Genomic DNA, 72,089 nt, shown 5'->3' with positions numbered 1-72,089 from the left:
TAGATGTTATTTGACTAGAGGTTGTTAGCCGCGTTGCTGCTGCTGTCTAGCGCAAAGTTACGTACGTACACTGTTTTTTTTACACACACACTTCAGGTTTATCTAATTGTACGCTACGGCAATTTATTTATGCAACTAAATATAATGACGTACCTACGGCAAATAACACTAATACTTTTTCTACGTTCAATACGTCGCTCTTTCTCTTCACCGAAAACCGATCTCCGTTACACACGCCGACAAATATTGTTCAAGAAGTTTGTCGTGCAACTCTGCAGGCTTGATGCCGATCGTGAATATAACGCACCGTTCCATCAAGCCTAGGTTCGTGTAAAAGTAGTTTTGCATATTCAAGTATGTATAAATGTGTTCGTAATCCTCAACTGGGGTATAATTTTCTGCCACTTCTGTTGCTTATGACGGTTCAAACAACTTTTAATTTCTTCTCGCAAATCCATGTATAATAGCTTGTTTTTCCAAACTTTTCTTTTTCTTCTTCTTACGTACCCTTTGAAAAGTTAGTTTTTAATCTGAAACGATGCCTCGTGAAACTGAAACTCGGCAGCAAAATTCTAAAAGACGACTCATCCATTCGTTTCAGGCTAAAAACTAAATTTTCGAATGGTACGTAAGAAGAAGAGAGTCAAAAAAAAAAGAAAACCGACCCGATATATCTAATATATAATATACCTATTTGATTACGAAAATGTTCCGGACTCCCGAGTCGTCGCCTTTTTGAAATACACGATGGTCAATAAGAGAGAATCAGATAAGAGGAGGCGTGTGCTAGGTTCGATCGCTTATCGCGATTCGTTGAAAACATTCTGCGCATGTCACCTTGAACGAAACGGTAACACTGCATCAGTGTTCGAGTGCGCACTTACAACCTTGTGAAATTTCGTGTAAGTGCTGCAAAAACGTATGAAAACACGCAACGAACGAAGGCGAGTGGATGGATTATAGTCGATAGATAGTTCCGTCGATCGCCTACTGAAAAAATAGGCGATTACGTCGACGAGCTACCTGCACGCTCGACGATGCTCTGTTATACACGGATGCGCCTAGACGCCGAAGCGCGTGTGTGCATATAATCTGTGTGTGCGGGGAAGAAAAGAGGGAAAAAGAGAGGAAGAGGCGAGTGAGAAGACGGTTATCCTCTGCGCCTATCTGAGCTTCCATACAGTAAATCCAATTAAGGGGTAGTCGTCGTGCTCGTCCTCGTCTCAGCACCGTCGGATAATCCGGCCGTCCCCCATTTTTACGGCACTTACAATTGGGACGAAACTTAATTTTCAGATTATTCCCTTATCCGTAGGGCGTATACGGGTATAGGTGTAACGTGTCTGTACACGATACAGGTATGTTCGGAGAAAATTAGAGAATAACGACGTGCGTCTCGTAACCCGTTAAACCGGCCGCCCGTGCACATACTGCAGTTGACGGTGGGAATCTTTGCGGTGCGGTGTATATACACACATATATATAATATATATAATATATATATATATATATATGTAACGTTACGTGCATAGTGCCGAAGCTGCAAAGGCTGAGACATCTCGTTAAACTCTTTATCACGCTTCATTCAATTTTATAACAAGCGTGATTCGCCGTTCAGGTTTTATTCGGAGCGACGAAATCTCAACCTCGCCGCACACATTTATCTTCCAAATTCAACGCGTATACATTTTCTCTGATTAGTGTTACTTATACCGACGAAGATGGCATCCGGATTAAATCCAAGCCAATGACTGTTTTAATTTAAATTATGTATAAAGTATAATTTCAGGGTTCGTATGCGTAGGGAAAACCTGGAAAGCCGGGAAAATTCAGGGAATTTTAAAAATAAGATCGGAGTTTTGAGTCTGTCGAAGAAATAAACTCGTTCTTGTACAAAGTAATGTCGACCTGAGGAAAGAAATATTGCACTCAAAATTTTGTTTCGTCGCACCACTTCAGACACGCAATGTATATTAATTAATATCAAATCTTCTTTGGTATTTTTTTTTTTTTTTTACAGAAAATCGCTGGCTATTTTTTGTAAATTGATAGTCAGACAGTAACGTAGTCGATAGGTAATATTTAGGTATTAGTATTGATGTGTAGAAAAAATTGTCGATTATCAGCGTCATATTTATTGAAAGGTTACTGGAAAAATCCTATTTTCAGACTGGAATAATTGAAAAAGTCGAGGAATTTCAGATTCCAAAAAACTTACGAACCTTGGGTTCATTTCTTTGCCATTTTTGTTAGACTTAGATCAGTTATTTACCGATTCGCTACACCTTAAGTTCATTGCACTCACGGTTCTCCGCATTCGGAATCTGATTCACGATCAGGCCGAAGTTTGTGACGTTATTGCAATGCTTTGTAAAAAGCAGTTATTTTATAACTTTGATATTACTTGAAATTTAATAAACCATTAATACGGCATCAGCAAACTCAGATTTTGCAAATTCCACTTCTTCAGGTATTTTAAAGGGGCAAAATATTAATTATTGTTTCAACGGTTCGATACATCAACGTTACTAACTTCAGCCCCGTGATCCACGTTAGTTCTCGCGAAGACTTGATTCGACGCTATCGTGATTGATAAAAGAAAGTTTCTCTGTTTTCAAAAACACGTAAGATCCTCACCAATTTATGGTGAACAGGGAAAGTGGAGTGCGCATGCGTCTCCGAACTGCTGTAATTTTAACACGTTTGTATCTTCGCTTGTCATGATTTTCGTCAACGAACAGTGTATTTTGAAATCAAGAACACAGCGACATTGAAAGAATATTACAACGACCGAAAGTAAGTCGTTACAGGATATATCCGTACATGAGATCGTGTAATACCGTATCTCCGTAATTTCCCGCGTCTATAACGTTATATTACAAAAGGGAAAGAAGAGATCAGCCGGCATGAAAAGATCGATCAAGATGAAAAACCCTTCTTCCGTCTCTGCACGGGTGTAAAAACTTCCACGGTGTACATGTAAATTGATAGATGAGGGGGGAAAGACGACTGTTGGAAAAAAATGAAGCAGAAAAACGTGGCGTAAAATTTATCCCCATATAACATATATACGTGTATGTATAGATCATCGTTACGATATCCTCGTTTCGTGTACAAGGTATTCTCATATTCACGTGCATATAGTCCCGCGTTCCTATACCTGCACGTATGTAACAAGCATACGAGCCGCAACGATACGAATCTGTAGATCCAAGACCCCGAAGAAGGATGAGCGGTGGGTTAATTATGTAACCGTAACGCATTAAAGAGTTATCATTTAGCCCGTGGCTTGCCCGCCTTGTGGCTTTGTAGATATACGTCGCGTCGGGGAAAGAGGTCTACAGGTGCAACAAGGTACAGCTGGCCGGGAAAAATCAGGGCAAAACTTCCACCTGTGCTCCGCAGCACGGCACCGCTGCTCCTTCTGCTGCCGTTGCACCGTTGCCCCGTTTTTTTTACCCCCTCATTTGGCCGCCGTTCCCCCCCCCCCCCCCAACTCTTTAACGATTACAATATGTGCACATATACGTTTTTAATTACATCTCATTTTTTGTTGTTTTTGTTTTTCTTCTCTCTTCGTTGAAACACAATTTCCGTTAGATTGTTCTTTTAGCTTTTCAACTTCCCGCTTCGCAAATGTTACTTTTATTTCGAACCACAACCGCTCGCGTTCTCGACTCTTCTCGTTACCTGCATAAAATATGACGAAAGTGTAATACGTACGTACCCCTGTACGCGTATCGCTTGAGTATTATACTTTTGTTTATGCCTTCGTCTCACGCCACCGCGGTGTGTTGTTATGTGCTACTTTGAATCCTCGCGTACGCGGTGCTGTTGGTTACAATGACGCGTGAATGTGTAGTGTGCGAAACTTGTCAAAAATGAATCACGGCTTCGACGATGTATCGAAGAGTTACGAGGTGCGCGCGTGTATGCGACTTAACACCGATTTACCGTGTGTTGTAACCGTGCAACGACGAACGTGTTATATATAGTCGATTGCTACGCGTCGTTACTGTTCAACCGGTAAGCGGTTTGACTAACTTTTGAAGTGTGGTTGGAAAATTTTTATCGACGATCCGTAATCGCTGAGAAAAAGTGATTCGCTCGTATTGTATCTGCCGGTGATGTCATTTACGTGCGGCACTTTATTTGATATTTATCACTGATTATATCTTATCAAGTTTATCGTTAAATACCGATAAACTCATTTTCATTCATCCGGTGCTATTTATTGTGTTGGATCCCTTTGAAGCGATAAATTAGATCGCGATTTTGCTTCATTTAACAACCATGTCAGTTGATAATATCTCAATTCGACTCTCTCGAGTACTTTTTGCATCGTGTCAACCAATTTCGCAATGTTACGTAACCTGGATCTTTATACACACTTGCGAGGTTTTAATAGTTTTTACCCAAACCCACCGGCGAGCAGGAAAGCCTGACACCGACAGCTCAAATTATTCTATCCGTCACTCGATCATCGAGTCGAAACTACATTTTCAAGTGCACTCAATTAAACAAAATTCTTCTTCACTTTGAACATAGATCGAAAATTATTACGCTACTCAGTTATAAGGTGCTCGTTTTAGGCTACGGACGTCGTTCAATTTTCAAAGACGTACTTGACCTGAATAATTATGCATATAGGTATATCACGAACATATAACCGGTAATATCTTTTTCTTCATTTTTCACATCATTTCGTTCAACGACCCAACGAAACGCGAGCATATTACGCGTCCGCGGCATCTGCAGCAGCGAATGCCTTATTCGTACACTTGCACATTTTCGTCGAAAGTGTTCCATGAATCGCTTCATCGTCAGCTGGCGAAGCGCGACTTGGGTTCAGATTCGCGAGCTCTTACGTTACGCATCCGGGTTAAGTCGCGAGTCGATACGCGAAAAGGATGAGAAGAAAAAGAAAAAAAATCAAATCGTTGCGCCTGAAATACCTGCAAGCGTTATCAAGAAAAATGAATAGGACAGAGTGTGACGAACGAGGCGAAAAGAAAAAAAAAGAAAAAAAGAAAAACGCGGTAATGAAGAATTTACAATAAGGAAGGAAGAGAAAAGGATTTAAAAAAAAAGAAAAGAAAAGAAAAACGAGCGAGCTGCCGCAGAGGCAATTCCGCCATAAGCAATTCCAGTAGCTAGTCGCATATATTTCTCGCGTGCAAGAAATTGGCAGCGCAGCACCGTAACCCGGGGTATAGTAGTCGTCGGCCCGTCATCCGTGGCACGCGAGCTCGCGTATCTTGGATGTGTTGGCTGCAGATGCACACGTATGTTCGCCCCCACCGTAACTTGACAGTGGAAGAGCAGACGTGTGCACCGTGTACAATGCCGAAGGGCCTCGATGGACGGACGGAGAAATACCGGAGGCATGTTTCTGGCTCCTGTGATTCCTTCGCCTGCTTTCGTCCTTCGGGCTTCCTCCGCGGAGCCTCCGGCTCCCGCTCGTCTCCGATGGGATGGCACGGAATGGGGTGGTATCCGTGCGGCGGCCGCGTCTTTTTGAACACGTGTGGCGTCATCGACATGCCCAGGAGACGTTATCCTGGGATTCAAGGAGAGCCGTCGCTCAATGTCCTCTCACGCGACGGCGACGATCATAAAATCCAGATATGTGACGCGGTGTATCCTGCACGCCGCACCATCTGGATGATCCTCGGCGTCGCGCGCCTATTAGACGTATTCGCATATACGTACGTTCGCCATGCGTGCGCAAGAACTTGGCACTTGCGGTCGGTCGGGTTTGAAGTGTTCGAAGCGAAGGAGACGTCACATATCACCGACCGACCTTCTGACCGTTAATGATACGAATGCTGTGGATATACGTGGCGTGTCTGTAGTTTGCCGTGCCGCCGCCGCCTCCTCTCAATAACTATTATAATAATTATTGCGTTATACCGGCCCGAGATGCTTCGCGAGGATACGTTACAACGACGCGTCGTCTTGTTGCTCGACCCGTCGCTCGATGTCGATATCTCCTACGTCTGTGACCAATCACAGGCGTTTAATGCCTGCGAAAATTATTCGCCCAAGTTTAATTGCCTGCATTTCATCCTACCGAGGGTCGTGTGAACCTAGTTTGAAGGTGACCGAACCTAAACATCCCACAACCGATCCTCCAACTTCGGAAAATTTAAGAACGTATCCTACATCGAACCTCCGACTCTTAAAAATTTAATTATATTCCATCTACGTCTACTCCATTGGGCACGTGACTCATACTCCATGGATATATTGTTGGAGTGTTACATTTAAACTGTACTTAATCGCATTTCAACGCATTAACGATCAAACGCATGTGTAGACCAATTTCTATTTATTGAGATTTTAATTTCATATCATAGGTCTTGACCGTATTTCTTTGTATTTCAATCGTAATCAAGCAGAATCGATGAATCTTTATCAGTGGGGTAGGATTTTGAGCGTTAAAAGCGGGTTCAACCCCATCCACGTGTGGAGGGTTGAAGTAGGTTCTAAACGGAGCCTACTTTGATTCTAAACTTGGTAAGTCAAAATAGGGATCGATATTGCATTGAAGTAAAACCTACTTTACTATCCTTACGCCCTTCGTGGCTTTAAAGTAGGCGCTAAATTTCAACTCGAGTGCGTTCCGATTTTCGAAGGAACTTACGCGGGACTTTCTTTCGCACTTTCAACCAACAGTGGCGATTTGATTTAGCGATAATTTTTATCAGTCATTCATTTTCTCTATTGTTACACTAGATCTATGGATCAAGGTGCGACCATCTTCAGCCACTTCCCTATCAGTCATTTCAACGTATCTGCCATCGTTCTCAATTCTCAACACGAGAAATCCGCAACGGGTGGTTTTCGAACAATCGAAGCGTTATTATTTGCCGGACAATACGAAACGTTCTTTATCGAGGCTCGGGATGTTTTTTTGTCAGTTCGTTCAGATCCAACGCCTGCAAGTGTGTACAAGCGTATAAAACGCTTGGCACAAAAGCAAAGAGCTTGAGGGATAATACGGATACCTACACTGTTCGTATGATTTACAGTCGTTAATAAGACGCGTATTGTATAAAAAGTAAATAAAATGCCGTAGACGAAAGACGCCCGGCTAACAAGGGTGGTACATCGTAACAGCTTCATAAATTCGAGCTGTCAGCTTCCGGGTTTTAGCGTTTCTCCGCAAGCCCGAGGCTCGTCTTCCGCCTAATCCCTTCCTCTCCGTACCGCTTTAAAGCTGTTCACGGTCACGGAATTGTTTAAACAATTCGGCAACGGGACACACCTGCACGGCATACGCGTAGTCAGGCAAACCAAAGCCGATCTCACCATTGTTGCACACGTCGGTGGTATTAATCGTCGAAGACTCGGGGAGTAATCAATACGTATGACCAACCACAGGAGCCTGCGAGAGCAAACTATTGTCGGCAATATTAAGAGAGATCGGTGGCGAGATGAGATCGAGAGCGCGTTTGGCTCCGAGAGTGGGTACGGATCTGTACAAAGCGAGTATCGATTGATCCGCGTTTAATTCAGAGTAGCTCCAGGCAGGCGGGCGGGCGAGTCTGCTCGCCTCCTCGGCTTATATTCCAGTGTCGATACCTACTCCCGCAGAGGAATCATGAGATATGTACGTTTCGTTGTTTTTGATTCATTTTTTATCGCTCGAGGTATGCGAGGGAAGAGGTACCAGAGGACCACATCTAATCAACAGCTACTGTATGCCATATCCGTATCAGAGATCTCGAATCAAATGATTGATCCAGAAAAGTAATTAAAGAATTAATTAAATGGAGGCTTACTCAGCTAAGTTTAACCATCGATCAAAGTTAACCATGGCAGGCTTATTGTCCGCACAAAAAACTACCGCGCTACCGAAATCATAGGAAGCATTGTGCTCCACCTCGGGCGTGTTATTTTAAAAAAGGACCAATATCGTTCGAAGCCGATGCTCCTCATCCTCGTCCTCTTCCTCTTCGTGAGTTTTAGGGTAGCGGTGTGAGATGAGCGGGGAGGCGAGGCGGAGGAATGCGGATCGCGTGTGCTCCATCCCTGTCGCAACAAATTAGAGTAAAAATCATGAAGGAGGATCGCGGCAAATAAGTAGCTCAGCGGGGGTTTGACTGCGGGATTCGAACCGAACAATGCCCGCTTCTTCTGCCGGCTATAACAATGAGCATCCACGCTTGAACCAATCCGAGCGAGCGATAACTTTTCGAGCCTGGCGCGGATCGACTCGACGCGACTCGACTCGACTCGACTCGGCTCTCGACTCCGCTCCTCGACTCTACTCCACTTCACTTCGCTCGGCTTGGCTCGCTTTCGAACACTGTCGGATCCCGCTGTGTGAGAGAATCATCGATGAATGGGGATTCGACAAACTCCTATAAAGTTTCACACCGCTCCGACGGCGCTGCAGCGTCGTGCGTGAACTTTCCAACAAATGCACGACGTCCTTGCCTCTTTAGTAAACCTAAAAGCGTCCCGCGATCGTGACGTATCAGTTGTGCGTCGAGAGGAACGAAACCCGAGGAGGAGCAACGACGGGAGCTGTAAGCCGAGGGCGATCGCGGTCATTAATAATTGTCGGTAATAATAACAGCAAAAACAACGACGACGAACCAGGTAACTAACAAGCCTGACCGATTCTTCCGCTCTACGGTGCCTAGCCTGGTGTCGATGGTAGCCGGGGCCACCCCCGCTGTGTTCCTAATAAACCCACTTGGCGGCCGGATAATGGGTACTCGGTGACTCCACAACTCTCGAGCTCGGCCCGAGAGCGAACTGGTTGGTATCGAAGCTCCGTCCGACGACGCCGGATGGGAGCCAAGAGCCAAAGCCACCGAGAGCCACGCGCTTCTCCCTCGTCCCGCTGCAGTTTACCGGGAAATTCCATTCTTGTACGAATATACGTACACGAGTGCGTCACACGCGCATCTGTACGCACGTTACGGACGTACGATGATTTACAAGACGAGGATAGGTGGACGGGACCTTCGTTTCCATGCTTAGGTACACGGTACGGTCAAAGTGAAGGCACATGTCGCGAGGAATCAGATCAAATTACGGCTAGATCTTTTAGATCTTTTCGGCTGTGGCTTGTATGCCGGAAGATTAATTCGTCGGATCGACGATGAAATTTTTCGATGTCTCAACTTTCGGTGTTGTCGGAAATTATTCGGGAACGAGAGTCGTGTTAAAATCGTTGAACCAGCTTTAGAAAGTTTTGCTCCGAACAAACTTTTCTTACGATCGGTGTTGAAGTATCGTTTGCATTTTTGCGGATCATTTACAGATCCGTTCTCTCTCCACACGTTTGAGGAAGGACGTTTCGGTTCTCACATCGTTCATGCAAACTTCTTGCAAATGCCGACAAGTCCTCCGAACGGTGGCTGAAGCTTCAAGTTTATCCTGCGTTTCGTTTTCGGACACGTTCGTTCCAACACTTGTTGTGCGCTCAACGATAAACCTGACCCTGAGGTAACCGAGCAAAACTTGTTAAAACCGTTAATTGGTATCGGTAGGTCGACGAGGTACGACACGATACGTAGTCAGCTACGGTCCTTCGTTATTGCGCCCTCGACGCTTGATTTTCGTTGTTTAAATTTCGAACGCGTATTATCCCTTTATATCGCCGCCGTTAGAACGGTGACTGATATCAGTAAAAGCGGGAGCGATGCTGAGGGGTGTATAACTATAGGTGAAATGTAAGCACACGTTATGCCTCGCACGCGCGAAGCCCTTGGGGCATGCGGGGAAATAATCTGATCTCTCTTCGTCTATAAAGCGAGGGATGGTGGACGAAAAGATTTATCTGCGAAGAACCAGTCAGTCAGCCGCCTCGGCACCGCCTATAACCAGGGAGATGATACGAACGTCGGCGATCAATCAGGACTCAACCGAGTTTCGATTGATCGCGTTCCTCTCTCTCTCTCTCTTCTCGTCTCCTTCCGATACTCGTTGGTAAAATCGCGTTATTACCACACGCGCACACAGGCATACCTACTCGTCTCCCGCCACCTTCTGGAAGAGCATATTCCAACCGTGTCGCATGCTCGACTATGTAGGAACCGATCGCGCACTCATTTGCATTATTCGTGCTAGGAATAATGCATCGGGTGGCTTCGCTCTCACAATTCATTTCTACTCAGGCAGTCAGTCACTTCTACGTTGTTGCAGGGCAACTGAATACGCGTACGTACGGCGTCTCCGTTCCTACCGAAAGGTACCTACCTATACCTGTACCTGACTTGACACGGTGGCGTTATAACACCGAACCTGCCAAGGCATAAAGCCGAAAACCATGGCTCGATTATCTTAGCATTTTTACAACTAGGGTGGTCCGAAATGTGGAAAATAAAAGGAGCGGACAAACCTTGCTCAGAAGCACCGACGTGATTCGAAAAGGGTTCACTTTTCGGTACTGGAATTCCTCTTTCATTCTTTCTCTCTGCTACGTCTCGTCTTCTTTTTCTTCGATACTGTGTGTGTATTTATTCTTTTTCATACACTTGCACTGCTTATTCCGGTTATATGGAAAATTGTACACATTCCATCGAAGAAACGGAGAATGAAGAAAAAGACGCTGGAGGAGGGTGGGGGGGCAGAGAGGGAAAAAACAATTGAAAAGAATTCACTGAATGGCCTTTTTCGGGGATGAAAAGTGAATAAACTGGTTTCGCTTAAGCCTGCATGCGAGGGGCCATCTAATTGGTATAATATTGGGTGTAAATTATCAGGGAGAACGAATCTCACGGAATATGGCCGAAAGTCGTTCGCGCGAAGACTGCACGCCTCCGTTTTATAGTATCTAATTAATTAATTATTTCTCGGTCGCTTTATGTGCCCACTGAGCCCTGAGATCGCCGAGACAAAATCCTTCTACCTTTGCCTGTAACCTTTCCCTCTTCCTCTTTTTTTAAATTCATTTTTCATTTTTTTTTTTTTTGTACGACTCGTTTAGTCTCGCGTTACACGGGCCAAGCATGTAGGTATACCTATATACAAACCATATAAACCCGTCTATACACAATGTTCGACGCCTCTATACATAGGTATAGGTATACATGCAGAGGTTATAGTTTCTCGCCTTGTTGCAGTCGGTACGTACATGCTTGTACGTTGCATGTAAGCAAGCGGTAGCTACGCGCATCGTGTACGCTTTGCGGTATCAATTTCCGTCGTTCAAAAATCGGCTCGCCCAATTGCGGTCGAAACGGAGTTGCACGATTATCAAATCACTTCTTCGATTTCAGAAAAACGCTACGCCTAGCTCTTCGATCACCGGTGAATCGAATTTGCGTACATTTGCTTTGCTGATTGGCATCGAACCGCGTTTCAAATGGCCGATTCATCTCCTACCAAGAGTAGGTGTCCGGAATTTAAGTACACACCTGACAATAAACGATTCCATTACAAGTCTGAGGGATTCTTCGAGTCGAGAGCGAAGCGCACGAGTCTCAATTTGGCAAACCTGGAAGATCTCTTCTCGAAGACGACGGAGAAGACGCGTCTCGGTGTTGAAAAATTTGACGCGATCGCAGCTCGTGCCCGCGCAGGTCACAAGTAGCTCTAGCTGGTATCCCTTGTGTCGGGTTTTGGTGATACAGCTGCGTCTGTTGTGTAGGCGCCGGTAGCGCTCGGGACGGTCCTGCATAAAAGCGTGAGGATATAATCCGATAATATAATTGATCGTAAATATTCAACAAACTAGCTCTCATTCAGAGTATTCGGTATCCCTCCCTCTTTGGCTCTTCTCCCCTAAGAGGACACCGTTGAACCCTTCAAAGCAACGCACTGCAGGTATGCATGTCGCCAGTCAGTTCTATAAACATGCTAATGGCGCTTCTCGATAATAAGTTAGTGCAGCTCAGGTTCGAGATAGTAAGTAGTCAGTCGCTGTAAGGGCCTCCCTCACCATCGCCCCTGTCCCATCCCTAGCCGCGACTACACGTCGTTTTACGGTCGGCACGCCTGTGTCGGGCATTTACACACACGGACTTGCGAACGCTCACGGTGCGACGCCTCGACTCCTCTCTCTATCTATCTCTCTCTCTCTCGCACTCTCGAGCGGTGCTCGGGGGGCATGGGGCTTAGTAGCGCTTGTCTCACTATCGACACTGTCGCTGTACATCACCGTCGACACCATACCGCTCGCTATAGGTACGGGTTGTTCCCCGAGGCCCGCTCCGACGCTCGTTCCACCTCGCACGGAGTAGCTTCTGCGTCATTACTCTACGGGAGGAGAGCTGCAGGCCGGCCGTGCAGTTCCCTTTCAACTCCTGCAGGGGCCTCACCACGGGGGCCCGCTTACAGTAGGTATATACTTATCTATATGCCCTCGACGCGCTATGTATACCACGTATACCTGCCTTGCGAGAGAACACAGGCGGACCCGAGGAACTCCGATTTTTCGGCTACAGGGGGTACGCGCACCTTAATAGACTACCAAATGTTGGCATTTTTTTCAGAGATCCGGAACGCCGCGGGCCGACGCGTCCTCGGGGGTTTAACAGGATTTCTTTCGATCCACTCTTATCGCGTCTGTATACGACATGCTTGACGGACTATTCTCGTTGGATATCGCCATTCACGCAACACTGATCTACATCTTTGATCCTCGAGGATTTACGATTCTCGGTGAAAAACGTTGCGCGTGATCCTGCGAAGAGGTTCCTTCCAGGTTACTCCGTTAGGACCGATCGTTCTCCCCTCGCCGCTCATGTGTTCGGGTTCACTCTGCTTTCGAGTCTGGATTCTTCGAGTCACATCAGCCGCGACGACGATTCTCGCTTCTTTCCATCGGTGCAGAACGATGAAATAAATTGTAGAATCGGAGAATCGGAATGGCGGGTCAGCTGCGAAGGCTGCGTTCGTTGCATTCGCCGGAGTGTCAAGTGTCTCGGCTGTGTATCAGGCCCGAGACAAACGGTCGGGCTCGTCTCGCTGAGGCGCGGGTATAAAAAGTTTGAAAAAATTGAATAAGACGTCACTCGAGTTGCAGGGGACGTGTAAACGTGGGAGAAGGAGGATCTTGAGAGGATGTCTTCTTTCGGCTTGCCGACAGATTCCCAAACCGGACCCAAATATCGCGTTTCTTTATTTCACGCTATTCCAGTTCGCGCTGCGCGTGTTTATTTATTTATTTGTTCATTCGTTGAATGCTGTTTCGGTTATTACAGGTATACCCACGGGGCGTAAGGTGGCGACAATTAAATAGGTGTAATTTATCGTTGCCTGAACGAGAGAAGGTGGAGAACGAACCGCGGTAATCCGGTAGGTGAAATTAATCGTAAATCCCGTGTCCAGACTGCACCGTCGATTGTTTTCATTTTTCAAAGGCGGAAAACTCGGCGCGGCCTCCTTTTTTTTATCGGTTTTCGAATCTCTGCTTCTGCCACGGTAACACGCCTCGCGTCTCGACCCGGCCCCTTCCAGCTTCGTTAGCCACAGCAAATAAAATTAATTACGCTATTAATCCGTTCTCACCACCCGGCCAAACTATACGCTTCGCTGTAGCTCGTCCTCGTAATATACCCGGAGTTATACGAGCTTGACCTGATTTCCAATTCCCTTCTCGTCTCGGTTTTTTCATCGTTCCATTCCCTTCTCCCCATAGTTCTTATTCTTCTTTACTTTAATTTACAATTTTTTTTTCTACTTCTTTTCTTGACTTTGACTACTTGGAAAATTAGCGATTAGCGATCGTTCACCAAAAAGACGAGTGTGTTTGACGCGCGAATTGATGCTGAAAACTTGACAAAATACGACACCGAAACGAACCTTCGTTGGGATTCTTGTAAATCGGATACCCGTTGTAGACGTAATTATTGAACACGTACCGCGGTACGTTTTTCTCGTATAATAAAGCAATTACTTTATTTGTAGCTTTGATTCCAATTAGATCTCCGCTCACGCCTTTGCGTGCGTGTGCGTGCCGTGAAAGACGGAACGAGCACGATAAGTATCGAAACAACTTCTCCTGCGAATAAGCTCGTCCCTGCCCTGAGCAACGCAAATCTGTAACAATGTGCACACAATCTGTGCAACGTAGAAGCGGGAGCGAATCGGATACGTTTCGATCGATCGGGGAATTCGAATTCTAAACCGATCAAAGCGTCGCGCCTAATCGATTGAAAAATGACGAGCAAAGACGCGGAGACAATTAACTGCGACGGTCCAATGTACAATCAAACTACCCTTGACTCGATAAAAAAAAACTCGTTTCACGTTCAATTATAACCTCGATTATACACAAACGCGTGGAATGCAAATTAATTGGTTTCTAATTGGACCTATAAGGATAGGTGCTCGTGGCGGCAAAAAGATCACTTTCAGAACTTGTTTCGACAACGCGTTCGGATATACAAGTTTACACGCATACAAGTGCACAAGCAGCTACGCGTACGTATTCCTATTTAGACACCCACCAGGTTTTGCTGCTGTTGCCGAAGCGTTGCAAAAGCGTTTGCAGTCACCGCTGCATGGTCGTAACTTGGTGAAAAATGGTTAATTTTTCATTGTATTTACGTACAGCCAAGTTCGTACGATCGGCGATAATGAAACAGGTATTCAGAAAATACTCGATGTTTCTTTGGTTCATCGGTCGAACTAATTAATTTTCCTAGGAAATGAGAAACAAAAAAAGAAAGAGGAAAACGAAATATGTTAAACCAGACCGAATCTCTAGTTTCTTGGTTTATCAACGTCGACGACTCTCCGTGCGTTATACCGGTTCTTCCCTGAAACATTTCCCATTCAGCGTGTGACGAAGAATTCGATGTTTGTGCTACAATACAATTTTCAGCTTCATTAATTCCCCCCCCTAATTATACCGCCAGCTACCAGAGATCTTCATCCCGGGTCCTCCGGCCTTCCCCTTTCCATCCTTTAAGTCGATTCATTGGAATCAAACGATTCCAGATAGGCATGCGGTAAATTTGGGAAAAGGTGAGACGGACTAATTAGTCCCATTCCGATGCTCGGGCATTATAAAACCTCCGGTGGTGTGTAGGTGTCCAAGTGGTAGGGGGGAGTCTTCGCCCGGCACTTCCGGGCTTTAATGTTACACCGCATACGCGCACACACGGTGCCGGACGCGTGTATGTCATTTACCCACTTACCGCACGCCCACACCCTTGTTCAGACATTCATCCCCTCGTCGGTGTGCGTACGTGTATTAAATACAGAAAAGGTAAAAACGCTTTGTGCAAACGTGTGCGTGTGCGAGGGTAAAGCGAAGGACGGAGGCAAAGGCGTTAACCATAGACGCGTTACGAGATGGGACAAGGGAGGGCTGCTGCTATCTTATCGAGAGAGAAGTTTATAGCCCGACCGACTCTAATTGGGTGAGAAATCATCGGGCACTCCTTTCTCCTGGCGCAGTCAAAGACGGCACTAATTCACGATCAGTAGATTATTGCCAAGCAGCTCCTCACGCCGCGTCTTCTTTCTCGAGGGACTTGCGACGATTCAAAACGGTCCGCCCTTCGCAATCACAGAAACTATATCACGCGTACGGTACCTTCGTATACCTAAGCCTTGTTCCACCGGTGGCACGCACCTACGGTACTAAGTATTATTAACGCCTTTGCGCCGCGTCTCCAACCTCTCTCGATACCCCTTGTCGTATATTTAAATCAACGCGTTGCGCGAAGCGTCGATAAAAATTAAAAAAAATTTTTGAAATATAACCGCGAGCAAACTGTCCACCGTACATCATTTATTTACACATGTTTTGTGGTTCGGCAGTTTTTCGCTTCGCTTCAGCGAGCATTAAGTGTAAGTTCCTTAATTCTGTTGACCGCGTAAGCGGAGCGAATTGTTAATATTTTTAACACGAGGCAAGGTGAGGGCGTGTGTGTGTGTGCGTGTAATGGGTGGCAACAGATCGAGCTTGGAAATGTTGGTCGGACCAAGGTCGTAAAACTCCCTCCTTGGTCGTGGGGCGAGGGGGGGAAACCAGGAGTGGAGAGTAGGCACTTTGTCGGTGATTTGACTGGACCCCAGGTCTTCGTTATATCCACTTGGAGACGCTTCACTAATTTTATCGTTTTTATTTTACCTTTTTACCCCGTTTCCTCCCTCCCTCCCTCCCAACCTCTCGCTCCGACTTTGTACTTCTCATATGCGTGCGTATAACCTTACACGCGGGTGTTGGTTATACTCTTGCTTGTGTTTTGAAATCTATTTTTATTTTTTCAATTTAGCCGAACTGCTCAGGCGAATGCGACCCGAAATTCCCTTACACCCTTCTTCTTCCTTCTATCTCTATACAGGTATATAGCTGTTTGCACCGCGCGTCGACAAGATTATATTAACGACTCGATTCGTGCATCGCCTTGATCGTTTCTTCATTCTCGTTCGCTTCGGATCCTTTTACTCCTAACGTTATAATTGTTTAACACTTTGGGATTTCGGTAATTATTGTCTCTTTCCGAAGAAACTAAGTGGCGTCGATCGTTCGCTTTAACCCATAATTGATCGTATAATTTATCCTTGCGATTGCTTTACGATCAGTGAATGAACGGTCTCTACGATATAAATGTAATTTCGACGTTTCAAGCGCCGACTGAAAAAATTAAACTCGCACAAAACATCACATACCGGAGAAATCGATCATGTGCTCCTTGTGTTTACCAAGGTTTCTATCCACGCATCCGAATACAAAATTCAGCGGAATTTCTACACCGGATATACGACGAATGCAGCCTGTTTCCGATCAGCGATATATCCCAGAGTCCCAAATTCTCTTTCGCATATCTCTTGCCGAATGAGTCCACCGATCTCGGTGTTTACGCGGTAGTTAAAATATTTTCAAACAATTGTGCAGCGAAATGACGGTGAAAATGTATCGATTAATTCCGGAGCCGAACGCCGATACGTGAACGCGATTCTGCGCCACTTCGTTTTACTCGGATGATTAATAAATTATCGCTGAGAAAGGAGAATCCGTGTCTTCTCAAGCGGCGCAGCGTTTTTGCGAGTTTTCGTTGATATCGTGCAGCATCGGGACTAAAGTGCTAAGAGAGGCCCAGAAGGACGAGGACGAGGAGGCGGTGGAGGAGGAGGTGGAGGTCGTTTCTCGCATAGCACCGGGGCAATATCTCATTGGGAAAGAAGTAGGTGACTTTAATGTGCCCCGCTGCATCTTCTGGGCAATCGTGGTGAAACGGCCGACGTGCCGGCCGCGGTCAGATCGTTAATCTTTCCGCGCCGATCGCCCTCCGATAGTAATTGTTACGTTCTCAGTTCTCGCGCCTCTCTTTATCTCATCTCTCTCCCTCCCTCCCTCCCTCCCTCTCTCTCTCTCTCTCCCTATCCACCGCGCTCCGTTTCTTTTCGTTTTTACCCTTTATCCGCTTCCTCCGAGCTTATTGTTAGCGGTGATTCTTCTCGTTCAGTCCTCCTAGCCAGGATCGACCGCGGCGTGCAATTTGTAAATTAAGACGGAGAAACGGGTAGACTTTTCTCCGGATACAATACTCATGAATGTTTCCACGGATTTTAATATCAATTTATATGATCCTGTTCTCGCACCGCGACTTTACGGATTCGAATTCGTCGGTCGGCTAAGGACGAAGGGATCTCTTTCATCTTGTATATAAGAAGGTGAATTTTGAGCAGTGAATTAGTTGCGCCAAATGAGTTCTGCCTCGTTGGACGTTGGACCTACCCTGCGTCATCTCCTCTCTTATAATATGTACCTACCTGCCTCTGATACTTTTTCGCTTCTGTGCCTCTTAAAAGGTGCCTCTGTTTCCCTCTTCTTTTTCTCCCTCATTCTTATACTGTCCTTTTTACAAAGCGACAAAGATGTTGGATCTTATCTTGCGGCAATCGTTTATACCTACACATCTATATAGGTATAATGGCATACCTTTATATATATATATATATATATATATATATATATGTATGTATATACGAGTCAATCGCCGCTTCACTCCACACACTTTGCGAGAATTCATATCCTTTCAATCTCTTCGTTTTTTATTCAATTATCATACGCAGCTGGTTTTCGTGATTAGATTCTTTTGTCTCAGCTTTTTCATTCAAGAATCGTGCTGTTACTTTCCCTTCAATCGTAACACGCACCGTCGTTCGAACCGATATTTATTTACTTCGATCAATTGTACGTGTAATGCGATAATAACCGATGGGCGCAAATTTGACGAATTTTTTATACTATTCTCCCAGGGTGAAATTTCAAGTAATCTCGATGCATGGTTAGAAGTTGATACAAGTTGCGACCACGACGCACTAGTTACGAACAATTCTATTTCCACATACTGTACCTATACGGAGCCGAAGTACCGATTATTATAGAGGTACGGCCAAACATAGAGTTCCTTATTAATTACAACGCACGTAATTTATACATAATGACGTAAAATTGAAGTGTTGTGCTTTGATCGGGATCTATTTATACCCGTTCGTCGCGTAAAGACGTTGCAAAACAGTTCTGTAAATTATTGATACGGTCAATAATATACCTACCCACTTTATACAAACAGTCCTGCTGCAGCAACAAAACGTTAACCGAAACATCACAAGCCGCACAATATTGTAAACCTGACATTACGTCAATCGAGGCACGTCGCGTAACCGACGTCGCTTCGTTCGTCGATTTGTTTGTTTGTGTGTATTTTTTTTTTTGTTTTTTTTTTAAGCATTCCTATTATTTTTTTCATTCTTTCCGTTTTAATGCTGTTCAAAATGTTGCGTAATAACGCGGTTGAAACTACGTAAAACAGAAACCTTTCTTTTTCTTTTTTAACGGAGCATGCAGCAGGAGAATTTGCCTTTTGTGACGAGAATCGTTCAGCTCGGCTCTTCGTTGTAAGTCTTCTGATAACACTTGACAAACTTCTCTTCCAAACACAGGCGATCGTGACTGAGACGTATAAAACGAGCTTGCGCCCAAGACAAATTTGAAACGAATTCTTGGGTCAAGATAACCGAAAACTTGAGGCTGGATTGAGATTTGTTGGTTTGTTTTCCAAAGGAAAAATAAGATTTCTTCGATGCATAGAAACTTTGATTAGTATAAATGATTCAACTTGCACATTTTCTTCTATTTTTTTTATTTGGGGACAGGATAAAGACACTTCGAATAGATATAAATACGGACGAGTTGGATTCAGACTCCATAGTTTTTCAATGAATCCAGTTTTCAGCTTCACTTATCATTATTATTATTATTTTTTTTTCTGTCGAAAAATTCATTTATCGTACCAGTTAATTCTGTTTTATTCATTTAATTACTTATCCATTCGTGGTTTCATTTCATTCTAATTTTTCACATGACATAGGCAAGTTCGTTGCCTCCGAGGGCAAAATATTAAACACCGCCAGGACTAGCTCTCTGATAAACTTTCGTCCGTCGCATAATATGTTTGAGTAGCTACGTTCGTCGTAACAAATAAATACTTTATTCGAGAAAGAATATTATCATTTTTTCCACACACTCTTCTCTCTTTACTCATCCCAGTGTCTCGCCAACATTGCGCGGTATGGTACACAATTACGTATATTTCACATACCTATGCTATTTTGACAATTCCATAATTATACACGAACTGATTAACGATCGCGTGCAATAATATAAACACCGGAATTATACATGTATACTTATATTGCATTTATCTACGTATATATCTGCGTATGTCGTATTTATGTACGTACGTATATAGTTCACCTTATAATATAAACAGATCTTATAATAATTAACAATCCGAATTATTACAATCACATTACTTTTTAATAGTTACATACATATATATATATATATATGTGTGTGTGTGTGTATATATATATATATAGTACGATAATGATATAATTAAATATTTATCTACACAGCCCGCACTTCCGGAGCATGTATAATCCTAGGTTATGTTAAGGTACCTATGACAGTAGGTATACCGTTATTCACAAGTGATCGTACGAATGATTGACGATAATATTACGAATAATAATAATAATAATAATAATAATAATAATAATAATAATAATAATAATAAAGCCAACAACAACAGTAATAATAGTAAGCACAATAATATCGTTAATGACGGTAAGAGTGACGATGAAATTACGTACGAAAATTATTAATAAATGGAAATCATATTTACTCCGTACAGTATCAACAACAATAATAATAATAATAACAATAATAATAGTAATAATAATAATAATAAAATAGATGGAACGGGGGATGAGATGGATCGTGCATGTACGCACGTATATGCATGTGCTCGTATTCATATCGGATTTAGGATCGTTTCAGCGATCGTGTTTGGTGAGCTCGAGGGGTTGCTGGTCCGGCCAGGGTTCCCGCCAGGCGATCGGCGAAGGGGGGTCCTGGTCGGAATCCTGCACGTCGATCTCCTCGTCGGAGTCGACGACGTCGTTGTCGAGGCTCCGACGCTGGGGCGTCGGGCTCCTGGGGGCGTTGTAGTGTCGGGATATGCTCGAGGCGTCCGTGCCGCCGGCGAATATGCTCGCGGGTGTCGTCGTTTGATTAGCCGAGGGTGGCGACGAGTCCCCCACGAGCTGACTGATCATGCGAAACGCGCTCGGCTTTCTTTCCGGCTGGGCCGCGACGCCGCCGCTACCACCGGATTCGGCGAATCTCTGGGACGGTACGGCGGTACCGTGAACCGCGCGGAATGCACTATGTTCGCCACCCATCCCCCCGGCAGGGGTTCCTGTGGTTATACCAGTTAACGATGCCCCTGTACGGGTCGTGTCTAAACCACTTCCCGATACCGCCGGGTGCGGCGGCGAACGCTTTAGAAGGTTCATGCGCTGGTGACGCCGCCATTTTGCTCGTCTGTTGGAAAACCAAACCTAAGAGTCACAAGGGTCGTTAGAATAATATTCAGCCGACTTCGAGCTACGGTGGTTGGGATTTTTGGTTGTTTTTTTTTTTTTTTTTTTTTCACTTTCCGTACGGAGTGATTGTCCGACGGCAGAATCTTACCCCTCGTCTGGGGCGATTTAACCCGCCTGCGATCGAATTCGAGATCGGTTGTTTGCCAGGGTTACCAACCGTGGTGAACTTGGTATCGACAATTTTTACACTCGCCGCTACGACGGCTGGCGAAATTTTTGAGGTTACAAACTTCGCGGCGAGATGTGCGTACGAATTTACGACGGTTGGTCAACCTGACGAACAACTGCGCTTGAATTTTAGCGCATGCGCGTTTACATTCTAGCAGACGACGGACCATTCGGCCCTTAGACAATCACTCTGCATCTATACGTATGTATGTATTTCGGGGTACTTTTTCTTTTCCACATATCTATATATTCGTACACCGCGTTGCACGGAATTGATGGGTTAATCTGTGAACTATCCGAGATGGAATTTTAGTCAACTCTGTCGCATATAGCCAAATATTATCTTTTTCACATTTTTCTATACAAAAAAGGCATCCACGGTATGTTTTCGATTCTGACAAAATTCGCCCGGGTAGCGTACCGTGTATCGGTTATTCAACAATTTATTGCCAACAGGAATATTCGGTCGAATGACCGATGAACCTGATTGTCCGAAGTCTTATCGTTTTCATTTCGTATTGCAACTTGACAGTGTAAAGGATCTCGTTGGATCTAACGTACTCCTAACTTGAACTTGTCGCTAATTTCCCGCCACCATCTCAGTTATCGAAAACGAATCACTGCTCGCCAACTTATTGCCAAGTTTTTATCGTCAATTGACCGTATGCAAACTCGAGTCAAGTACAGTCAAAGGGTAGTTAGTCTCCTGACGAGTCCGCTGCTCGGGTAAGAATCTAACAACAAGTAGCCGGAAGAAATATAGCATCAAATCGAAAGTCGGATGGCAAATAACGGGTCCGTTTATCGTTTTCGATTACTGTAATCGATGTCGGAGGATCAGCCTTTGCTTCGTCCTCTCGAGGTTAAAATTCCGACCTACCGCGACGAGGACCGGCGTCTGAGCACCCTTTGACATCTTAATAATCGACGCTCTTTGGCACAATTATTGATATTGATTATCGGGTGGACGGTGGGTAGTAATTTGGTACGGATGCTTACCTGAACGCGGGCTTCGCTGAGGGACGTTTTCGACGCGAGGCGTTCGCGCGTCGATACGCAAGGGTAGTGCGAACGCTCGAACTCCTTTTCCAGTTCCTCGAGCTGCTCGGGACTGAAGGTTGTACGATTCCGTCTGAACTTTGGCTGCTCCGATCCGTCCAAGCTTCCATCGTCTCCGTCAGCATCTGACACATTAATTTCAATCGTTCTTGTTACGCGAGAAGTTTAATTCTTGCCAGGCTTCGGGCAGCTTTAATTATACGCCGCGTCAGGATTTTGTAAGCTTGATCGTGCGCCGGATGCGATACTTGTGCGAATATTTTATAAACTTTCCTGGGAAATATACGATGGTTCAATAATCGGATCAATCGAATCAGTTTCAAGTATAATGTTAAAGGAATTGGTCAGCGTTGCTGCTTGCTTGTTCGAAAGCTGAAAGTGTTCAAAGGAATGTTTTACAAGCCATTCAATTTATCTGGTTCACAATTCAGGAGGGCTTTTGGTGTTTCGTTTGTTGTTTTCTCTCTCTCTATCCAACTGGGTGGTCCCCTTGAGACTAAAACCTTTCCTCGATCGAAAGCCGCGAATTTAATTCTTCCTCACGCCGGACTCGCGATATCCAGCAATACCTCATTATTATTGATTGAATAATACCACCAATTCGGTCGATAAACCGGTTTCGCTTCTGATACCATTTTAAAAGCAACTCTTCTCTCGCCGAGCGTAAACGTGCCAACACACGTGAGCCGCGGATGCATCGATGACTGCGGGCGGCGCGTGTGACTGACTCGGTCAGTGGCTCACGGAAATTCTATCAAATTTCTAGTCGAAGAAGAAGAAGAAGAAGAAGAAGAACAAGAGTAAGAAGAGGGATACGAGAAGCCTGCAACCGAAACTCGATACCGTGTAATAAACTGCCACGGTATAATACTGATAACTGACGGGGAAATCCGAACAGGGGTAGAAGGCACATGTCTTTTTATGCTTCTCCTTCTTATTCTTATTTTTCTCACTCAGTGCGGGGCATTTCTCGGGCATTTCCTCTGTCACGCACGCAACGTGCCTTTCAAGTAGGTACCGTGGCACGAAAATCTCCAAGTTTCCATGACCCGGCCTGCACCACCGACCTTGAAGATCTTGAGTTAAGCGTACCAGTTATCGAGACGCGTTTGGACCCCCTTATTTTCCAAAATCATAAATTTCACCACGCCTAAAACCAATCGCTACAAATTTGCTCTCGGGTGATTTTCGAACCAAGGATCGAAGAGACCCAACGAAAAAGGTCGATAACTGGTACGCTTGTACCTTAAGCACGTATTAACGTATCGTGACAAAGTTTCGGTACCCAAGTATCCGCGAGTCATCGGGTCCGATCCGTGAAGCGCGTGGTCGGGACTTCCGCTGGATCCACCGCCTGGACTCGGCGCTGGAGGAAGAAGGACCGAGCCTCCGGTTGGGATGGTTGGCAGGACCCAGGGGTGGGCCCCACCCCATCCCGGTATGTGGTGAGGGTGGTGGTGGGGCGAGTTGAAGTAGTGGTGAGGCCCCGCAGCGTAGAGACCGTAGCCGGCGGCCCGCGCGAATTCCGCCGCCGCTCGTTCCGCCGCTCGGTTTCTCAGGATGCGGTTTATGCTGCTGACCGATGGCGCCGTCGCGTTGCTGCAAACTCCTGCGCAAACGGCCCGGAAAATACTAATTTTAACACAACCCGTTTCCACGCTCACCTTCCGGGACCACCTCGTCCATTTCTATATTTCGGCTCCGTTTTATCTTACCTTCGGATATCAGTCGTTCGCGTATTTCCCACGCGAAGATCGTAGGGTTTTCTCTTTTGTACTGTTCGATTTTAGCCACGACCGCAGGCGTCGCAACTTTCGGTTTACTACCGCCGATCAGACCCGGGGGTCTCAGGGTTCCTGCAACATACGGAATTACACATTTTCAGATTTGCAAGTCGATGTACGACGATACCTACGATCAATGGTCTCAACGAGTTAGGAAATCTTTGAGACTCCGCCCCGTCGAGGTGACGATGAGTCGTGTTTCTCAGGAATTAGATCCGGTAAGGCGTCGGTAAAAAAGCCACCATTTCCTCCCAATTTTCTACAAAACTGACGTCTGCTGACGTGCGATAATTTCGCGGAAGTCTTGTACGATGATATTTGTTGGTCGCTTGTTTGTTTTTATTTTTTATTTTTTAATCGTTTTTACTTGTCGGTACCGAAACGTGCGAATAATAATTAGGGTTATTGATTCGCGTCGGATCGACGTGGACTTTTTCGACTTCTCGTAACGCCTTCTTACCGCTCCTTCACAGTGACTCGTAATAACGTTGTCTCGCGTAGCGTTGCATTGACAATTTTCTAAACATTTCGAAGAAATTTTTATTCGCTTTATCCGTGTAATATAAACCAGAAGAAAAGGCTACAATACAAAAGTTTGAGTCTCCCGCTTTCATTCTCGATCGTAGGCACAAAGTATCATTGTTCGATAATTTATTCACAAGGTTGGTATTTCTTCGAGGTAGAGTCACCTACGTGCCTATTTTCATACGTCCGTTGCGTCGATTTCTACACTCGGTCTGTTGAAATTCTCCATTTTTCACGTTACGAGGCGATTGATAAGACGTAAAAGCGTGCACGGTGTCCAAGTTGGGTACGATACGCGTGCAAGAGGCGCGGGAAAGATACGAACACCAGGCAACTCGTCCGGTTATCGACCCGCGAATTCGTCCAGAATCGCAGACGGAATTAGCATTTATACGGTCATGTCATACGTTTGCTTTGTAGCCAGGCGGTAAATTAATTACTCGCCCGTCGCGCTAGTCGGAGCGCTTCGTGACTTTTATAGGCAGTCACCTATAATTGCGTGTATACGGATCCGTTCACCCGCTATAATGGCCGTGTTGTGAAACAGAGTCAATAGCCTGTGAAAATTGAATTACATATATAGGCATATATAATCGCGGTGTCTGATTGTGTCTTATTCGATTATACAGTTTGCCGGGTATAATACGTTATACTGCATTTCAAACGGTGTATATACACCTAAGCTCCGTCGATACACAGGCATCTACAATTTACACACACGCACGTTTTACAATACCATGGAACCTTGAATTTCTCCAGGGCTCTCTGGCCATCTGTCGCCGTATCATCAGTCCGCAATTGTTCCTATCCACGATAACGCGTTTTTACTCACAGACCGCGCACCGTTAAAGGAATGAAAAAGTCCCTTTAACACCGCTCGGTCTGATTCCGAAGATGGATCGAAAGATACGCGCAAAGAAGAACCCCCGAAGGGTGATCAGCCCGGATCGGAGTCGTGCGGTTGTAATTTCTTCATTGGCGGATAATAATAACGTAAATGGGTTGCAGAGGAAGAAGGTATTCCCGAAAGATTGAAAGGTGTACGCGATATACGCGCGTACGGAGGCGAATAATAAGAGCAAACAAAGAGAGGCGACGTGTCGAGCCGCGAGGAGGAATTTCCTTCGGGCATTTGGATATAGCCGGGTTAACCTAACCTCGCCCATTAACCGAGCAACCATCGGCAACCCGCGAGACACGCACCTATATATGTGCATTATCCAGCTCGGAACAGAAAGAGAGATATCCACAGACCCCGGAGGAGTCGAGCGCCGTTTACTCACGCACGCGGGTTCACCCGTGGGAGAACACGCGATCCGGGACCCTTTGCGCCGCGGCCAAAACGTTCTTATTATTTTTCATTCTTAATAATAATCCTATAACAACCAATAATTGCTCGGCTCTGGCTGCGCCTCTGCATATCATTTACGTCTGTGTCTACTCACACACACGCGCGCGGTATTATTCCGCGGAAGGTTGTACTGCACGCGTTAAACTACCGCGTGTATCCTTACGACTCGAGATTCGTTGCAGCTGCGGAATTATATACGCGAATGTACAACAAGTAGCAAGCTCTGCCGGGGCAGCGCTTTTCCACAGACGCGGTGAGTTGGAATTGGTAAAAAGCTGCCGACGGTAAGCTAATCGTTGTAACAATTATTTATATTGTACGAGAACCCGCAACACCTTGGCGCAAGTTTTTAGTTATCGAAAACGTCGGTCGGTTCGACCGTTTATAAAGAATTTACTTGTAGTCAAAATTTTTCTCGGCATGTACGCGTTTATCGTAAGGCGTAGCTTCGGGGTCGGGCAACAATTTTGTTTTTTTTTTTTTTTTTTTTATTTGTAACCGGAAGTAACGCTGCTCGTCCCCGCAACTCGATCCATATTCACCCCGTGGAAAAACTGTACAAATTAATTCACCGCTATCCCTCCGAACGATCTCCGCGGACCGTTTGTTCGTTCGTTCTTTCGTTCGTTCACGTATACCACAAATAGCAGTTTAGCCTAACGACGTTCCGGTAAACGCTTCTTTCCGGTTCGAGTATAAAAGACCCGAATAAGAATATACAAAATGAAAAGTAACACTCTCGTCTTTCGGACACTCGCCTTGTCAGCTGTTCCGTTTACGTCGCAAACATCCAGAGTTTTAATTTCCTCCGTTTTTCGCTAAAAGTTAAAAACTACGTCGGACAAGGTACACCTTGACGGTGATTTTTAATCGCTATTCCAAACTATCCTCATTTTTCGATTTAACGATTCGGACGAATATAAGTGATAAATTGAGTAATAAAAAAAAAGTCCCGCATGCCTGTTCCGCGAGCCGATTCGTCGGGAGTTGACGAGAGAACGCGTGGCGATAAAGGCCCGAATAAATTTACGATCCTGCTAAACCGAAGGTAAATTACATCCGCGCTTACGCGATACGCGCACCGAGAGAAGAGGGAGATTTTTCTACGGTTTCTCCGAGGGCGCGTTCACATCGATTACTCCGCGTCACATGCGAACTCTGCAACCAGGGTTCTCGTTCTTCGGCCGAGGTGGTGATCAAACCAGCTCGAACCCCGCCTAGCCTGCCTGCTCGAGTACCTGTGCATGTAAGTCGGTAAGCTCGTATTCAGACTCGGCGTGGGTAGGTAGGTAGTAGGTGGTAGGTATAATGCCCGTGCTGTTAGGTACATTCTTTCCCGTAAACTCGATTACAGTTGGCGCAAAAAATCGGAACGGAGTTCGTTGCGAAACCCGGGGCCAATTTGCACGGATTACCAAAGCAATTATACACGAAATAAGCCGTTTTAAGGTCATCTGCATAAGGATATAGTGCACGGTCTTTGCCTTGGTTTCATCCATCCGTACCTATCCACTTACTCCTCGTATTCCTTCCTTCCTTTCTTTCTTTCTTTCCTTCCTTCCTTCCTTCTTTCCTTCTCCCTATCGTTTACTCCGGCAATGAGTCTTACTGGCAGGCGCAATTGCACGGCAGGCAGGCGATGCGGGGATCTATCAACTGCTAGTTAGGCTTGCGGGCAGGGCCGAAAGTCGTTACCCAGAAGCGGCTTGTTTCTGCAACGCCGGCACTAAGGAGAGTCGTAAAGAGTTACCTTGGTGCTAAAGTATCGTAATATACCCTACATAATCTCTACGTATATATACGCGTAGGTATATGAACACATCCGCGGGTTAAGAAAACTCCTGTATACATGTATCGTGTGGGTAGGTTGCGGATGTTGGTACCACGAATACTCACTCTCTATACCTCCGATGTACTCTGAACGTAAACTTTGCCCAACTGTACCTATAATCACGAGCCATAGGTGCCGTACTCCGATACCTATACGTGAAAGGCCGCAACCCTCATATTTTCCTACCATTTTATCAATCGGAGATTCGTCGTTATATTCTTTACGAAAGACGCCTACTTGGGAATTTCGCATAACGTCCGAATCATCGGTTGTACAAATTTTTGTCACATACGTTTCGAATCCAGAACTCGTCACTGCCGAATGCGGTTGACAAATTATATCGCAACTTTGAAATCCACTATCGATCTTACGATTTTTCATCAATTTTGACCGTGTAATTATTCACTTTACACAATTTTACCATTCGGACAATGTAACATGTCACTGACAATATAATCGATCGACGCTTCAGAGTCAGTTTATTATCTTCCGTTCTTTTCTCCTGCTAATTGAAAGTATAATTAGCAGATACGCAAGCCGGATGTCTCTGTCTTACATATGTGCCCGTTGGAGCTCCGACCGGTTGTATTTTCAAATGCTTTTTGTCGCAAAACTATTACACACAAGCGTTTTCTCTCGCGGACTTTTTTTCAGAGCTTATCGAGACATCGAAAAATCTCGAACACAACTTTCTTCTCATATCCGTAAGAGTTTAGTCGGCCTTCGACTCGGCTTACGAATATCGTTACAACTCGGAAACTGTTGATCTCGTTTCAACGAAATATAGCTTTAAATATAGTCTGACGTTGCAGCTGTCCGTAGAAAAAAATTCAATCGAAATTGGTTCGGTAGTTCCGAAGTTACAAGCTTAACGTGCGGGCGGACAGACGCGGATAGACGTTGAGTTTTACGGATGCGGAGAAGATAGAGACGTGATCCGGAACTGTACGGATGGCGATCACGCACACGTCCGAATAACTTCCGTGTAACCTTGCGCAGCGTTGTTTCTTTCGTAAAAATCCTGTAACAACGCGACTTTGTACACTCCCTCGCGGAGGAATAAACAAAGTGAATAAAATAAAACCAATCGACAGCAACGCGCGTGCTGTGGTTAAAAACGCGGTTTCACCAGGTTTTTCATTCTCAGCTCTCCGATGCTAATATGGCCGACTAGCCGCGTTTGAGGGTCAACGGATATTTGCATCTCGGTCAACGCGCGAGAATTATAAGGAGAAAAGATAAGTCTAAGAAGAAGAATAGCGAGAAGAAAACATAAATGAAAAGGTGAAGTTTGGCGTAGCAAGCGTGTAATATGCAGCCAGGTATAATTATAATAATTGTAATTGAAACTTGAAACAAGATGAAAAGAAGAAGAAGAATAAGAGTAAGGAAAAGGCCGCGAGAAGGGGGCGATGTCTACCCAGTGTCTCGTCTTCTGCCACGGTTTTACCTCTACTTTTCACATAATGGACATCGGCAATACGAGCTAGGTTCGTGCCTACGAGAGGGAAGCCTTGTCTACTGTGCGCTTTCATATGGTAACCAGGAATCGCCTTGTTATTGGTCGAGAGATGGGGCGTTCGCTCAACGGATGTGTCACATCGCGCTTTGCTCGGTGCTTCTTCCTCTACTTCTTCACGCAGCGCGTACCCCGTGACTTTGGAATTTATGCCTCTCGGTGGGTGAAAGAAACAGCTCGTATTATAAAAGCGATGGTCCGCGGGTAGCTGCGGGATGTAAGGCGTGGTATATTGACGAGAAAATGGGTAAATGGGAAAACAGAGAGACGGGGATAGAAGAGGCTGAAGTATAGAACGAAGAGCTGTACGGTAACGGAGACGAAGAAAAGAACGAGTCTCTCGGGGGTAAAAACATCTACTGGAATATTATTTCTGATCCCCGTGCACCGAGCTTGCGTTAGTTTTCTTTTTCTTATTCTCTGGTTTCAGAGGTACAAATTACTCGTTTCCACCACCATTGTTCGCCATTGTTGTCTGCAATACCCTTATCTACGCGATAGTTATCTGTTTGAAGATGGAGAAAGATAGAGCGAGATAGAGAGAAGTAGAGAGAGATGCTCGCCTCAAACGCTCAGAGACAGTCACATCGGCACATGTACCATTGTACGGGAGCTTTGTGCTTTCTCAAAAGATCCTTTATCTCACCTGTTGTACACGTTTGTCGTTTCTTGCTACGTTTGTCACAAAATAGTGTAATCCCTTTTCACGCTATATGTTTATCGACGTTATTCTACCTGTAAAATACTGAATGACAATATTAATTAAAGCACGCGTTGCAGCTGGACGAAAAAGAGCATTGCCTCTACTCCTATTCCAACGTTCGTGTAAAATACCCCAAAACGTATTTACACCCGTCGACGATTGATTTTAAAATTTTCACCGTAATCTAGTCGAGTAGTTATCGCTATTTTGTTGCTTTGGTAGAATAAAAATTATCGCCTTTCGGTCCCGCGATGTAACGCGCGCGTTGTGTTCGGTATGCAAGGCGGAGGGGTGAGGGGGATTTACTTCCTGAGCAAGTATATTATAAGCGAGTTAGCCGGTTAAAGCTTTAACTGCAAGGAGCTCGTAAATAACAACGAGTTTATGCGCGCGAGTAAATTTGAGAGTGTTCGTAAAATCCTCTCTCTCTCTCTCTCTCTCTCTCTCATTACTTTTTGAACGCGAGCGGGGAAAGGGCGTCCGGGGGGGGGTTTCTCAGCCCGCTCGCGTGTTGCATAGGTATGCATACACACGAGTGTAACTATCGGTGAAATCGTTGCGTACGCGTCTTTACGGCGTTTCCCGTCACGAAACAAGTTTGTATTCGATTATATACGAGGAACTAATTTTATCATCATTCCGAACGCGGTGTGTGCAACTAAATATTATACGCGGGTATATAACCCGTGTAGGAATTACTGACTGACAGACTTTTATAGGTATAATGTAGTGGGTGTGCCACGTATATCCATACGCGTCAATATATATATATACCTATATACACGTATGCTAAATTAATACGTCCAATCCGATTATACAATTGATCCGGCAACTGCAGCGGTGTCTAACACTTGAGATTATAACTAAAAAATACATATATATATATATGTAAACTACAGCGGTTATGTGAAATATATACAGACACACGTGTGTAAATTAGCTGCATGCATCTGCGCATATATATCTTTATAAAATTATTTTTCTTTCTCCCTCCATCTCTCTCTCTCTCTCTCTCTCTCTTTCGCTCACTTTCAGGATGGAAGGAATAAAAAAAAAAAAAAATGATGAATTTCGTAAGATCATTAGTTAAACGTTGTCCGGGTTGTTCGACAAAGCGGCAAACCTGTCTAGTTATGCCTTATAGAAATAGAAATTTGATTTGTCTAATTTTTTGTTGCAGATTTCTCGACGAACGCGTTCTACGTTGGCTACCACAACAGCGCTGGTGAGTTTTTATTATTTATTTTTTGATTTTATAGAATATTCGCGCAGTTAGAAGATTTGCCGTGAGTGTTAGAGAAGGAGAGCTCTTTCGTTCTTTCGTTCTTTCGTTCGTTTGCACCTACGTGGCAACCTTGTATGGTTATCTTTAGTGCGAGTCTATTGGCTGAGCACGGGTATAACTATCCCCATGGCAACCGTAAAACGCGGAGCGGCAGTAAAAAGGTAAAAGCCACGGTAACTGGTGGGTAAATCGAGATATTCCAAGCATCGCTTTACCCCCTTGTTACACATACATCCACGTGTTGTACCTGCGCAGCGTGTTCGAACGCGAAGCAGAACTCGTTGCAAGTTACACGTTGCACGACGAACGAAAATGAAAAAGCGCAAAACTTTCGTTTCGATCGTGTTTACCGGTTTTCTGCAATTTCTGAAAAATTATGTGCCTTTGTCTCCTTTCCTCGCAACAACGAACGGATAGAGTAGAAACTGGTAACCTGTGCTTCCGAAATCTCTCCAATGCCAATTCTCGAGTCGATGCCGATAACTCGGAAGGCGGTCTCTCTCTCTCTCTCTTTCTCTCTTTTTTCAACACCCATCCATCCGTGTGTGCTATCACAGTGTAGCCCGTTCTCAACTTCTTCCGAGCCTACAATTGTCTCGTTCCTTTTTCTTGCAGAAAGAGGATGAGAGAGGAACTGTGACCGCGATAGAGGCGGGCACTCACTCGACTGAATCGGTTCTCCTCTCACCTCGGCGTGTTGTAAACTCAGCACGTTGTTTGCATCGTCCGCGGACGATTTATGTATTACTCCGGCAATAACCGTGACGCTTAAAGAGCCTCTGAAGTGGCCGGGCCTCGCTTGACCTTTGACTTGTATACCAGTGCAACTAATTGCCCGTACAAAATATGGGAACTCGTTCGTAATGCGCAGGTTACGTACGCTTGGTGCCTTGGATCGAAAGCTTCGGAGTTCGCAATTTCCGCAGTTCAGCGCGCGTTCACCTTCGTCCGTTTTTTTTTCGCATCTCCCAGGGTGTGCGGGTAGGGTTAATTTCTTCTTATGAAATTTGCCGTTACGGGAATAAACGATGGGAGTCTTTTAACTGCGCCAGCCGCGTATAACGCGAGGCGAAGAAAGTCGCTTTTTAGGTTTTCAAGTACCGGAGCAGCAATGCTCAGGTTTAATTGCGGGCCGAAGGGTGTAGGTAATTGGTCCGCATGCCGCGATTACCGAACATTACTACATTCGCCATTACATCGCATCTTTGAGAGCGCGGAGTTGCCGAGAGATGTTGAGTTAATTTTTGTTTGATTGTTATGCTCTTCGTTTACCTCCGCGTTTGTTTCTCATTTTTCATTTTTCATTTTCATCCTTTTTTTCTTCGTTATTCCTTTTTATTTTCCTCCTACTTTTTATTCGTCCCTTTTTTCGAATGAAGACATTACCGCGGGAGCTGCGGAGATGGCCGAACAGAGACTGAACGGTATATTTTTACGATGCTGCCTCGTAAAGTTAACGAGGAACGAGAACCGAGGAATTGCTCTGCATGCTTCGAACTACCCGGGATCGTTTCGGACTTATGTATTTTACTTAACCCGTCTCTCGAAGACACACGCTTTATCGTTGTACCACTACGTACAATGTGCGATATTGCACGGTATGCATCGTCCCGTGCGCAACTTTGTGCCAAAGTAAAGTTTTCCTTCATTTTATACGCACGATACGATACATCGTACACGCCTACACGGCGCCCGGATAGTATCTTTGATAAATCTTCTCGCCAAGTCGAGAACGCATCGATTTAACAATCTTGTGAAATCTGTTCAATCCTTAGTCGTTCCCTGTATTCCATTATCGCACAAGAAATTGCGGGCAATTGTATACGCCGTACAGACGTACCCGCATATAGGTTGAAGGGAATTACGATCGTGCTGGAGGTTAATAGCTGCTTCTTGGGATTAACAGTGTCTGTAATAATGATTACACAGTCACACGCACGGGGGGTGTACGTACGCCGGGGACTTGTACTGTGTTGTATTAGAGCCCTGGTTGTACAAAGAAGAGCTAGAAGGCATCGTTTGACAGACACACTTAGCTCTATGTAAGTCAGCCTCTCTTCGCTTCTCTTGTATACTGGATCGGTATATTGATTTGTGCAGAACACCTGTGTTCATATTCACCACGTCATCTATACACGGTCGTGAGGCGCAGGTATGTATAATACCAAATGAATTTCTATTCTTTGTAACATTTACTCTAGCAACGATGCGCGCGCCTACGTACCCGTATACGATAACACGACAGTCCTGCAGTCATCCTGGATGCAGTCGCGGATAAGAGTTTAAATTCGTTGATGTGGGAATTTAAAAAAAACGTACGACAAACGACCGTCGTACCTGGACGAAAGTTCAAACGAACTTGTACGTATGCAAGGGGATCCGAAGAGTTGAAAAGAATTATATAGAAACTTGGCGAAAACCGGGGGCAGTTTGAATACCACGCGCAGCCCTCAATCATCTCAATTCGTGTAATTTGTGTTTTTTTTTTTTTTGTTTTTTTTTTTTTTTTTTCCGCCGTGTTCGCCAAAGTTGCGGGGTAATCAGGTGCAGCTCGAACCTGCGGATACGTCGACGCGTGTGTGCGTGTGCGGCATATACGTACATACGGCGTTACGATATTAGCGAACACGCGATGAGCCTGACGGTATGCATAGCGGTGGGTATACTATACACACGTACACGGGAGCTCGGGGTTTATTATAAAGCTATCAGTAAAACTCGTGTCCGATCTGAGGGAGCGGTAAATCTAAACGGGAGGAAGAACCTCCTCCTCACCCTACCCCCGAACCGCCGACTCATTTACCTGCCATATATTAAATTCGCACATAATAACCGTCAAGCCGCGTTAGTTTAGCGATATTACGCTAGCGTTATACCTGTAGGTATACCGCGATGATCCCGATAGCCAATTTGGATAGGCGATGCTGCGTTTCACACACACACGTGTGAGTATATATATATACATGTATGTACACACACAATATGCATATGCAGACATAGGTGTAGATATGACTTGTACGTTAGTCGTTGAGCCTAGAGCGAGTTGGACTATGCAGCAGCAGCAGCACGCGTCGAGTGCCAGTCTCACGGCTCATTCCTCAACTTTCCTCTGTCGCACCGTGTGTGTTTCTAGCATATACCTACTTATATATACCTGTAATCGATTCCTCTTTATCTCGAAACATAAATTATCACGGCTAGAACGCGCGGTTGGCGCGTGTTCAACACGTTCGATTACTTACGGAGCGAATAATTGTATGGATGTGTTTAGGTAGGTAGGTAGGTAGGCATGGTTGTATGTACAGCGAAACTTCCCAATAGCGGACATCTTCGGGGACTAAAAATATTCAGAACAACGTTAACGTGTAAGTTGAGCTTTTGGAGATTTTAAGAGGAATCCGTTGTTGAGAGTCGTCTGTTATTATGGTCTGCTTTATTGATTTATGGTTTGAAATAACATCGGCTATTAGATATTCGTTGATACAAACTCGACTCGGATAATTAGAGATAGGTTATCAAATTTAACACGCGTGTGGTGGTCAAAATGGCGCCCACGCGAAACATCGATAGCTTGATAAACCTCGCGATCACCGATGAATCTTTACGAAATTCGGTCGACAACTTTATGCCACCTTTGCATAAGTTTGATCATTTTTTCAGAATATACCGTACGCGAAATTCGTTACAGTGGCCGTTTGAATTCCGGAGGTGGGACGCGTTATGCGGTAAAGCGTGTATTTGACACACGGTTCCTTTATCCGGATATTGTTTTTTCTTTCCATACTTATTTTCCTGTGCACGAAAATCGTATGGGAGGAAGACTTACCCAATAGCTTGGTTACAACTGCACCTTGTTGATTGAGGGAAAGTACGTGATTTGCCAAATCGTTGTAATGACGGAGGGCGCCCAAACCGTGAGACAGCTCCAAAAGTCTTTGGCGGGATGTTACACCCCCTGCATTGGCTCCGCTGCTGTTTCCGAAAGGATTCGGTGCGACCGAACCGGCGCAGCCAATTCCAACTCCTGAAACATGGAAATTTCACGTTCTTTCTTTAACGCGGTTACATGTAATACAGGTAGACAATCATCGGGTAAAAGTTGAGAGCGTTTTTTCAAACAAAGAGTTTGATTTTAAAATGTATATCTAAAGTTGAAGTATGCGGGTGGAAGACACGCTTCGTGATTTTGATATGGCGTTTCATTCCGTCGCGTTTTATAAAATAAGACCTTCGCCGTGGATTTATGTCCTTTACAGTGAAACACCGATAGATGAATATATATTTTTTTTCCTTCTTTCTTTTTTTCTTTCATTGTCTCTTCTCCCAGCATAAGCGCGGTTACAGTCAGTCGTGCAGGCAGTGCTAAAATGTCTTCTCATAGTTTCGCGATGTATTGTTCACCGCCTGGTGTGTGTATAACGTATGTATATATATGTATATATATGTGTATGTATATATGGCAAGGTAATTGAGAGGTTGGGTATAACCGCGTATTATCGAGCAGGGTTATGCCGCTCACGATTCTATACTTGACGAGTCTAACCGTGAAAAATAGATATCGTACGACGAAGAACGGCCCCGAGCTACCTCGGCCGGGGGATGGATGGATGCCTATGGAAACTCTCGCTTATCGCGTGGCAGGGCCTATACGCGTAATCGATAGAGCGACAACCTTTTTTCGTACCTTATACGTGGTATAACCACGTCGGCGATAAGAGAATCTCACGCATCAGGTGTGCCGAGTGTGAATTTATTTCTTGGATAATTTGTTCGTTCTTAGCTGCGTCCGATGTGCAAAGCGTCGAAACCGCTGGAATTCTGTTAATCTATTAAATCTCTGTCGCAAGAATTTACGCGGGACGGACTGTATGGTTGGGAATTTTTTTTTTTTTTTTACCCGCCCTGTACGTAGAGACAAGTCATTCTTGGGACTGACTGGGCGAGTGGTCTCGTCGACTGCATGACTGTGATCGAACGATGAGTAGAAAAAGAAAAGTTGAAGCAGGAGAAGGAGAAAAGAAATAAAGAGGAATAAAAAAGAGACACCCCTAATTCGGGAAAATAGAAGCGTTTAATTCCATGTAACTGGTTTTCATTCTTCACCGATCAGTTATGGGTGTCTCATGTTTTGACAGATTCTAAACGGTTCTTTACGGGATTCTTGAGCAGTCACGTTCTAGTTCTTACGCTAAAATCGTTGGGTGGGTACCCATGCTCTCGGAGCAGCTCAAAAACCACCGAATGGTGAAGAGAGAGAGAGAGAGAGAGAGAGAGTGAGCGACTGGATGAGAGACAGAGTTAAGGATGTAAACCTGTCGGAATTGAAAGCGAGGAATGACCGGCGTGCAGAAATATAAAGAGAAAGATCGGATGAGTCAATCGATTCATTTTTTGTCATTTAGCACAGTGGGTATGATAACTGAATCAAGAGGGCGAACTAGGTAAATTTTTTCACAAACACTACTTCGCCTCGTCCGAATTTTTATTCACAACTTAACGGTGTAGTTACGAATCGGCAAAATCGCCAGATTTCTCCGGCTATTTTCCCGGGACAAATCGAGATCGACGAATGCGCTTTAGAAGCGACACCCTGTACCTGCACAATACACGTGAAGCATACAATCTGCGACGTGTTTAAGCCTCTGTAAGGAAGTATGTAATAAGAGAGGCGCAGTTGCGGAGTGTCGTATTCATTGTTTTTTGCATTCATTAATTAATCTTCCTCGATCGCAAAAGATACCGGCACAAACAGTCGAGTCAGCAGGCTGAACCGATTGGAATTTAATGGAAAGTAAGACTGGGAATTTTTGAGCGCACAATGAACCCAGCTTACAGCTTCTCTCAGGTGCAATAGCATTCGTTTTGCAGTACATCATACGGATGGTGCAGTAGCGGTTTAGCACTTCGTTTTACAAGTTTCCATTCTATTACATCGTTCTTCTTACGTAACGCAGCCGGTTGGTTATATTGACGGAAAATTATCTTATTAATTCTCAGATTGCACGCGCTGTCCGATATATCCGTACAAGATTCGTTGTACGGACTGGCTCGGATCACTCTCTGTATTTTATAATTCTTTTTCTCGCACCGATTTCTCCACGCATTATCCCCCAAATATACGCGTAACGGACATTCGTTACATTCAACCACACGGCGGTTTCAACTCGAAAACAGACAATTAAATTTTCAACCGCAAACTTCTTCTCTCGGTTGGGCTCTCGTCGTACCTTTTCCTTTTTTTTTCAAAGTGGGTTTAGAAATTGACGAAAGAAAGAAAGAAACAATTCCCAATCGACGATAAAACGCTAGAATTTCCGTTGCCACAGAGACTACGAACGTCACAACGAACAATTTTTCCTTTTGAGAACTACCGTTGGCGTCGCGTTGACGAATAGATGCAAAAATGCAACGCCACGAGCTTGGCGAATTCTCTGGATCATCGTCACGATCCTCATCATCGTCATCGTCGTCGTTGTTTTTTGAACTTCTTTACCTTGCAGGGAAAAATGGCCTTCCAGCTCGTCTGATCTTTCCGCAATGCGGTCGTGATCACAGGCGATGCGTCGATACGCGTGGCACTTGACGGGAGGATACGTGGAGATATATAACGCACAATAAGAAAATTCCACCGATTAAACGTAAGTGGACGGTGCCCGTTCCATTAGCCGCACATTAGCCCGTCGCCTCGACGACGTTTATACTCCGCATTCGGCGCGTATGATATTATTATACGCGATTATTTACACGTGTAGGTATAATAAATTTAATTACCCTCCGAGTTGAGACCGTATAACTTCGGGTGATTTTCATCCCGCTGAACGGCTGCAGCTATCGGCTTATACGCCTCGATCTTCGTAATTGCCGGCTGTCAAACGGTGCTCCGATTGCCGCTCGTACCCGCGTTTGTTTTCGCGCCTGAGAAATCCCCGATCCTGCCACGCTTAATTATTGGATTTGTATTTTCTTCATTCTATCTCCGCGCGCGTGAAACGGGGCCGCGGATCTTCCGCGAGTACATTTACACACCAACGTTGGGACTCGGAACGATTCGTATTTCACGCACCTACTTTCAAGTCCAACCTTTTTGACGTGCGTTGAAATTTCAAGGGACCCTCGAAACACCCGCCTCCCGTAAGGGGACGACGATAATTAATACGTTTGAAGCAAACTTGTACGCTCAAGATGCAACTGTCAACCCCTGCGTGCAGATAGCATCGCGTTCAGGTGTTATTGGACAGTGGTTGACCGGGGGAAAGCAGCGGGGCTAAAAGGAGCTCCTTCTTTTAATACGAACATATGTTCCCTGGTTACAACCGCTGCCTCGGGCTGTCCGTTTTTCCGCCCCGTACCTTTCGCCCATCTTTATCGAGCCCTCGGATCTCGCCTTATCTTTTGTTCGTTTAAACGGCGATAATACCACACCGTCACTAATTTATTATTATCGCCCTCCTCGTTAACCCATCTGGAGCGGTTGAAGGAAACGCTGAGAATTTCGTGCCTTCAACAAGGTCAGACTTGATTGAGGGTTTCAAATTCTATTCCGGATAACGTTTCGATGCCGCCGTTTAGGCGAGAGAAGTGAATCGGTACTGGAGATTTTCGTTTAGTTATAACGATGGGTAAAAACATTTTCAAATTTCTATGTAGCCTGAAGATGATCGGATGCAGGTTCCCGCTTGAAACTTTGTTAAAATGAATAGAGAATTGATCAAAAACGTGAAGAATCCTCTCTTCGTGTAACGATAAGTTGGCACTGTCCATCGGTTACCATAATCGAAAACGCGTCTTTCAATTTTGACCGATTCATTTTTCCTTACGCTCCGACGATAGAATGGAAAAACGGTCCGATATAACGAACGACCGAACGTGAGTGTCGGTACTCATTAGGCATCGTACGAGTCACAGATATTTCCACACTTGGACGCAGCGTGTATACAGCGTGTGGATACGGGGAATTAAAATGCTTTTCCCATTACGCGTCGATTCGGATGTTTCGATATTGTTAGCCGTCCGTCTCTATCCACACACATACCTACCATACGAATACGTATAATCGCGGGTTTCTTGTTACCTGGACTGCAGAAGAAGCAGAAGTCGAAGGAGGAGAAGAAGATGTTCGGAGAAGTGGCAATGCCTCTTAGGTGTTGGGGGATGGCTAATGAGACAAGTGAGCTATCGTCGGAAAGCTCTGAACGAGACCTCGGCCAAGGCGCCAACAAAATAAATGTCCTCGCTTTCGTGCGCGGTGTCGTGGTGTACGTACCGAAGGGCGTTATACGGTGGCGAGACCGGTTCCCGGGACCGATACTACCCACCCCGTGGGGGCATCAGACGCTTACTATTGCAGCTACTACTATTCGGTGATATACTCAGAAATGTACGAGATGCCTCGGACGTGGGGGAAGAACTCGTCGGTATATCGCCGTTTACCCAGCCAACGGATAAACGATCGCATCCGTAGAAACGAGAAGCTCGCAATTAAGAACCAGGTTGAACCGCGGTCCTTTGTGTGTGCTGCGTATCGCATCCGCCTCCACGAACACGCGTCTCTTTGGTACAGTAGGTACGTCTACCTATAACCTGTACGCACACTCGTCGAGCCTCGAACGGGATGCTCGAATGTCCGATTCTTCGGGTATTCGGTCAGGATTGCAGCAGCCCGTGATCTTTTGTTCAAATTATTCTCTCGGATTAAACTGTGGGATACTCAATTTTTTCACTTGTCGCTTCTCGCGTGCCGTCGGCTTATACCTACGCGACAAAGACGCCGCGCTCCGACCTTCCGAAGGTGCGAAATTTTTCTACCGCATCACATCCCGTAGCAGTTTGATTCGCAGATGTGAAAAATTATGCTTGTTCATTTGACAATGGTGACGATGATGACGTTTGCTTCGAATTGTTTGACGAGATTCACGCAACTTGTCTCCAGCTGACGCTACTCCGTGGATCACGGGATTTTATTGTTGGTTCCTGAAGTGAGACGCGAACGAACGTTCGAGTTTTAGGTACGTTTGTCAAGGCGAGAGATTCACTCGGATGAAAAAAGACGAATTCAAATCGTTGTAAGACTTTGTTACAATATTTGGAGGTTTGTAATCACTGCAAATCTTACCGCTGAAGTTCACAAAAACACAGTTGAACTGAAAGCAATTAGTCTTTCTCCCTGCTTCCAAACGTACAAGATTCAATCGTCTTCTTTCCGGCTTTCACCGCTCTAGGTTCGACGTTAAAGAAAGTTGGGAGTCAGTTTGACGAACTATAGTTTTCCACCGTCATCCATGAACCAAGAGAATTTACAATCTTAACACCGTCGGTCCGAGCTTTCAACCATACATTTAGTCGGATCGTACATCCGACCTGCGAGATAGACCCAGGTCGTAAAAATTTACCTTTACCACGAGTCTCCTCGATACCCAGCAGCTCGTTGGAAATAAACCAGAAGCGTGTGTAGACCAACCCTAACCTGACCTAACCCAGCATGACCCTCAATAATGCCGAGTAACTGGCACAGGTGTCAAAACGTGAATCAGCAGATCTTGAATCCTTGGAGGATTGATCGCCTCACGCAATTGAACGATAACGAGCGTCACCTGTACTTGATTAATTTCACCGTACGAAATCGTTGGTTGGTTTCGCAGCGGCTGACGAGCGTTAGAGTTACGTAACACTGGGTTCGTGAGTGATATTTGGAGCGCCGGTGCGATTCTTTCGTAAGAACCGACTTTGTCTCCGCGTAAACTTTTCGCGTGCAAAGTCTGACCGAGCAAAAATTATTCACGCGGTGTTTCGTCGGGTGTCGCGCAGGTATTCGAACGCTCGCGCGGTTGGTCGGATCAGTCGTTGGAAGAGGATGGTGGAGGAGGTCGGACGGATAGGTGTAACGCGGTACGTGTGTGACAGGGTGAAATTTACGCACGGTCGTAAATCACTCGGAGTTTTGACATCCAAAGTCTACCGAGTTAACGTCTTTCCGTCAAAGCCGGCTTCTCTCCGGTTATAATTGTTGGCGTACACGGCGTGTACCGCCCGACGTTGGTATACCTTGTACCACACGCCTAGCCCGGAGAGCCGTTCAAGATACACACGGTTTGTTGTAAGCTACGAGCCTTTATTGTTAACCACAACCTGCATAAGCTGATGTTACATACAAAGCACGTGCAGCGACTCGCTACATGCCTTCGCCGCCAACACAAAGACGCGCTCCTCGAAAAGGAGCGAACCAGTGGCAGAACAATTCATCTCGCGCTTGAGGCGTCGAAAGGAACGCCGGAGCCATGGCGCGGGTTTGTTGCGCTAACGCGAAGTGAAAACCTCGTCGTTGTGTTGGTGCGCATCGCAAAAGACCCGACCGCCATCGCCTTTACACCGTCACTGATCGCTGGAATGTCGCCTTTATCATACACGTTGACATCGGAGGACGACGGGCTTCGTGACGGGAAAAAACGAGGCGATTCGGAATCTAATTTGACTCTTGGTCAAAACCCGCGAGCTCGGATTTACATTTCGGTGATCGGGGGCGGAAGTCAAGGGTTCCACGTCGAAGTCGAGATCGAGGGATCTCAACGGTGGATGAAGAGACGCGCTCGGTCGAGTACTTTAATATATATATACATATATACGTATGGTCGAAACTGTATTTTTGAAGGATGTCAGGCTTCGGGGTTGTTTGGGAGGAAGTCGGTGGTGCGGGTTCGTTGAACAGTCCAGAAGCGTCAAAAGCTCTCCTATAATGTATACGTATGGATAAGAGAATGAGAGGAACGCGGTGGAAAGATATCCGGCAACTGTGTTTCTTTGTCATGAAAATACACAGGTGTAAAACAGCGAGAGGCGCAAACCCTCGTCACGGTGGGAATCAACCATTTTTTTTCACCCAGTCATCATCCTCGACGGTTCAAGACACTCGCGCCAAGTTGATTAATGCGTTTTACATAAAGAGCCGAAGGACGCGGGGAGTTTTTCCGACGCGACGAGGACCAGGAACGAAATTGGGAGTAGCCGCCGTAGCTGGTACTTGAAAAGTATCAAAGTCGAGCCAAACTCTAAAGTGTCCGTGTACTCGTGCATACATGTATAAATAACAGAGACGAGAACGACGCATCGGATACCAATAGAGACCGTAAGGTCAATAACGCTAATTCAAACTGACCGTCGAGCAGAGCCGAGGGTGGAATGACGTTGATCTGGTGATGGGCCGTCGGAGGTTGTTGCGGCGTGTGCGGAGGGTGCGAGGGGGAGGGTGGCTCCCAGGGACGAGTTACGGTGACGCCATTGCTGGCTGGGGTGGGTCCGGTATCGTCGGAGCAACATTTAACCGCGGCGTTGTTGTTCGTAGCGCCGATGGCCTTCGCGTTCAGCTTCGAAGCGGCGTTTGGCAAAGAGAATCCGGACTCGGCCGCCGCGCTGCCGATAGCGTCGACCACTACCATGCTGTTGTCGTTCGTTGTCACTGCTGGTTTCGTAGTGCCGGTGGGCGTCGCGACGCTTCCACCGATCATCATCACTCGCCGGTTACCTCGAGGCTCTCCTTCCGGGGCCTCCCGGTCCTCTCTCTCAACGTTCCTACCGATTTCCGGTCTCCTCACCGTCGTTATGCCAACAACCGCACCGACAACCCGGCTACGCGTACCGTCTCGATTTGAATCGTCAGTGCAGTCTGGCTGTCCGAGCGTTTCTGCACCCGGGGTACATCGTCGTACGTAGAAATTATTGACGCGAGGAAACTCTTACCGGCACGTCTCCTCTTTCACGGTCAAGTACACTCACAACCGCGTGTAGGCGGGCACCCACATGCGCACACACAATTAAATATTCAAATAAACGCGGAGCGAAGTTCGAAAGAAAAAAAAAAGAAAAAAAAGAAAGAAAAAAACGGCAAGAAGGAAAAATTGAAACGTTACGAATTAAAAATCACACGTGCACCCGCGACGAGGAGAAAAATTTTCAAAGTCCAGGGCTGCGGGGTTCGAGCGTCCTCAAAGTATCCCATCACTGTTCCGCGTGCAAGTCCACTGGAAAGCTCGAGCTTTCGTCAGGTGTTACGCGCGGCGTGTTCGAGTTTACTCGTGGCGTATATCGCGATGAGGTCGGCGCCGCGAACCGATCGGCAGTGGTTGCGGAGGGTGCGTACGACGGGCGAAGGAGCGGCGTCGCTCGCTTCTGTCTCGCGGATGTCGCGCCGCGGTATTATCGTGCGTCGAAGGTGCGAGGAGGGTCGCCTAACGTATCAAATATATATGTTGTCTGTGACCCGCTGCTCGCACTGCGCCGGATTCGAGCAGATTGGCTTCCGTTTCGAGGCTCGAAGCGCGCCCAGACTACCTTTCCCCCACCTGCCGATACGCCGCTCGCTTGTGCTGCTGTGGCTACGGAGGCCGCGCCGCGGCTGCTCCAGCTCCCGCTGCTAGTCATTCCAAAGGCGAGATCAAGATTTAAGGCATTCGAACGGCTACCGCGCCGGACTTCCCTCCACCCCGCCCCACGCGTTTCCTCCCCCTCGACACCCGGCACCCCCCGGACGATGCGCAGTGGGGCGCAGTGGGGCGCGCGGTGTCTACGACGAGGAGCGCGACGGCGATCAGCGCTGCCCCCGCTGCGGGGAGATACGGCGATGTTGGTGAAGGGGGTGTGGGGTCGGGGGGGGGGGGGGGGGGAGGCAAAGCAGTCGGGGCCCCGGCGTTGCAAGACCACCGGTGCGCAACCCCCGTTGCGCATCGCTCCGTCGCTCTCGCTACGCCCCCCGCCCACCCACCATTACCGGGCAATCGACCAATTGGATAACGTCATGGCGCCCATTCGCGCTACGCCAGCTCCCACACCTTCGTTTTACTTTCGTGCCCGATAGCGGGCGAACCGTGTTTTAAACCTGCAGGGAATCCGGAGAGAAAGAGAGAGAGAGAGAGAGAGAGAGTGACACCTTGTGTGTTATACTCGAGGGTCACCATCTTCCGTTATAATATACATACATATATATATATATATATATATATTGTATGCATACGCACGTACGTGTAAGCCGGTGTACCTGCAGAGAGTGCACCGCGTGCGACCGTTCGTCCCTTTATTTTATTATTAATTTTAGTTATTTTTTTTTCGCTTCACCAAACACAATCGAATCCTTACGCGGATATGATTTTCTTTGTCGATTAGTTTTTCTTACTCTTTATTTATTTTTTTTTTTTTAATTCATACTTTGTACACAGTCGAGAATCGGCGACGAGCTTGATTCGGTATATTTAAACTTCGTTCGGGATACGAAGGAATCACCGTAGCAAATTTTGTATTAATGCATCGATTTTGGATATTTTGTTATTTTGTTACATTCCCTGAGCAACGATTTTACCGAACGCGATTGGCTGACTCCGACTTCCTGCATCGTATTGCGGCACTTTGCACTCCCGAATCGATTCCGTTTGTTCGCTTCTCGTCCTCGCGGTATCGCCATTATTGACACGCACGAGTCAGCCTGCGTCTATGTATGCACCTACCTGCTTTATTTCCCTTCGCATCTCCTCTCCGATTCGTCGATTGATAACCCGAACCTGTTTTCACCTGTACGAAACTTACCTCGTGAATTTTCTCTCGACTCTCCGAGTTCGTGAAACAATAAAAATCTATATTTTAATAAAATATGTGTATATATATACATATATTTGGATGAATAATCCATCATACCAGTGTATCCCTCCAAATATTTTCCCTTATCACACCTGAATCACCCTGTAGGTATGCGTATATATATATACTCGTGAATTAATCTGATGCCCGGGCAAAAGCAGTATGGGCGCATCGCGTGACCGCGTGATCGCGGCTGCAGCAGCTTTTTTTACCCCGTATATATATATATATATATATATATGTATGTATGTATGTATAAAATATGAAACTGTATACATGTATATACTTACAACGTACGCGCACAGATTATACGTACACATGTAGAAGGTAGACATTATACGAGTTCATGAAATCGGTCAGGCTGCATATATCGTTTATGGTGCATACACACAAGTTTGATGATTACAATGATATTGAATATCTATAATAAAGTATCCTTCGCGTACACGGCCGTATTAACCTCAAGGTTTTTTTCATTTCGTTCCGTGTTTGACATTTTTTATCGTTTAATTTCCGTTTTTTTTTTTTTTTTTTATTTTTTTTTTGATACCTGTTTTTACAATCAGTTTTTTTTTCAACTGCCTCCTCGCAGACTATACACGTGCAACGAACGTACGTGCAAATATGCCTGTGCAGACATGTCCGCAGACACATTATATACATATATATATATATATATATGTATATGCAGACCTACAACTTGGAGCATGACGTGGAGGAAACATCTCGATCATCTTCGGCATACGTGTAAAACCTGTCTATCGAAATATTTGAAACGTTTCTTTTCCTTTTTTTTTTTTTTTTACCGTTATATTTTTGAAGCATGCGAATTTTTTATCATATCGTTCGCTGCACGTTTAGCAGGTATGTGTAATATTATACGTGTATGTACAAAGAACACGGCGCGGTTGGCAAACAGAGATGTGTAATATATATGGTGGGTACACATTTGTGAGGGGTACGCGTAGGATACGGTGTATGAAGTTTGCACACTTCGCGGTATGTATATATATCTATATTAATATAAGACACATGTACGCCGTGTATAATATTTGTCCAGGTGACGAGACGAGCGCAATGATAATTATCTTTTGTTTTCGCTTAAAGTGGAAACAACCTGCGCCTATAACCTGCGAAAGTAATTGAGTTGTACGCCGCAGAGATGGGTTTTCTTTTTCTTTTTTTTACTTTTTTTTTCCCCTCTTCTTTACGTCGATATTTTATTCAAACGTCACACGGATATGACATACATCAAGCATATTATATCGAACGATATATGGGACGTAAAACTTTTCGACGCGACTTATGCGTTATATGCGTTACACGTTACAAATTGCACGTTGCAAGGCTTCGAGTAATGGTACAAGTATGTAAAAGTAAATTCCAAGTAGGTACATCGAAATGCGGATACGTAATATTTGTTCGCGTGTAATGTAATACGTTTCAATTTCCGAGCGTGAAATATTTGACAACTTTCGCGCTGTATAAATTATTGATTAAGGTTGAAGCGAATTTAATATTTAGCATCGGATATTGCAGAGTTATATTTGCAAGCGTTTCTCGTTATATTCCATGTATTTTATCCAGTTACTGTTATAATATCCAAGGCAGCGACTTGGCACAATTAATTACAATTGCGAATGCTTGCGTGCAAATGTACCTACTTCGGCAGACGTCGTATATTAGACCTGAGTATTTCATCGGCTCGCTGAAAAATAGCTAACATGTTTAGCTACCTGACAGCTTGAGCAACTGTGTTTTTTATTTACAACAATTTATTGCGTTGCAACCATCAATCTTCGATATTCAATATCGTATACGAGTCGCTGATTGATGTGTACGATATACACGAATAATACACTTGGAATTATTATACAGGTACGCAATATTATATGCTCTTCTATTTAATACGGTTTCAATTCCTGTAATACTGCCTTGATTCGAAACTTTTTCAGGTATGCGTATAGGTACGTACTTACTCGCTTGACAATTATTTCCGTCCATTACAATAGTAGGCAGAATTACGTGACAACTATTCTATTCCATTCGGATAATTCACCTAATTCAGGGTATTAAATGGGAGGCGGTTCATTGTTTCATCGCAAACGTCTAATGTAATTTTCATGCCTGCTTGAGTCGTGTATCCGTCGAGTTAACGCCACGTTATATCCCCGTGTGATACTTGAGTGCACGTACAAGTGCAAAAGAAAAAAAAAAACAATATTATAATAATAGTGTAATTGCATTGCACTTTTAAGGATGGATAATTTTATTTTTATCCAAGAGCGAAAAGTAGAATAAGAAATGTAACGGTATCAGCGGGAAGTAAGCGAGTCTTACGTTCCGTAGGCTCATTATTTATAACTCAAAGTGTCAAAGTTTTGCGACGCTGTTTAAACGCGTCGTTTATCAGTCGCCTCTTCCTTCGTAGCAAGCATATAAAAGTACCTACGTTTTCCTTCATTTACGATGCGTATTTTCGTTTTTGTTCACAGATCGTTGAGAAATTTGCAGAATCCGAACTTATACATGCCGAATGCAAATTTTGCGCCTAGCTGCGAATCTATGACCGAACATCAACCTAATAACTTCAACGATTTGCACGTGTGAAAAAAGGTAATAACCATGTTTACATAGTTAATTTATCGCATGACATATCAGCAGCGAACATTGTACGGTGAAAAACTTACGTGCGTGTAACGCGAAAATTGAACCGATATTCAAAGCATCTGTTAGGTCGTATTAAATAATTAACAGCTCTCGAATTTCACGCGAGGATTCCTTTCGACGCATCTTTGGCTCGTTTATATTATCTTTATCGAAGAATCCGTTTGCACTCGTGACTAAGAACCGTTGCGATTTTAATCGGTGAATAAATGCGTAGGTAATCCTACGAGGAGCGAAAATTGAGGTTCCGATGTGAATTCGTGCAAGTAGCACCCTTCCGCGGTTTGCCTTTGAAATATCACCCTCCACGCACGATTTCTCTCCTGACCTCGATAAAGCATCGAGAGAAAGAGAGAAAGGGCGAGAGGCCGCGGCAGGCAACCTCTGAATCTTGAATTTCACGGGCTGATTATACAAATTATACGAATTAGCCCTGCTATCGCCTCAATTATTATCGCCGTGGTCGGGCGGCGTGGCGGGGGTTGCGATACCCGCCCCCGCAACCACTCGCGGTATCGGTTACGGTTGCATATATTTCGCCGGGGAAATTGCTCGGCGATATCCGCGAATAATAGTTCATTTACCCACAAGCCGGACTCACTCGTTGCACTTAAGTTCCGGTCTGTTGATTCTGTGCATTTCGCGTTATCGTACAAAATGTACGTTACGTTTACAATACCAATGTTATACCGCAAATCGGAGTATCTGTTTGTCGGTATTTATGATTTCAAATAGTTTCATCCAGACCAGGAATTACTTTCCAATCTTCTCGTTACACCCGTTTTCTATTTTACCCGCAATACGAAGAAGAAGAAAAAAATTACGAAACATGAGAGATATCGAGAAACAATTAAGGCGACAACAAACGTCGAGTGATTAATTGACGAATTTAAGGAACGTCGAGGAAAATCCTTTTCCCATTCCACCCAAGTTTCCCCGCGTTGTACGTGACACCGTAGCGGTAGTCCGCACACACATCGCGAGGTCCGAGAGTTCGAATACCTGGCCAAGTTGTACCCGGCTATCGCCGCCCGGCCGCTGTATAATCGCGGACTCGGAGCAGGTGGACGGAGAAAATGGTGCTCGGACGATAAATCATGGGCCTGGAGAATGAATCAGCTAAATTGCTCGGTGCTGCTCACATGCAGGTATCCGCCCGCGCTCCTCGAGCTCGTGTGGGTTACGTGCAAGAAGCTAGGCGGTTCTCGGTTCTCACCGGACACTGCTCGGCGGTGGGTGCGCAGCAACGTCGGAGCCACACTTGCTGGTCGCAAGTTCTCCGGTGGAACCAGACGACGCGGGGGGCCCGCGCTAACGATATTCCGCAGCCACTGGGCAACCAACCATGCTCTGCACGGTGCCGCACACCTTTATACCCGGCTGCGTCGAGTCGACGGCTCTTTCGAACCCTGCGTGTCTGGGTACGTACACCTTCTATTCGTACGCGGAGAGAATGAGAGAGAGAGAGAGAGCGAGAGAGAGAGAGAGCCGTCGTCACGCGACAATGCGCACGCGCGTCGGTAGCCATTGGTCTATTGATTCTGGGAGTGCGTGGGCGTCGCGTATATTTCCTCTACTTTCTACCTCAGCACCCACACTTACGCACCTCCGTTGCGGCGTGTCTTTTACGCTCGTTAAACTGTCGCGTCGATTCGTATACATGTGGATAATATACGCGTAGGTAGCTGTGCACGAAACGTATTCGTTAATCGTTTTACTAACTTGCGAAGGATTTTTCTCATTTTTTTTTCTTTGTCATTCGATGCAGTTATATATCGTACGTCGCGCGTGTTCGGTTTTATTGTTAGTCGAGGCGTGCACTTTTTCATTATATTTATTCCACTCAACGAACATTCCTTCTTCTTTTTATTATTCTAATTTCATTTATTCTTTCTTCTAACTTCGTTGTATGTGCGATTCTTTGGATTGTGTATCGCGCAGATTGAAAAAACAACATGTTTTTCTCTGGTTTCATTATTGATCGCCAATGAGAAAATTGATCGACGGATTCTTGTAGCGTACGGATGTTTCATTCTACGAATTATTAATTGGGATTAAAAATATCGGTGATACGAAAATTTCTGCACGTATTAATCTATCCGGAATCTGAGACGATGATTATGAGATTCGATCCCAGTCAAAATTAGTGCCATCTGTACTTACGAACATCCAAAGTTGACATTATTGTCGTACGTAACTTAGTATATACCCTTTGATAACTTTGCAGCGTACGTTTTTTCGCAACTCAATCGATCGTTCGAAACATTGACTGTATTACGGGTATACATATCGTAGTTGTTGGTATCCTTTGGATGCGAATGCTCAATGGAGTACGAAACGATCGTGAATTAATCGCGATACGAGTGATGTGCAAATCGTGTTGCGAAGTGTTCAATTCACCTGTTTTCAAAGTCTCGAATATACGAATCACTGCAGCTTACATATAATGCTTGTCGGAGGAGACAAGAGGCCACTTTGTCGTCAATGAAGCCACGTGATCGGTACAAAAATCGAGCATTTCATACATGGACGTAGTAAATTCCGACATGACGTTACAGCGTTTCGAGTGCGATGAGCACGCATTCGCAACCGTCGAGTGTCTGCGGCATGAAACCGATTGGCGTGATTACTTTCGCAAATTAATATCCGCAATCGCGTCGCAACAATCGATCGTCACGACTGTAACACGAAGGCTATCGCGCTTATTGTAAGCTCATAAACGCCCGACGTTTCGAAACCCAACACTGAGAAAAATTTCACTTGTTACGGTAACTAGAAAAATTGTGTAAAACATAGGTATCGTTAGAAAAACTGTTCGAATATTGTTGGAATTACGAAAAACGAGGTACGCCTAAACATTTTTTGGTAATTGCGACGCAAAATCGGTTTCTGAGGTTTACTCTACTTTTTTAGTTAAACAAAGCTTTAACGTCAATTTATCGTTGCACGAGCGTTAAATTTTCGCAACAGTTGAAAGTTTCTCTCGGGGCAACACCGTTCGTCGTAAAAATGTTCGAGTCTGGAAATTAGCGCGAACAACGATGTACAACGAGGAACAATCGTGACATTGGTCGAATCGCATGGCATCGCGTGTTAAACTCTGATACGCGCACCGTTGCACGGTGGCTGAGAAAATGCAGAACCAACGACACTGACGCGTCGGACGAGCCGAGGTCCTTAAATCGCGAGAAGAAGCGAATCTCTCCTTATTCCTAGCCGGGTAAAAGAAAAGGGTTCGTGGTCGATCCGGTGTCGGCGGGTTGAGGACCGTGGTGCATCCTTTCCCACCTTTCACGCGGCACAAGCTTAGCGTCCGATCGCTGCAACAAGGTGTCGGTGAGTGGATGTTGTACAGACAATACGGACTTCTCTCCCCCAGGCGAGAATGCCCGCAACCTTAAGAATATCAAATTCAGTCCGTGCCTGGATGTCTCTCTACTGCACGCTGCACTTGCCGCATCGTGAACGCGGTTTACGCGCATTCCTCCGCGTATTTATAGTACAAGTATAATAGTGGTATAGACGGTGGGCGTACGAATATCTATTTATATGTATACCCGATAGACAGATCTTGTACGGATCTATATCTATCTACCTGGTAATATATCAGCCTGCCTAGTTGAGAAACAACGGTCGGTCTCATCTTCCCGCGGATTGTTTTACGATAAATTTTGGATACTCGCCGCAACGCTTGGGTTACCGGAACTTCACCTTATACCGCAACCATCCGCGATGCGTGTTAGATTTAATCGATCAATCGACCTTTCTCGAATCCGACCTCGCATAATCGGTTACAAAATGGAAGACGGTGCCGAAAGAAAAGAGAAAACAAAAAATATGTACATACATATATATATACAGACCTGAATAAAAAAAGAACGAAAAGAAAAATGGATGAAAATTGGGTGTAACTCTTTATCGCGTGTGCGGAGTAGGAAGGTGGCCTGCGCGAGCAGTGCGCTAATGACAACGTCGGAGGCCAAGAGCGAGGCTAGAATATATTGGTCGGAGGAAGTCCCGAGGAGGAAGTTGAGCCGAGGTGGGGAGACGCCCGGTCTCATTGGTCGAAATGATCCGGCTCCGAAGCACGCCCACGACGCGAGTGCCTATAAAGATATAATATCCACGTTACGACGTACCTAAAACGCACCGATTCCGCAGCGCGGTGCGCGTTCACGTGTGCAGGCAGCACGCGTGTGTGAGAATCGCAGGTGTGTTTCAGCCTGCACAAACACACCTCCCTCTCTCTCTCTCTCTCTCTCCACATATGCACACGCGCACGCAACAACCCATTCCTCGCGGGTTACACTCTCGCCGTCTCTGCCCGTGCAGTTTTCTTCCCTCCGTGCGGCGCGTCGTCTCTGATCGTACGCGAGGTTCTCTAACTACACGTGACGAATACCTACATACGCAGGCACGTACACGCGACGCAATGCGTTTGCATTTGCAGCGTATCGTGTACGTGTGGGTGAAAGAGAGAAGTCGGTGTGATTCTTGTAGCTACGCGGTCGAAGCGATATTCGCACACGCGAGCCACGCGCGCGTTTTACCGACCGGTATAATAAGGCGCGTGCACACAACCGATGACCGCCAATAGCCAGGTATTAGGCACGACCCATTACGATGTAGACCGATTGCACACGCTGTATAAGTCACCGATGCGTAATCCCCACTTTTTCTTTTTTTTTTTTTTTTCTTCCGGGCGCCGGGATGATAAAATATTAACGATAACAATTTATTTGCGGTGTAACGCTGGTATATTACAATATACATAGGACTCGCGATGTATAACCGACCGTGCCGTTTATACATTTGCCTCTTTTGTTGCCTCCTTTCGCGTTCCTGCAGCAGCATTCGCTCCGTTCGATGTATCTTTAATATATTCTTTGTCCCCCTCTTTTCTCTCGGGGATTTTTTTCCCCCCCTCATTGCTCGTGATCTTCTTGTACTCATCCCATTATATATACGTCTATCGCAAAGCTAACTCCGATAAGCACGCGTGTAATCAGCCATTTTTGTATTATACTTGTACGTTGGGTGATGTTGGTATATACTTGGATAAAACGGATTTAAAAAAATCAAAAACATTTCCGAAACGCACAAATTGAAAAATCTGAAAAAATTCACAGAGAATACCTTCGGGTAGTACTAGGTATATACTGTACAAGCAATTATGGAACAGATCCGAGAGGATAGGAAAAATGTAGCCGAGCTGGCCGAGACCGCCCCATGTATGTACTTTCGCATGCGACTTGTATATTAATACGTAGGTATAATAATACCGTGGCTGCCGTGCTGCGCATGGCTTTCAGGAAGAATACAGGGTAGGCAACATTGCAAGCTTGTGCAAGTTGCTTTGCTCACCGAGTCCCGCATCAGCCGCAATTCCGACATATTCATCCTTTTTTCATTGTTACTTACTTTGTTCACGGTCGACTCGGTCTTACGTTATACAAAAGTTAAGCGCGTTCTTCACGTCTTATCGCAACCTTCAACCTCTAGTGATAAAATCAAGGATAAAATTTTATCGTTGCGAGGATCGAAAGTTTATTATTCATTTTCAATATACCGCGCAGGCAGCGTTTGAAATGTAATTTGCGCCTGATTGAAATACATACGTTGCAGTGTAACGAACGATACGAATAGTACCGACGGTATATAACGCTGCTCCATGCGTCACGAGTTATTTCGATCTTATAAATCAATCCTTATTTGATGTGTATATATACATGCATACATGTATACGTGATATTTCTACACGCTCGCATATATCAGGCATATAATACCCCTGTTCGCTAATTCATACAGCACAATGTCACGCGTCTGTATCAATACCGTGTAGGACGCACACATGCGTAGGTACGCACATATGTGTGCTCACGGATACACGGATAATCATAATTATCGCATGTATATCAACCGCATCGATATAATAATGCACGTAGAACAGGACAGTTTCACACAGGTGTATAATTGTAACGTACGTTACACGTTGTGCATACGTGTACGATGTACGGATCGCCGAGGCGAGCGAGTATCGCGCCGGTTTAAAAAAGGTATTAAATCGCGACGCGCGAAAACCTCGCGGATGTCGCGGAACTTGTCGCATGCAGGATTTGAGTATGTCTGTATGCCCGTGTACGCGGCACAGGCAGCTATGCCGATACGTACAATGCGTGCCGATATTTCGGCCTGACACCGTCTAGCACTTTTGACGTCAAAAATACAAGCGACAACGCTCCGGCTCGCCTTTCACCTTTCAATTTTCATCACTTAGGAGAACTATTCGTCGAAAACTCTATCTCGCACGATATTGTGTATTATATCACGTAATGTATTCAATTATATCGAAATACATCGTGTGCGTGTGTGTGAGAGAGAGAGAGAGAGAGAGAGAGAGAGAAAAGGGTGTGTAGGAGAAAAATGTCAAATCAGACACGTACGAATGAATTGATATCGTTTTAATTCATCGATTCCGGAACTGCTCGTCGAAATTTTTCAATACCAATTTAGGTCTGTGACGGATGTTTGTACGGCGGGAACTACAAGGAAATTGAATTTAATTACTCGAGAGAAAACGGATGTATGTTGAAAATTTCGCTAATGTTGAAACAATTCGACGTCGTAGTTCCGTAATATTTCGACGGCTGCGTCACGAGCTGCGTAAAAGATAATCGAACGATCGCCGATTGGCAATTAATGTCATTTTATGGGTACAACCTGTTCGTCTATATGCGTACGCATGCACGAGAGAATTACCAACTGCACAATTAACGACGAGTGTACGATGCAGGCTTTTCTACGTATAATGTATAGCGCTAAAGTACTTGCCTACATTTTGCGTTATTCATAACCGTATAATGAGGAGGAGAATTTTATTATAAGTTCAGTTGGTGGTTCGTGTACAGGGATTGTTTTCGCAGCGACGTAAGTAAAATTGTTAAAACAAAGACGGGGAAACATTCGATTAATTGAAATTAACAAATAATAATAACAAAGGAAAAACAATTATTGTTAAATTTTTCCTTTTGGCTGCAGATCTCTGCGTTTTCTGTCTATAATTATATAACTAACTGGGATTACGCAAAGGTTTACATAATCCACTTGTTCTTCCCAATAAATAACGCGGCACTGTGAAATTAATCACGTACAATTATAAAGCGATATTAATTATCGTATATTGTATAACTACATGTAAACAAAAGGTTCCGCGTTTTTCCGTATAGACAGGTGTGCAACCTATTTACGTACCCCGTTATAATTATACCCGAATTAACCGTCGATTCAGCAACGAAATGAAAATATTTCGTTTAAAGAAAAAAAAAATAAACAAAATGATCCTTCGTTATTGCTTAAACAACGAAAAATTCATTGAAATCTGCGCCGTATTGCAAACCTGGATGAATCTTCCGCCGTGATACTCGATGTTCAAAATTAGTTCGATCGTATACCGCGTGCGAAATGAACACAAAAATACATTTATTTATACTTGACGGCGTTTACGACCGTGTGATTGATCGATCGGTTATAACAATAATTATAAAATTAGTAGCAGCCTCTGACGTTGGAAAGAGACGAAGAGAAAAGTAAATCGAGACGCATTGTATAAGAGATAATCTGCCCTGATTAATGAAACTAGTTATACAGATAGCTATTAAATCTACACGCATGTGCATTAAACATCGTATCGGTATGCGATGTTGCGTACATATAACGTACTAATCAGAGACCGCTTTCCCGCACGCGGAAGACGATGGCATGGCCTTTGTAAGCATGGATGAAAAACGGGCACAAGTATTATACCTGACGATAAGGCAAGAATGGAAGGAAGTGAGCAGGCGACGTTTCTTCCAGGCATCGAGTAAATCGGTACAGCAGCCTACTCCTGTAGGAGCCCTGACTCTCTTCGACTCCTTCATCCTTCGTCCTTCGTCCTTCATCCTTGATCCGTCGAGTAATAAAGGTACGTGAAACGTGAGCGCATGTTTGTTTTTCCATAGAGCCGCAGGCGACTGGGAAGAGAAATATCCCTTCTGCTTCCTCGTCTTCTTCTTATTCCTCACCTTCTTATTCTTTCTCGTTACTTCCGGTCTGCGCAGGGCGCGTTTTGTGACCACACATGTATATGTATGTATATATATACGTACAGTCCGTAGGGTGGGCGCACATGCATATCGTGTGCATTTATGACGAAGCCGGATCGCGCCGAGCTGATACGCACACCCTATCTGCATAATATCTTGTAATCTCGCTGTACGCTCGGTTAGCTTTGTATATCCTTATATAAACGCGGTGCATTTTATCGCTGAGCACTTGTAATTGCTACTCCTATGTATATACGTACGGCTGTAGGAACCGCATCGTCGTACATCACGCGTGTAGAATCTTGGAAATTCCCTCGAGTTTTTCTTACACTCGATGTATAAACATATATATATATATACATATATATACATATACATATATATATACAAGTGTTGAATCTCGTGGCAATTTTGCAGATTAATTTGCAACTGCAACGATTACGTTTAGGTATTTAAATTTGTACGAAGAATAAGATGTACGATACGCGACACCGTACTATTTCAATTAATTTATACACTTATTATCGCGTAATTACACCGTATACGTCGTGTTGATTCTTTCTCTTGCATTTCTTTTCTTTGGAATTCATCTTCATTTCTTGCGATGCCTATATAATACTCGGATAAGTAGCAGTTGGTTAAACAAGTCGAGACATTCCGTACCGAAGTCAAATATTTAAATCTGCAAGGCTTGTACGTGTCTGTTTTACATTTATTATACATTTATTATACGTATATATATATATATACGTACATGTAACGCGTATACCTGCAAGTATAATAATGTTTTCGTAATATAGGATGTAGAAAAATGATCGCGTAAGATGTATTTCACGTTTGTATAAGTTATATATTTTAAAAGTATTCATATCGAGAATCAACCATCGACCGCAGCAGCAACGCCTCGTCCCAGCATCTATCACATTTTTCTTTCGGCACTTTTATTCTCCCCTTATTTTCACGTTCGATTTTAAGAACGCGTTATATTGACATCCTACCGTGGTACGCATCATCATCATCATCATCGTCACGATGCGGCCGTGCAGTACAATGCAAAACCGCAACTCGTTCCCGCAACTTACGCATGTAGGTCAAATAAAGGTTCGCCCTCCTTTTATATCATCTTATAATATATCGTCGCGCGTATCGCGTCTTCGGCGAGACTGTAATTAGGCGCCAGACTATTAAATTTCTAGGAAAATATGATTCCTCGTTAAAATCTGAGGCTAAACTTCCTTTGCGCGAACTTTGAGAAATCAGTTCTTCCAGAGTTTATAGCTAAGCAAGTCACGTGGCAGCCGCTTGATCGTTCAGCTATCTGTTCGAATAACTCGGGAACGAATCGTTCCTCGATGTTCTCTTTACTTTTATACTTTTGTTTCGACCGATTGCGAGCAACGTCGGGAATCCGTCTTGTGGATATTTCCGTATTTTCGGATATCCCCGTTTCTGGTTATCTTCGACACTTTTCAACGACGTACCCAAGTATCGTGATATCGACGTTTCCGCCTCCTTGCGTTCACCGGCGACCGGATGAGTTCCACGTTTTAAACTTCAGACGTAACGTACGCGATGAAAGTGTCTTTACGAGAGTAATTTCTTCTTCCCCCTTTCTTTTCATCCTCCCTTTGTTCGTTATTTTTATTTATTTATTTTTTTTACTTATTTATTTCTTCATCACGCGTCGCTGAGAGTCCGGGTAATTTCAGGGTCTTGGCGCTTCCGATGTAACAACGAAACAATTGTCCTCCTCCTTTCGACGGTATACCTGGTACGCCTATGTACACTTATACGGTGGATTTGAAAATAAGAAGGTGACGCAAAGAAAATTCACTCTTCCAAAATCGATGATCTTCCTTGAGACCTTGACGGGATAATCCGCACGACGCGACCGCAATTAGCTGCTTGAAAAACGAATCGCCAGTGACGGCACGCCGAAAAACATGCGGACGAGTTTGTAACGCGGGTCGTTGGACGCGTCGTATGGGCATGTAAAAAGAAGCTCCTTGGTGAAAGAAGACTCGGGTGGCCAAAGGGGTTGGGGATTTGGGCGGTATAGGAGGCAGAGGCTCGTTACCAGTGTTTTATAATTTCTATAAGAGAACACACAGTCATAATGGCAGGGTAGGTGGGCATATTATTGATATCTTTAAGATCGTTGCGCTGCAGCCTACGCAAAGCCAACCACCTGTGCGCATACCTAATTCCATATAATAAAGTCTCATGCATATGAATTTAGTCAGGCCTAGCGGAGCTAGCCTGCCACCACTTATCATAGAATCTATATCGGACTACATACAACCCTTTGGATACGCATAATAAATGCTCCCGCCGTCTGCATGCGTGCCGGGATACTCGCCACGCTACGTCCTTACGTATCCACGTACCTACGCCACCTATATTCCGGTACCTATCGCCTCTGCCTACCCGCCGACGGAAAAGCCAACCCCGTCTCTCCCTTTCTCTCTCTCTCTCTCTCTCTAGCTGGCGCCGATGCGGGGTTGGCTAATATCCGTGGCGACTTCTTATTGCCTTAATAATGCCCGGACAACACCGGACAGATGCGGTCAACCGCTCTTCTACACGCTTTCTTCTCCGGTTGTCCGCCCATGTCACTTCCTCCCTCTTTCTCTCTCTCTCTATCTCACAGTGTTAAAATTTTCTCGCTCTTCTCTTCCACCTTTCTCTCTTGGGTTCTACGCGCACCAGCTCGACGTAACGATAACAAGGGAAATGGGAATGAAATTTGGGGAGGGGGATTGAACTTGTAACCTGCGTGTAAGTTGGGGATGTGCTGAGAATTTTGATATTTGCTTCCGTAGGTACGTATAGATTTATGTTGGTCCTAGGAGAAATCAAGGCTTTTGTAACATCTTAGTCTGCAGGATTTATTTTCAGAAAATTCATCGAGTTGGTCGCGTAGATTATTGTTATTAATGGAATTGGGTATTTGGCAAAAAAAAATAAAAAAATTGAAAATTTCGTCGATATTTCACCTGCAAAATCAACCTTCAAATACCACGCTATAAAAAAATTCCGCTTCTGACGCACATCGTGTTTTTCTTTTGCTTGTACAAGATCTCAGGATCTAGGAGACCGATTTTGAAATGCTTTTTTTCAACCGATACGCCGTATATGTAGAAAAACTGGATATTAAGAAATACGTAGATAAAAAAATTGACGAATTTTCTCGTCAATGTAACCTTGAACATGTTAAAAATTCTTCAAATTCTAGAATAAATCAAACTGCTCGAAATCAAGACATTACCGTCAATTTTGAATCCCCTAAAATTTTTTCAACCTCCCGAATCCCTGCCCATTTGAGATTCTCGATCACTTCCGAGTATACCTATCTGTTAAATCGTATACATATATATATACATATAGTATATAACAAAAAAACGTCAGCTCGGCCGTTCGATCGATTGAATTTGAAGCCTGGAAGGAAAACTTGACGGACAACATTTGACATAGGTAGAGGTACGAACGATGCTACACCGAATTGCCGCTAATGGAAATTACAGCGCATTACGTATGTTCACACACGCACGCAGACATTCGAGAACGAAGAAGCGCGTCTCTCTCTCCCTCGGTGCGCGGGTAAAAGGCAGGAACACCTGTGCCAACTGGGGCGCGTCCGAGCAGACGGACGGAGAAAACGGAGGTACGAACGGGTGGACAAAACAGGTGGGCCATCGCCGGCGATGCCGGGATTCCTGCGTCGGTCCCGGATCGGTTTGACTTAATTCACGACGCGAGCTCCTCCCGTCCCTAACTGCTCCCTAACCCGTCGTCCTCACACGCGCGCAAACGCGAACGCGAACCTGCAACCCCGTCTATGTGTTACACCCGAGTTTCTTTCACCTGTGTCGCTCTTTCATCGACGTGACGGTAGGGCTTGCGACGGTTGTACGTTAGTTAAATCCGAAGAGGCGGTTTCTTTACCCGCAAAATGTCTACCGTTTAGCGGTCTAACCGCGTAACGTGTAACGCACGTACGCTTATTGCAGGTACCTACGTATGTAACGAGATTCTTGTACGTCGCGATCACAATGGGGATGGGATGTACTCGCTGGTCCAACGAAGGCATTCGCGTGCGTGTGTTCATCACGTCAAATGGCACTTTGCTGCGGTACACGCACGATGCTTTACCGCTAGACGTAGTAAATAGCAAGGTACGGCTTACGATTGTGATTGTTCGTTCGCCTGCGCGGTATGAGACACGCAAACTTTAACTTTCGATCACCCGCGAAGCCTCACCTTCAAATCCGTATTTGCACGATCTGCTTCGTTTATTTACGCTTATCGTGATTTATTATCGGAAGAGGAAATAAAAGATGGCTCGCGAGTGAAAAAAGGTGGGGGGAATTAATTATCGATAAGGTTACGAGTTCTCGGATGTAGGTATAATGTAACGCGAATTAACGCGATGCCTACGTGCAAAAATTCATACGTCGCGTAACCCGTACGAGTGTTTCTCAGCCCGTTGGCCGGTGCCGCGTGACGTCAGTTTTAGGCGCGGACTTTGAAATCTTGCGCTCACGTTACGCATGTTTTTTTCTCCTGATGCTGCCTCTCGAGTATAATATCCCTTTTTTCCACACAAATTCAGGACTTTGATACATCGCACGCCACGTGGCACGGTAGACAGTTGATTTTAAGTGTCTCGATAATACAGTGTTATTGATAAATATAAACGACGGATCGGAGAAAATACAACGGACGGGGGTTGTAGGGTTGAGGAGGTTCATCGACGCGTCGCAAAGGCGAAAGAGAGCCGAGATGAGATAGTCTCTGCGTACGCTACGCACAGGGTGGTGAATGTGCTACGTCATTGCCGTATCTTCCTCCCCTTGTTAGCACTGAATTATTTACTCGTTACGTCCGTTTGGTGCGAGGAAGGCTGTCTACCAAACCTTATACAGGGCGGAGCGACGGAGCCGCGCTGACTATCCGACACCCTTCGGCGACGTGTCGCTGCGTACACGTCGACCTGCCAGTACTGGGTCCGAACCTCCAACCACAGGTACGACGTACGTACGTGTGTGTAAATTTATTTGCCGCTGCGGCTGATCGCACAATACCGACGAATCGCCTGTATTGTATACACGATCCTTCCCCCAGCGTCCGCGTTCTCCTTTTCTATTTCTTTTTTTTTTCTCTCTCCTTTTGGGAAACGTGATTTTCAAAATTTTCCGGGCGCGAAGATCGTTAGATCCGGATGATCGGCGCGATTGTTTTCTTTCATTTATCACAAGTAGCCGATACCTGCATGTAAAGACTGAACGCGCTAATAACTACTACCATTTATTATAGGCAGGTATGTATATCAGACATGCCGAAGGATACCTAAGAGTTATTTACATTGAGAAAAAAAATCTTGGTATCCCACCTCGCGTTGTACGAGGACCAAAATTTTTTTACCGCATTCGTCATATTTACAATTAGATAAAATAGGTGCAGATAGACGCTTTTGCATAAGGCTTGTATACCGTACTTGCAGCTATAGTTAAAACCGTTGTAGGTGTTAGAAGCTGACAATTCTGCATTTTTTCGAACGGCGAACCTTCCTACCGATCCGTGTTTCGTAGGTATTCATTTGCCACCACCGTGACCGCGTATCTCGTTCACATTCGGAAAGCGACGCTCAATGGATCGGTTAACGCGACGATCCTATGCCCGGCGGAACGCGCGCGGACGAATAATCGTTACGAGTTATACGCGTCTTAACAATTTCACTCGAATCGCACACCTACGTTCTGCGAAACTCCGATCAATCCTTGCGATGAATATATTCTCCAATTATCGAACATCGTTATAAACGTAAAGTAATTAACCGTTCGGCGTACAGGTATTCCATTGTAAAACGTATACCTGTAACGTTACATATTATACCTGCGTTGCTCCGACGGCCGCAGATCGTGTTTTCCTTACCGCATTTCGTTCCAGTATGCCGATGATCGAGGCTGATGCTCCTGCAGGTTGGTTCACCCTCGCCGAAATTCCACTCACGAGGAAACAATGCGCGAGAGATGAGACAAGGCGGTCCGTCGTATAACCTACCGCACCTACCCACACCTTGTATATCTATATCGGTACCGTAGACTTCGCGACGACGAGAAGAAGACCGTTCGTTGGCCCCTCTCCTCGATCGTTAACACCGTGAGTTGATTATTATTATTATTTTTTTTTTTTTTCTAAATGTTTTTTTATTTTTTTCTCTCTCTCTCTCTCTCCTTCTATCCGCACTCTTTACGTAATTCTTTCAAGGTGCATGAATAACCGCTCGAATGCACGGAACGTGCCCGTTGTTACACCTCGGCGAGATCGCTGTGTGCAGATATAACGTACCTCGTACCGCATATGTGTATATCCACCTTACGTCTAGAGCTCTGCGTGCGGACGGCGCCGCTGTCTAATGTAATCGAATAATGGAAGTCAGTCAGATTTCCTCCATTGATCGATCCGCACCTTCGCAATGCTTAAAATGCGCCTTTACTGTACGTTGTAGGTGTATCTGCATACCGGCGGAGAGAACACGGTTTCTAAGTCTGATGATAATTTCTCAGGCGAAGAGCGGGAGGCGGTGTTTTTTTTTTTTGTTTCTTCAACGGGATGCAAATCGGTAAGGCGTTTCACTTTTCAGTGTCCGTTGATCGTTTTGATCGTTGGATGGAAACGAATGAGCGATAGTATTTTCAATACTTGACGGATTTCGAGAATTATCATCCGGAATCGCGGGGAAGTGATCGATGAAATTTATCTCAATCTTATGCCTCGTCTCGGGGTAACCGAGCCTCGACAATTCACACGTGGCGTATGCGTCGGTGTATGTGACCGTCCGTCTCTCAGGTGTGTAGGAGGTACTTTATCAAGTTATCCACCCATACCTGCTCGAATCAAAGATCGTAGGCTGCCCGCTACTTCCGCTTCTTCCCATTTCTGCCGCGTCTCGTTCTCGTGTTTCTGCCACGCTCCAGTCGGACGGATCGGTTGTACATCTTTCCGTTCGTTAACCCTGTATGTATCATACGTGCGTGTATGGGTATGGTACACATATATACGCGTACTCTTGAATTGCAAGAAATCTTGCCTCGAGATCAGACAATTTCCATCGTTTAACGTACGTACAGCGCGATTGATTATATAGACGAATTTCCGACGGTTCGTGCTTCTTACTGTTTGTTTGTTTGTTTGTTTGTTTTTTTTTTTTCTCTTTCCTTTTCTCTCTCCTCTCGCATTATATCCTACTTGGATAATTATTTTTCTAGTCGTAAGTTCAGAAAAAACCAGACCAACGCAACGCGGACCGTGTTAGACTTGAACGAGAAACTAACTGGAGTTTGTTCATTCGAAAACGGTGAAGGGAGAGAGGACAGATAAAAAAGTAAAAAAATTTAAAAAAAAAAAAAAAAAAAAAATGGAAAAAAAAAATTTAAAAAACTAAATAATGATAAAAAGAAGAAGTAAGAATTGATGCACGACCTACCGCATTTTTTCCCCGATCGTACTCTGAATTATTTTTAGATGATTAGCATTTGAAAATAGGATAAAAAGGCGTCGAACCTGCACCCGGGCGTACGTGCCGGTTGTGGTACGTATACGTGTATGGGCGTGGGTTGCGTGTAGTTGAATAGAGGAAAAAGTTGCTATATTCTTAAGATAAACAGGACGGCAGTCGGGTGCAGTGGTGTAAATTGAAGAAACGTTAAATTCTTGTTGGACATTCTTGGCTCGTTCATCCCATGGTCCTCGGGATCACTACCTTGAAGAATTCGTTCAATAGAATACTTCATGGTTAGCTTGACGCCTTAGAAAGACCGTCTTTCAAGCGGCGGGCCTTTTCGACGTTTCACATGCGCGCCGTATGCACGGATCCATATGCGTGTAGACCCATGACAATTCCTTGTTGTCGAGTCCTTCGCTTATTATATTCTCCCGGTCTCTCTACCGCACACCATAAATTCATTCGGATCTAGGCAGTTCCTTGGCCACTTCACGGTAGCCACTCGACTCACTCGAGAACCAACCACTTCCACTTCGGATCTGATTTTTTTCATCTTCCCCCCATCCCCCTCCCCCTCCACGTTTCCTTCCGCAGCGTAGAGACGTTTTTTCACAAACGGTTCTATCGGGACGCACGAGAGAAGTCCAATTTTCGTTGAATGCAATTTAATTTTTTTTATTTTTTTACACTTAAATCGAATCGCTGACTTTATGACCGTGATTTTTTGTTAACGGATAAAGAGAATTTTTGGCAGGGAAATACATTGTTGTACATGAATTCGTTGCGACTGCGTGAGAACGGAGGACGCGGTTTGTGCGTATGACGGGAAGTCAGATAGTCGAGGAATGTGAAAATCGTGTCATGCGAGAATCGAAGATCAATTTACTCTGCTATTAAAGATTTCCACATACGAGAAACAGGATTGAAGAGTTTCTGTGCAGCAATTGCGGGCATAACGGGTACAAGATTTTCACATCACTAAGCCAGTGGCCACGCATCTGAATCTTATTTCGCCATTATTTCCTTTCGTGAAATACCTCCGTTCGCAAACATTAGATCTCGTTATACTTCAAACAATTTAAGGTACACGTTGTTGTTGTTGTTGCTAGATTGTCGCGTAACTCGTCGTTTTCTTATCCGAAAGCTTTAACTCCGGCGTGAATAGACGAGTTTCAGCGTTAGAAACAGGGTGAAAACTACCACGCGAGATGTACGGAAGCGTGGCGCAAATCAGCGAACGCCCTACGCGCGCGGATCAAAAGTCTGCCTCCTCTTCGGGCAATCCTTGCCGATTACCTAAGAATTATGCCTTCCCTTTTCAAACGTGCAATTACGATTTTCACGCTTAGCAATTACCCAACGCACGCCCATCTGTTTCGCGTTTCGGCGCAAGGTACGAAACGCACAACGCACACAGGCCTGCCTGTCTTTCATCTCGACGATTCGGACTCGTTGTCGATATTTTGACCGTACCTAACGCTCGAACGTGGGTGCATGAAAAAGAGGTCGTTCGAACGGACAACTTGTACGATTCCGCGTGTATAAAAATATCGCCGCGCAGGGCACACACGATTGTTCGAAAACCTCGCGCTCGCCCGGTTTCCGGTTTCGTATTTAGTGCGCAGACATTTCCTACATACCCATCCAATTACCCACTCGACCTGTTATTTAGAAATTATACCCTCCGACTCCGGGATGCCGTGTGCACCCCGCATAAGTAGATGTGTGTAATACCTGTTAACTTTTGAAGAAAGCAAACTCTTGAGCAATCGCACGGATGGTTTATATATATATATATATATATACATATAGTTTATACAGGTACGCAAAGTTGCGTCGTAGGTTATTATATCCAGTCATTATCTCAGCGCGAATTTCATTCGAAATTGGAATCCCTATCTTTTTCCGGATCGTTCATTCGTTCGTCCGTTCGTTCGTAATTCTTTCCTTCCTCGGTGAATTACATACAACGCCGGGGACCGAGCGCGATGAAAGGAAAAACGAAACCGCTTCCTCCGCACATCCTGCAGCGACCCAGAATGTAACGTACAGGTATGTGAAATTTTTCGAAGCTCACGAATCGAAGTGCGAACGTAAGTCATTGTCCGCGTGTTTCGCCGTTTCGTCGTTTGCCGGTGCGAGCGAGAATTGCGAAAAGCACATATCGCACTTTCTCACGTCCTTCGGGACCGCACGCATAGCGCAATGTGTACGTTGTTGGGCACGCACCGCAGTTGGTCAAGGCATCCGCGGCTCGGACAAAGGAGCCGAAGAGTCGACGAAGTCGAAGAAAGAAGATGATCCGAGAGGAGCGAGGACTCTCCCTTGTCATTAAACGCCCGTAGCTTATGGGTAACGAGTGTAAAGTGTCGAGGAATGCGATTACATCGAAATTGGCGTTTACCGGCGTCCGTGGTTCACCTTCGGTACGACTGTTAACGGATCAGCGCGGCCTTGCCTTGTCGTTTGCTGAAACGAAAAACCGCAAAAGGCCGAAACGGAGAAGCTCCTTCGCCCTCGGCTTCGACACGCCAACGCGGCTCGTACAACGTCGAACTAATAAAAAAACCCGGCATCCCCGCGAGCTTTTGTGTCCTATCGGGTGTTCAAGGGGATTCCGACTTCTGCGCAGGTAGCCGGGAACAGTTGGTGGAGATCCTCGCGTCCGAGGCGGACTCGATAATGTGTATCATCTTGTGCCTACGGGCGATTCGACCTGCCTCTCGGGTGAGCATTGCTAAATTCCTGAATTTCCATCGCTCCCTGTGATCTAGATGCACGATACCTGGAGTTCGGACCTGCGATACGACGCGCGTGTAACGGAGGAATCGACTAATAATATGTATGTGGGGTATCGTATACTTTGGGTCGTTGGCATCTAGGCGTACACGAGGTGCGCGTAGGTATGGGTATAAAAACGCGGCTCGACGAGGGAACACGGAATAAGGAAAGCAAAAATTCGATTTAAACAATGAGAGGAAGTGAAGCTCGAACGATCGCGGTTTCCTTTCTTCATCTTTACGCATACTCGATATGCTCCTTCGCTCTTTCTACCTTGTAGGTAAACGTACACGGATGCAACTCCAACGACCGTCGGGACGCCGCTTTGCCCGCAGCGGACGATAAGCTTGTTCCTTTTTTTTTTCTTTTTTCTTTTTTTTTAATTATCGCCCGTCCTCGACGCTGTGAGAAATACTCTCTCGCTCAATTTGCAGCTTCGTTCTTCGTGTAGAAAGTTCGCGAGTCCGGAATTAATTTTGAGAAACGAATTCACCGATTCCGATCCCGATGCGCACAAGTATGCAAGTTGGCGACACGGACACGCCGATCGGTTATTTCGTTGCAATCTTTCGTTCAATTATTGTGCAAATGAAAGAAATTTTCCATCGTCGAGTTAATTTCGAAAAAATGATCGCCTGCTACCCGTTAAAGCGGTTGCCTACCGTACGTATAAGGTAAATTCGAATTCCATAAACCGGAATACTATTCGATTTTCGTAATCGCAGTGGAATTACGGTAATTTCGCATTATACGCGCTCGATAATTGCCTGGTGTGCGCGGTACGTGTCCGTGTTCTGCATATTATATCTATATGATCGATACATACATATTTTCAATAATTCTCTGAGCCGCGAGCCGATTGGTCCGAGGTGCCCGATGTCTGCGTGTCAATGCGAATGAGTGAATATATCGGTGGTGTTGGTGTCGGGTTCGAGGTAGAGAAAGAGAGAGAGAGAGAGAGAGAGAGCGCGAGAGGAGGTGGGATAGGCAGAGACGGAGAGCCGCGGGGATCGTAATAGACGGGGAGGAGTACCAGCTGGCGTCAGAGTGACACGATCTAAAATTAGAGCGCGTGTTGCGTGTCCACCGTCGCATGCTCATATCGAACGCCCCCTTCCGGCTTCGCCTTATTTTCATAACTTCTTTCAATTTTTTTCCGCACTTTGCCCGGAGAGAAACCGTGAGAAGGAAATCAATAAGGTTTATACCTACGTGTTACACACGCATACGCACAGAGAGAGGGAGAGAGAGAGAGAATGCAACGCTGCTCACAATCAGCTCCTATCGCACTCTCTCTCTCTCTCTCTCTCTCTCTCTCTCTCTCTCTCTCTCTCTGTACCCATAACGCGATCCTGTCTTGTACTTCGCCGCCACCGGCGTCATCGTCATCATCATCATCATTATCATCATCGTCGTCGTCGTCCCACCGAATAACCGATTGCTGGATTACGCTCCAGTATACCAGTAGAAACACCGACGATGAGAGACAATGGCCGAGTAGGTACGTAGGTACGTACCTACAACCTGCAGGATGGAGATGAAGACAAAGCGTTTCCCATGCCGTCGCCTTATACGTACGTGTACGGACACCGATGGGATTCGAGGTCGCATTTTTATTAGATCTCCTCTTTGTATCCTAGGCTCTTTGTTAACACTGGTATACCTGCGTATTATAGGTTGCGAATATTTCATGATAACTGATTATATAACCTATATTTGCCGCATGCGAGCAAATCTGTATTTATGTGCGTTGTCGTTGATTTAATCCCTGTCTCGTGATCGTGCGAAGGGATGCGGGAAAATTTAGAAACGAGAATAAGGATCTCGAGACTCGAGTTCTGTAAAAATTCTCAAAATCAATCAGACCCTAAGTATCTACTCGAGTTGGAAATTATGAACAATATGCACTGTTGTACGAAGACTCAACGAATGTGTGACGCGTCGAAAGATTGCTGAAAGAAGAACGATTGTCCGTGAATTTCGATTTAATGTCGGGTCGGGAAGTGTTTGAAAATTTAACGGTCGAAACAGTTGAGCAAAATAAATAAAAGCACAAAACCATAGGGTGTAAATTATAAGGCAGCGATTTGGCGCTCCGCGATAATAATACCCACTGATTAAAACTTACTTAGCGTTAGTGTGTAACGGATTGCCGGGGCTGTTAATTAGAGCTAATTACATAGAAATATGAAACTTGGCATTCGAGTATGAAATAATTATATCCCGTAAATGAAATACTCTGTTAACCGAATCGCAGAAGGTGAATGTTACGTATTACGGACCCGGTAAATTCAGCCAACCGGCCAATTTCACGATTTTATCACTCCGCGTCACGTCAGCCTTATCGTATGCAACCGGATCAACAAAGCCCTCCCCGTATTTCGTTAAATTTATTCTTATATACCCAGGAGAGCTGTTATTTCATTACAGGTACGTCGAGGACTGCCGATACCGAGTCGCAGATTTTTCTCGTAATTATACGCTTTACGATAAACAGGTTGTCCCTCTCTTTTATACGTCGATGAAATTTATTCATTCGTAAAAAAAAAATATGCAAACAACTAGCGCAGATGCGTCGGTTAATTCCTCGACGACGATTTAATGTATTCGAGAAATCCGCAACGCGAAAGACAAAAATATTGCTGCCGCGATAAGCGGGGGACGAAATCTGACCCTTTGCTTTGCTTTACTTTGCCGCCGTCGCACCTGCTCTAAAATCGACTCTCGATCTTCCCTCTTATTCTACGTAGCTGTATTTCCGTCTCGCATGCAAGTCAGCCCCGGCAAGCGGCTAACTCGAATCCCGGGCCAGCCGAGAGCGAACCTTTCACGTCTTATCCGAACACATCAAACCCGTTCGAGGCTCAACCGACAAGGTAATTGCGGACCTTTGGCTTCGACAAGTCGAGACGGTGCGTCGTACCTGACCAGGCTATAATCTGGGTATCGCTGCTGCCGCTGCTGCTGCTGTTTGACAGGGCGCAGGCTTTGATAACTGGCTAACGGTAGGTTGCAGCCCTGTTTCTCGACGAAAGGCACAACTCGACCGATTGCTTATTGCCGATCGATTAGAAGCTGCCAGAAGGAGGCAGCGGTGCGTCGAATACTTGCGGATGAGAAGAATCCCCTTACGCTGTTAAAAATTGACCAACAGTCGGGGGTGTGGACTACTGTAGAACAATATTTATAACGTTAAAAAATGTTCTACAGACGTTCGCATCGCATTTTCTTTCTTTTCTTTTTTTGTTTCGCTACACTGCCGAAGAAATACCTTCTCACCGATCTGCCGTATCGGTAGGTACCCTAAACTTGGATTGAAAAAAACGGAGTCGAATCTCCGGTGTTCGAAATCGATAAAATTAGGATCCTCTGGATGGCGTAGGCGGACGCGTACTCGTGCGTACATATGCGTGTGTGTGTAATATGGGTTTTCGTGCGCAGCCGAGCAGGAAGCCCGAGGCGCGGTAGACATGGAATTACGATGATAAAGTTTGGTGCAATATGTCGGAAGGCTGCAGCCGCGGTGCGAGAGGCCGGCCGGCTGTTGGAATAAACGGCGCGAATAAATTTCAGGCGTGTAAAGGGTTATTCGAAGCTCGCGCCTTTATTCCACCTATGATATAAATGATGATACTTACCCTCGGACTCCCGACGCGTGTGTAATTGCGAGAGGCGCGTCGCGGCTTACTCGGGGATAAAAACGCGTATTAGGTGTATACGGTCGTGGAGAATGAGAACTGACGAGAGAGAGAGAAAGAGAGAGAGAGAGGAGGTAAAGAATGAGGAAGAAATAGAACGCAACAAACCAAGAGAATGAGAAAAAAAAAAAAAGATATGAAATAAAATAATGTGGAAAAAATTTTTTCAAACAAAAAAAAAAAAGAAACAAGGAGAGGGTTGAGTTGGGAGCGTCGAATCGAGGCGCTTAACGAATGGACTGCAGCACCGGCAGACACCGGAAACTCGATACGGGTTCGGGTTATAATCTTGCAGTCGACGCCGGGTTTTACACACCCGGGGTTTGACGTAAATTCGTGTTGATGTCAACTCCGTTCGGCGGGGGATGAATTTGTGGGGAAAAAAGGGTGCACTTTGCTATATTACAATATATATATACGATTTCTCTCAGGACCTGCGCGAGGGAGCCAAGCAAGCCCGCAACGTATTCAATTTACCCGCCTTCCGCCTTACGCGGACGTTATAGAATGTCCTGCGGCGTGATATTCGGGCTTACGGACGCGGAAAATACGGCTCTGTCAATTTGGTAGCCGTTTTTCCTTACTGGCGTTGTTTCTTTATTTTCTTTTTTTTTTTTTCTTTTCACCCTCTTCTTTTCACCGTTCATTTCTGGTTCGATTTACGTTCCGTCCACGTCGTATTTTGGGTATAACTTTGACGCTTTTGAATTATTACTTCAATTTTTAAGATTTTTTTCAATCATTTTGTTTATAACAATAACAATTTACATTATCTCGCAATGATTACTCTCGAGTATAGCAAAAAAAGCGCAAAGAAACATTATGAAAGCATCTCTAAATGTAAAGAAAAAAAAATGGCTGTAATATAGTCGGTAAGAATACTTACCACTACGACTCGAAGGGTTCGTAATTTGGCTTGACAACGGAAGGAATTTGAGAAGCGAATTATAATTGTAGGTTGAAAAATTGAAAGCTTCATTTTTATTCAGGAACATCTCTTTCCGATGTAGGATTTTGTTTCGTAACAAACACTACGGTGACGAGAATAATAACAAGACGAGAAAATCGTTAGTCAAAATAAACTTAAGAAAGTCTTCTTCCTTTTCATCGACTTTTACAACTCGAGTTTCAAGATGCTAATCACTCGCGGCAACAATGCCGGGTCGATACGCTTTGATATATTCAATCAGTAATAACGATCGGCCGCGGTGAATTTATCATCCGATCTTAATCACCGTGCCTGGAAGTAACAGATACGGTTGTTTAAGAAGTTTACATACCCGCCACGTACGCACACACGTCACACCTTGCCCGTACGATACTTCACGTAGACGCGGGTATAGCTATATGCGATAAAAAAAAAAAAAATTGCGCGCAGGCACGAGAGAAAGGGAAATACGTGGATACACGGACGTATGCCGTGCGTTGCCGGGGTGAAGGATGATAAGTGGGGTTGATCGGTAACCCGTTCAATTAAATCTGACGCGTGCGCTAAATCTCCTTTCGTTGTGAGAATGAAAGAGGAAAAGGCGCGCGCACGCAGACAGACGTCTTCCTCCTATACGCACAGCCTTCTTACATCACGTGGCATACCTTCGCCAAAGTTCGCAATGTCCTGCACAGGTATACACATGTGCAGACTTCTTAAACGAGCCTCGCGCGCATCTGCGCCGAATAACCGAGCACCCCGGCACCGTGGCACCACCTATATTTACATATTTAGCTCTGCTAAGAACTCCGGCATATTGTTCGATAAGGATCTTGCGGTAGCACCGGCTGCGCGAGATAACAATCGAGAAGAAACCCTTTCTCCCTGTACTCCTTAAAATTCACCCGCGGAAAGAAGCGAAGCACCGATAGCCCCGCCTGCGCTCATCGCCGCCCCGAACCAACGACGACCACCTTGCCCTTGCCACCTTACAACAATATCGCCATCTGTACCTCATTAGCTTAAGCGGTCGAAACATACCTACCGGCGAGACACGGTCCTCAACCTCGAGGGCCTTACCACGGGCCCTGCCGCACCTCCACCCCGTCGTCATTCGCCCCTTTCAGCCCCATTATACGGACCGTTACCCGCGTTACACCTCGAACGACGCGCGGAAGCGCCGCGTCATTTTCGGCCTGCGTCAGCGCGTATTGGGAGAAATTGATTCGATGCCGCCGCGAACGGATGCCCGCTGAAATTAGACGTTGCCTCGGAGAGAGATTTTACATCGCCGCGGTGAGGTTCGAGTCGGACACGGATGTCTGCCCGAGAGATGGAGTCGGTCCGATATCCGTATGCGGTTTCAGGTATAGAAAGTTGATTAACATTTTCCGAGGACAACAATGGACGATTCGCTCAAAACTCACGCTCCGTCACCGCCGTGTAGCGTTGCAACGGGATGGGAGAATACCGGCGGCGTTTGTACTCGCGTGAGAAATTACTAACTGTTTCCTCATGTGCCTCGTATTAACGACGGATACCTGTTAAGTACGCTCATACCCATTTCGTGACCCTTACGTCTACCTGACTGTAGAGTGCGGAGCTTCAATGGATTAGAATTGGTGCGTGAAGGAGCTGCTTTTTCATGTTTAGTGGGCCTTCTGCAGCCCACTTCCGCTTCGATAAGTATTCTCGAACTACCGCG

At 45.2% G+C, this 72,089-nt stretch overlaps 1 protein-coding gene across 2 annotated transcripts; it reads right to left on the bottom strand.

Moving 5' to 3' along the window:
* Positions 1–19,044: 19,044 nt before the first annotated feature.
* Positions 19,045–43,460, bottom strand: LOC107219322 (paired box protein 6 homolog). 2 transcript variants are annotated; one of them, XM_015657517.2, is made up of 6 exons: positions 42,252–43,460; positions 34,929–35,126; positions 23,820–23,960; positions 23,390–23,713; positions 22,045–22,229; positions 19,045–20,832 (listed from the first exon to the last, which is right to left on the bottom strand). In XM_015657517.2, exons 1-6 carry the CDS (start codon positions 42,601–42,603, stop codon positions 20,266–20,268), a joined length of 1,767 nt encoding a protein of 588 aa, XP_015513003.1. In that variant the 5' UTR covers positions 42,604–43,460; the 3' UTR covers positions 19,045–20,265. The 2 variants fall into 2 exon arrangements, with proteins under 2 accessions (XP_015513003.1, XP_015513004.1); XM_015657518.2 differs by having other exon boundaries at positions 20,522–20,815.
* Between the last annotated feature and the right edge of the window lie 28,629 nt (positions 43,461–72,089).

This window comes from Neodiprion lecontei, chromosome 6 (assembly GCF_021901455.1).
Source record: "Neodiprion lecontei isolate iyNeoLeco1 chromosome 6, iyNeoLeco1.1, whole genome shotgun sequence".
NCBI lineage: Eukaryota > Metazoa > Arthropoda > Insecta > Hymenoptera > Diprionidae > Neodiprion > Neodiprion lecontei.
The sequence above is the reverse complement of the archived record's forward strand: the minus strand, read 5'-3'. Positions and strand labels throughout refer to the sequence as shown.

Bases quoted from the DNA above. Each gene is read 5' to 3' on its own strand.
- LOC107219322 (XM_015657517.2), bottom strand. From the start codon at position 42,603: ATGATGATCGGTGGAAGCGTCGCGACGCCCACCGGCACTACGAAACCA. The intron at 23,714-23,819 runs GTAAGATAAAAC...CCGTTTGCGCAG, and splicing joins CGAACGACTGATATCCGAAG to GAGTTTGCAGCAACGCGACG. The intron at 22,230-23,389 runs GTACCGAAACTT...TTAATGTGTCAG, and splicing joins GATGACTCGCGGATACTTGG to ATGCTGACGGAGACGATGGA.